The sequence below is a fragment of the Theobroma cacao genome, chromosome 1, assembly GCF_053813885.1.
Source record: "Theobroma cacao isolate CCN51 chromosome 1, ASM5381388v1, whole genome shotgun sequence".
Lineage (NCBI taxonomy): Eukaryota > Viridiplantae > Streptophyta > Magnoliopsida > Malvales > Malvaceae > Theobroma > Theobroma cacao.
The window spans coordinates 13,736,548-13,806,549 of record NC_142639.1 but is presented as its reverse complement, the minus strand read 5'-3'; the positions used below and the strand labels follow the sequence as shown (position 1 = coordinate 13,806,549).

Sequence of the window (70,002 nt, the reverse complement as noted above, 5' to 3'; positions counted from 1 at the left end):
ATTGCCAAGTCTAATCAGGGTATATATCTCGTCGTCTAACTCTTCAACGCCATCGAGGTCTATATCGTCATCCAACTTTCTGACGATCCCAAGTGCAGAGATGACATCAAGATATTTGTTATGGGTTCTTGGGTTTATTTAGGGTTATTCATAGAACACAAAAGTTGATGGGTAAATTATATGAGTTTGGAAAGTTAAATTTGGTTGGGAGTAGCGAAATCAATCAGTTTATAAGTGATGCGCGAATATTTGTTAGGCATTGCGTCATAGGAATCGTAACCTGTTTATTTGGCATTACGTGACTGAATATTTGTTGAGCATTGTGTGACTTGTTTGTTGGCATTACGTGTCTTATTTGTAGGTATTGCGTGACTTTATCTACCTAATGCTGAAGGTGATTATCTACTAATTCAGCTCCCTTAATAACAAATTTTGTAAAATTAGAAGAGAATTAGGCTAAAACAATTTGGTAAACTGTTTAACAAAATAAATTATATAAGCTCTAATTTCAGTTAAAATTACCATAGAGAATATTTATGTTATCTTCAATCACCTAATAAGCTATAATGTAATACTTGAAGTTTATATATAATTTCAGATGTTAAAATCAAAGAAATAAATAAATAAACAAAACAATTTTCATACTTGCATGATAGCAAGGGTATTAGATTTTGATTGATCTAGCAAACAATCGAACCATGATGCTTAAATTCTGAAAAAAGAATAGAAAAGAGGAAACAATGTATGTAACATTAAAATCCTTTTGAGTAGTGAAAAAGAGAGAAAACCTTTAAATAGTATTTAAATGCAGTTTTGAATTTTAGAATTTTTTCTCTTAATCTCTATAAGAATAAAAAAATTCTATATTTTGATATTCTGTTGTTGGATTTTTTGTTTTTTTAGTAGTTTTGGAGAGAGAGGTAAAAAAGAGGAAAATCGTGATTTACGTTGAAGAATGGTAATTCGCATAGAAAGATTGATTGAGAGCGGAGTATTTTTTAAAAAATTAATATGTTTTTAAAATAAGACAAGAGAAAGCTCCTCCCTTAGAGCATATTTGGCCTGGCTTTTTTCTACCTTAAAAGCTATTATAAAGCTCTTATGAAAAATAATAGTTTTTAAAATTAAGTTAAAGCTGTTTGGTAAAAAAATTTATATAAACTCTAATTTTGATTAAAATTACCATAAAGGGTATTTAATAAATAACTTTCTATTAATAATGAACTTCTTTGTTCAAAATAGAAAAAATTAACTTTATTTTTATCAATTTAAAATAAATTTTTGAAAATATAAAATTATTTTTATATAACATAAAGTTTATAATTAATAATAAATCATAAAAAAGAGTTTCACAAAGAATTCATACGTAACACATAATTCATAAATAACTCATAAATTAATGATTTCTATTTTTCATCAATGCAGTCACTATTTGGTTGCGAACTCTACCCATGTAATTATCATCTAATGCTCTTTTAGAAGTATATGAACTCATTTCTTTATCATTACTTTTTTTCTTCTTGACTTTCAGGAATATAATTGGGATTACGATCACATTTGTCAAACTCCTCATCTATAACACCACACTGTCTAATGTAGTTATGAAGTGTCGTTGTTGCAACAATAATCTTTTCCTAGTTTATCAACGGAAATGGCTTCATATCACGTAGAATATGCCACATATTCTTCCAAACTCCAATTGTTCGTTCAATGACATTTCTTAACGAAGAATGTGCATGGTTGAATGTTTCTTCTACACCTTCTGGCTGACTGTAATCTCTAAAATCAGGAATGTGATATCTTTCACTTTTATAAGGTGCTAGATACCCTTTCATATTAGGATAACCAGCATCCACTACATAATATTTACTTAAGAAAAAAGTTAAAGCTTTAAGTATTAGTTCATTGTAAAAATTCAAAAGAAAAATATATAGAATGTCAAACTTTATGTAATAAAAATTATAAGTTGTACCTTCTGGAGGGTGAGGGAACACGTTTTTCATTTCTTCAAGCATAGTTGAAAAGATACGGGTGTCATGTGTAGTGCCAGGCCAACCAACAACCACAAAGTAAATAGCATGTCAAAATTACACACTAACATGACATTACGTGTTGGATATCCCTTTCGACCAATAAAACGAATTTGATCATTTGCAGGAGGAATAGTAGGAACATGTGATCCATCTATAGCACCAATGCACCCTTGAAAATACGGCCAATATCTACGATCATTTTTAATTTTGGATGGAACTTCTGCCAATTGAAAATCTGAAGCCTTGACGATTTCATTGGCCAGTAAACATAAACTATCTAACACTTCACCAAACTTCCTACTTACAGTCTCTCCCGATTTTCCAAATTTATTTTGGACATTACGATTTGTTTCGCTTTGTGCACACGTCCAAAGAAACATAGCAACCACCTCTAATGCTGTCATGTCTTTAGATGGATTTAACCATCCTTTATTTATCAATATATCTGTAAGTTGCAATACAGCATGTGATTCCATTCTAAACATTCTATAACTTTCACCTGGAGTTTGTAAAGTTTCACGTACCCAGTTCCATCCATCAAAATAATTGAATTTGTTTCCTTGTTTCATTAAGTATTTCATGTGATATACAATTGCAATAGCAGCTCCTCCATACATGTTTTGATAAAACTTTGCACTTTTTCTTCTCTTTACAACTTGTATTGATGCTTTGACTTCATTAAAGAACATCTGTTTAACAATATCAAAATACATAAGTAGAAATCCAAGTATATCAATTAAAAAAACAAATATTATTTGAAACAAATCAAATAGTACAAATAACAATTCAAATAAATATAACATGGATAATGGCAAATTCTTTCAAACACCAATTTAATTAAACATAACAAGTAACATAAATACAAAAAAAAAAAAGTAGTTTAAAGTTCAACATCAACCTAAAATAAACAAATCAAATCCTAAACTAATCAGCTAATCCCATTGGAATTTTTTGATAGATTATGCTCATATTGAATCCAATTTAGCTTATCACTTAAATCTGGCAAAGAAATAAAAATGAGTCTATTTTCTTCCCTTTTAATCAACTGTAGTGCAAAATTAAATTCATCTGCACTCAATCTTCCCTCATTTTGTAGATATTTCATTGCTCGAACACACTCCGGAATACTGTATTGTCCTATGGCTTGTGATGACATTGAAATTTCAGCACTTTCAGTTGCGTTATGACTTTCTGCTGGCTCGCACAATCGTTCCAATGTTCTTTGCAAGCTTGCTGCAGTCCCAATTTTTGTCTTACCCTTTGCCACTTTTTTTCCCATTTCTTCTAGCACCATTTTTTTCCTCTTCATTTCAGTGTTTACTATAGGATTGTCATCTTCATCACAATTGAATTCTTCAGCATCAAATTCAACATTGTCTTGTAACGGAGTTAGATTTGTAGATCTGACATTATCTTCAATTGGTATACCCATCGCTGGTGTCCATGCATTTTGACTAGTGGCTACTGTATCCCCAAATATAAATTCCAATTCATCAACGTGTTCCAACCCTTGATATCGAAATTTAGCATATTTTGGATTGACCTACACAAACATTAAAGAGAAAGAAACTTTTAAAAAAGGTACATATGTAAAATAATTTATAGTAGATGAAACATATAAAATTTAAAATACTTACTTTTATTTTGGCTTCCCACCATGTGGCATCAGCTTCAATGGTTCCCGTCTCATGGTTCCAACCCAAACCTGTTTCTTTGCCCTTCAATTGTTTTCATAAAGCCCATTCATTCCTTAGACTATCCAGTCTATTTTTTAATTGTTTTTGGGTATAGTTTTTATTAGCACGAATATTAAATTCTTGTACTACAACTTCCCATCTTTTAGTTCTAAATGAAATTCCTGGTTTTCCACACTTACGAATCTCATCCGTACAAACTTGAAGTAATATTTTAGTAGTAAACAAATCCCACTTTGCATTATGTTTTGACTTATCTGAAATTTCAAAATTAAGTGGAGGCATTTCTTGACTAGCCATAAATTGCAATGCAACATATAAAGCAATAAATATTGTGTCATCACTCAAACAATAAGACACCCAAATTTATGATGCAATCAACAGAAATTAAAAAATGAATGCTGTTATTTTTAGTTTCCTGTTTTGATAAAATTAAAATAATAATATCTAATTCATATCATATCATGGTTTGTAAATTTTTTCTATTCCTCAAGAACTGCCCTGAACATTTTCATCTCGGTTATTTGGACATTTTTTTTTATTTTTGGATAATTGTGATTTCACTTTTCCAAAATAAGCAGCAGGAAAGAAATGCTACTAGCTAATACAACAAAACTGGCTTTGCCTGCAATGAAACAAGGCAAACTATCCAGCAAACTACAAAGTAAACAAAATAATCTCTATACGAAATATGGTTTTAGAGCTTGTTCAGTGTGGAGATGATTGTTGAAAGTTGCAGATCTTACTGCCTTATTTCAGCTTCTGTGCTCGTTTATATGGTTAATGTATTGCTTAGTATTTGCTCATTTTGTTTCTCTAACGTACACCAATAACGAGTTAGTGAAAAGAAGTAAGGTTAGCAGGAAGTTTGGGTTTATTAGATTTGAAAGGTTATGGGAAGCACAATGAGCCATCTATAGTGTGGATGATGCATGGCTATTGGGTTGTATATTAGAGGTCAATATAGCAAAATATGATGCAAAGGGACAAAGCAAAAGGAATGGAAGAAGGTTGGGTGGAAGACAACAGATTGAAAGAAGGAAATAGAAAAAGATAATACAAAGGCAAAAGTAAGCAACAAAGTCATGGAAGAAGTGACACAGACCAGCCATTTGGAGGAACACAGAAAAAGAAAAAGAATGCAAATGAGTCATTAACCTGGAGGGAATGGAGAGATTGAAGAGTAAGTGTTGTGGCCAAACAAGTGTACCAGATACCATCTGAGATGTTAGAAAACTATTTTGAAGTTGAAGGGGATGAAATAGTGATGAGTAGTAATATAGCAGAAAAGGACAAGGGAGAGAAGGAAAGAATCGTTAATGGTTAACTAACAGATAGTGATTTGAGGCATAAGACCGAGTTAATAATAGCTAAGGCTGAAGAATGTTGGTAGATAAGGTGATTTATGGGTATAAGAGGGTAGGGGAGGCAGTGAGGAGAAAATTATGGAAAGGTGCAGTGAAATAAAGAAGGTTAAAAACACATTAACAGCAAAAAGGTAAGAGGTTCAGGTTAATGGAGGTTCTTTGTTTCTATGATTCTTGATTAATTGTGCTTTGGATAATTGGTTTAGGGATGATTAAAATTAGTGCATGCGTCTGTTTTGTGATAGTGTTTATGTTCGTCATTATCACAAGTGATCAAACATTGTTGGCCACTCATTCAATAGTGACATTTTCTTGTTGCGTGCCTATAGTTTTCTTTATGTCCTTAAAATAGTTTCACTGTTGCCTTTGTGAACCTAGTCAAGTCAATGTTTCTCTTCAAGCACAGTGTCTAAAATATTATATCACATCAATGGAATGAGATCATATTTCAAAAAGAATTGGGAAAAGGAAGAGGAAATTAAAAGAAATATAATGGGTTCTCACCATTGGAACAGACATCATGGATACAAAGACAAATATAAAAAAGACAAAGCCTTCATCCTTCATCGTTAAATTTAACTTTAACTTTATGTATATCAAGTATCATATATATGACTTATTTAACTTTAACTTCTCAATTTTTATTTAATTTATTTCAACAACTATTGACTTATTTGATTTATTTCAATCATAATCAATAAATATTATCTACACTAAAAAAATTAAGAACAAATAAATATCATATAATTATCATATCAAACAATAAATTGAAACATATCAAATAATAAAGAGAGTTTTAAAAACCCAAGAAAAAAGAATGATAAAAAATAAAATAAAAAACAAAACAAAACAAAAATAATACCTGAATGTAATTCTGATCTTTTAGTTTTCGTTCCTCTTAACTTTTGTAAGAACAAAAAAAACCTTGATTTGCAAAAAAGGGAGAAAGGAAAGGGAGATCAATAAGGAGAGATGAGAGGATCTTTCTGGGAAGAAATAATTCTCCTAATAAGCTAACGTGTTTTTTTTTTAAAAAAAAAAAGAGAAGAGAAAACTCCTAATTGGAGCTTTTTTTTAAGTTTTTTTTTTAGATTTTATTCTTAAAAAAAGGCTATTTTTAAGAGCTTTTTACGAAATCTTGTTTGGCCCAGCTTCTACTTCTACTTTAGATTTTATTCTACTTTCTGCTTTTTATTAAGAATTTCTTGAAAAATGATGTTTGGCCTGGCTTCTGCTTTTAAGAGGTAGATAAGTTGAAAAAATGCCAAGCCGAACAAGTACTTAACAACCAATTCAGCCACCTTTATTTTCACTTATATCGGTATAGAAAACGAAGAGTAAACATTCATGCCTATAAATAAAGGGAACCATTAACCAATTTAATCAAATTCAATTATCTTAAGAAAAATCAGATAATTGTAATGGCATCCAAACATACAATAGTCGAGACTAGTGAAGGGGCTGCCTCTGAGAAAGAGAACATGTCGGAGATGCTTGCCCTGAGGGAGCAAGTCGAGAAATCTAGCAAGAGATGCATGCCCTGATGGACAAGCTGGTGGCATGACATATGACTTAGAGGTAGATATCTTGGCCAACAACAAGATTCTCTCTGAGATATATGAAATAGTAGATGAACTTAGGAAGAAATAAACTACGGTTCATTTTTTTTTGCATCATCTCCTTTTGTTTCAGAGAATCTAATGAATAAAATTTAAATTTTCATTTCTCACAACTTCCTCTATTGTCTTCGTTTAAGTTATATTATGCTGAATAGCTTCGTGAATTGTTGTTAAGCATTGCGTGACCTATTATTAGGTATTGCGAGACTGTGTAATAGGCACTGCGTGAATTGTGCAATGCATATATTCTGTTTAGACATTGGTGACTAGTTTGTATGTATATGGTGACCTGTTGTTATGTATTACGTGACGTTGGGCCAGTATGTGACTGGTTATGTTGGCATAACGTGAGTGGATATTAGGCATCGAGTGACTTATTAGTATTATTAAGTATATCGAGAATGGCGGTGCGTGACTAACTTATACAATTTATCTCTTATTTTGAAGTTTTTGTTAACTAGTTTGTAAGCACTACGTGACTTGTTTTTATATATTATGTGACCTGTTATTATGTATTGCATGACGTTGGACCAGTACGTAACTGGTTATGTTGGCATAACGTAAGTGGATATTAGGCATCGAGTGACTTATTATTAGGTATTGCGAGACTAATGGTGCATGACTTGTGCAATTCATCTCTTGTTTTGAGGCTTTTGTTCATTAGTTTTTAGGCATTGCGTGACTGATTTTTATGTATTACGTGACCTGTTATGTATTACGTGACATTGAGCCAGAACATGACTGGTTATGTTGGCATAATGTGAGTGGGTATAAGGCATTTTGTGACTTATTGTTAGGTATTGCGAGATTGACGGTGCGTGACTGACTTGTGTAATTCATCTCTTGTTTTGAGGCTTTTGTTCACTAATTTTTAGGCATTACGTGACTAGTTTTTATGTATTGCGTGACCTATTGTTATGTATTGCATGGCATTGGGCCAGTACATGATTGGTTATGTTGGAATAATATGAGTGGGTATAAGGCATTGAGTGACTTATTCTTAGGTATTGCGAGATTGACGGTGCGTGACTGACTTGTGCAATTCATCTCTTATTTTGATGTTTTTGTTCACTAATTTTTAAGCATTGCGTGATTGGTTTTTATGTATTGTGTGACCTGTTGTTACGTATTGCGTGACATTGGACTAGTATGTGACTGGTTATGTTGGCATAATGTGAGTGGGTCAAAGGCATTAAGTGACTTATTCTTAGGTATTGTGAGATTGACGGTGCATGACTGACTTGTGCAATTCATTTTTTGTTTTGAGGCTTTTGTTAACTAGTTTTTAAGCATTACATGACTGATTTTTATGTATTGCGTGACCTGTTGTTATGTATTACGTCACATTCGGCCATTACATGACTGGTTATGTAGGCATAATGTGAGTAGATATTACATATTGAGTGACTTATTATTAGGTATTACGAGACTGGTGGTGCATGACTTATGCAATTCACCCTATGTTTTGAGGCTTTTGTTCACTAGTTTTTAGGCATTGCATGAATGTGTATTAGACATTACGATACTTAATTTTTGTTAAATTTTAAAGACCGACCAATTGTGACTCAAGTATTGCGTAAGTGGTTTTTATGCATTGAGGGTCAATTTTTGATAAATTGACTGATTGTGACACTTATTTTCTATTAAATTTCAGCTGCCTGCCAAATGTGAAGCTTATGATTACATACAGTGGTCATTGGGTCGATGACACTTATAAGGGTGGTGAGACACGAATGAGGGGTGTTGGGAGTGATTTGTCATTTTCGGGCTTAGTGAAGCTGGTTGAAAAGGTTGTTGGAGTCAACTCACATAATAATGAAATCGAGCTACATGCATCGCTCAGTCATGCCGCAGGGGTTTCACGCGCAGTTATCAAGGATGATGAAGATGTAGCAAGTATTCTGCGAGATGAGAGGGCAGTTGTTATGTTTGTGACAGTTAAGGCATGAAATGCAAATGATATTCCACATGAACACGGTATCCAACATAGTAATCACCTAGAACATAATGTTAATTATTCTGACATACCACACGATGCATTTCCTAACAAACAACCATGGCAATCACATTTGACGTATCCTCACGAGTTTGAGTAGCTCGCACACACATGAGGTGTTTACAAATGATGTCTGCACAATTCCAATCAGAATGTGCATCGAACGAAATACTTGGTACTTTGCAACAAACACAACTATCGCTCGAAAATGCAATGGGTCCATTGTCATTCGCAAATGACACTATGATGATTGTGAGTGATGACGATGCATCTAATCAGATTGAAGATGATGTTGAAAAGGACGACACGACGGATTGGAACGATGAGTTGCATGATGACTGTGAAAATGATTATGTTGGGGGACATGATGACTGTTCAGAGGATGACCGGGGTGAGCACACCGACATTCCATATTGCAATCATGAATATGGTAGTACAAGTCATGCCACAACTGTTGTGTTAGAAGAAGTTAAGTTCAACAACCATGCCACAACTGTTGTGTTAGAAGAGGTTGAGTTCGACAACCATGCCACAACTGTTGAATTAGAAAATGTTGAGGGTGTCGACCCTATTTACGAGAACGCCATCGCACTTGAGAATGACATTTGTTCTCCTGATGACATTGATCAAGAGAGGGTAAATATAGGGGGATCTCGTCAATGGATTATTCCCAAGGTAGATATGATATCCTTTCAAACAGTTGCGAGTGAGGAATCCAAATCAATGGATGACCACTTATATCTCAAAAAAGTGTTTCCATCAAAGGCAGAATTGAAACGAGCTTTGAGCAAATTGGCACTAAAAGAGCATTTTGAGGTTAGAGTTAAAAAGTTATGTCATGCTCTTTTTTAGGTTGGTTGTAAGGAGAAGGCATGCAAGTTTGCTTTGCATGCAACGAAGTTGCCTGAAAGAGAATATTGGCAACTTCGGATGTTTCAGAAGGTACGCACGTGTACTGTTGATGGTTTGTAATGTGGGTACCGAACTGTGAGCGCGAGGTTAATTGGTGAGCTTATCTCCACTAGGGTGTAAGGCAATTATGTAACCCCATTGAGATCAAAGAAAATAATGGAAAAGATGAATCGCGAGTGGGGATTGCAATGCCTATATGGTAAGGCCTGACAAGTAAAGAAGTATGCAGAGAGTCTTGTGTTCGGTCCTCCGAAAGAGTCATTCCAACTCCTTTCCTCGTATTTCCATATGTTGGACCTTGAAAATCTCGATACTATCATGGGGGTCGCTACGGATGGGGAACAACAATTCAAATATTGTTTCTAGGCATTCGGGTCATGTCTCTAGGGGTTCAATGCTTTAATACAGCCTATAGTTGCTATTGATGCCACACATCTGAAAGGTAGATTCAAAGGTATTTTGTTTGTTGCGGTATGCAAATATGCGAATGAGTAGATATATCCAGTTACATTTGGCATTGGCCATGTGAAAGACGAAGAGTCTTGGTCGTCGTTTTTTAACCAATTGCGTCGTGCAATTGATTGTCCTAAAAATGCAATATTCATTTCTGATCAGCATCATGGCATTAAGAATGCAGTTGAAAAAGTGTACAATGACTCTCATCACGGTCTATGCAATTACCACTTAGGGAAAAACGTTAAAAACAGGTTCAAGCGCGAAGATGTTACTACGATTTTCACCTTGTTCACCAACTGCTATAAGGTCGTCGATTTTAACAGACATATGAATAAGCTAAAACAGCTTTGCAAACCTGCTTATGACAACCTTATAAGATTAGACCTTAAGAGATGGGCACGTGCACGGTCACTAGTAAGGCAATACAAGCTAATGACATCCAACATTGCGGAGTGTATTAACTCTTTCATAAGGCATGCAAGAAAAATGCCAATAGCAGTCTTGATCGAGTGCATCAGAGGCATGTTTTAATGTTGGTTCCATAAGTGACACAATGAGGCATTGAATTTGACCATGCCCCTCAACCCTTGGGCTATCGATCTGTTGAATAGACGGTTCAATGAAGCATGTCACTTTTCCATACAACCAATCGATCGAGTGGAGTTTCAAGTTATAAGCGAGACTAAGGAGACAGTGGTCAACCTCTCCACTAAGACGTGTTCATGCGGTGAGTTCCAGACTGATCTACTCCCCTGCACACATGCCATGGCGGCAATAAGGTATGAATAATCATGTTTTGTTATTTTGTGCATGATGAATTGAATTTTTACATTGTTCGGAACCTATGATTTCATTGCCTTGGTAGTAAGTGCAAACGTGCAACCATTGAATTCTGCTCGAACTATTACAAGACTCAATCTTTAATGGAGGGATATGCAGTTCTCATTCACCCAGTTGGGCATCCTAGTGAATGGGACATCCCCCATGACATTCAACAAATTATCATTTTGCCACCAACTTGGCAAGGTCAAGCGGGAAGACCTAGAAGGAAAAGGATTCCATCAGCTGGGGAAGGCAGTTGCCTACATAAAAGTTCACAATGCACGACCCAAGGCATGTGCAATATGCAGACAAGTCGGGCACGCACGAAACCATTATCCAATGCGGACTACAAACTCTAAGAACGTTATAGGTGTCATACCTGAACATAATGGCCCTTCAGACGTCAGTTGTTAAGGATTGTTTCGAACTGGCCATTGACATTTGCATTGAATAATACTATTTAAACTTGAGTTTGATAGAGTCTAAAGATAATACTCTGATAATAACCAGCAATAAGATATATGCCTCTTAAGATGATATTGTGGGATCATCCAATGCATTGTACTCCTTCATAATTTGTTTTTTCTTTGTAAACAATTAAATTAAAGTATAAAATATTTAATAATATTTGCCTAATTGAATTTTGCCTCCTACTATTGGCATATGTATACTCATGAACTCTAGAATGTAAATTGTGTAATCTTTCTACAAAAGATATGAATAAAAAATAAACAAAGTTACTCTGCGACAATTGTAAAGCCAATAGCTTCATTACTGTTTTGGTTAAAGCCAATAGCTTCATTACATTGTATTTCGACAATTGTTGCACTATTGTAATGTTTATCTTGACAACCTACTACGTATATTTCCATTGTTACTATTTTGGTTAATAGCTAGGTACATCGAGTATCTTGAAGCCATCAACATTATACATACATGTTATATTGGGTTGCCTTTGTGAAGAAGTTGAGGTTTTTAGTTGGAGATGATTTGTTGAGGTCAACAATAACATCTTTGCAGTGCAAGATACCATCTAAGTAGGACTTGCAGGTGGCAAAGCAGAACATGAAAGGTCCTGCTAGCCTCTGAATTATCATATTATATGTTTGGTAGTCTGCTGCATTTGTGTCCTTGCGAAGTCTTTCAGTTTGGTGTTATCCGGGGACTGTCGATTAAAATGCATCGACATGAAGGTACTGTAAGGCTTAGATTTTTGTTATCATCGTGTTATTGTTAGGTAATTTTCTTAAGTAGCAAAGAGGATTTCGCTCTGAACTTGTTTTTATGGTACTTGCTTTTATGGTACTTGTTCTTAATGCGAACTGTTGTACTAAAAAAAAAACATAAAGGGCATAAGATAAACAAAAGACAATCAGTCAAGCGAAACAAACTCAAATAAAAGCATGGCAAGTAGCAATATTTCAATGTGCTCGAGACATAAAAAAACATTAGATTCAAAGATACAAATATTTGTAAATACAACCAAAATCTAAAGTACAAGTAGCCATTGAATCAAACAGTCCAAAAACTAAGTAGAACATACGTTAAGAGTGAGAACTCATGATGGTGGTGGAAATTGAGAGCGAAATTGATCCTTGAAGCCTTTTTGGCGCTACAACATCTCACGATTTTGTGCCTCCAACAATTCCATACAAGCAGTGAACCTAGAGTCCATTGTTTCCATAAATGAAAGAAGTTTAGTGAAAGCTTGCTCAACATTGAATGTGGTGGAAATACGTGCATAAGATTGAGTAGTAGACTAGCCCATAGGATATGCACTCAGCTTACCCTCATTCACCTTCTCATCAAATTTTAGGTTATCGACTACCCCTTTCCTAACCCAACTGTTATTTCTGAACTCAAAACCTAGCTTTTTAATACTATGCTTATTGATAGGATTGAACAAAGCATGGTTTTTGGGCAAATCACAACAGGTGTCAACTTTGAAGTAGTTTATGATCTCACTAATCAACATAACATAAAGCAGACTTTTGATGCCACCTTGAATGGTTCTAAGCATGTCATCCATGATGAATTTAGCAAGGTCAATACGACAGTTTAATTTGATGTTAAATAAGAACCAAAGCTCCTCTGTGGTGACATTCAAGTAGTTCGAGCAGTGAGGACGGATAGTGTGAGTAATGATGAGGTGCAAGACTCGATCAAAGAAACATAGACTGTGTAGCTAGCACTGCCTCTCTCATTTGGTAGAGGGTAGATAAATGCTGACCCAAGGTTCCCACTATCAAAGACATAATGGAGATATTCTTTGAGGGAAGTAAGGTCAAAGACTCGTTTTATTAGCTCAGGAGTAACAAGGATACGTTGTCCCATGACGTGGGTGACAAACGTATCGTCATGATTCACTACCTGACCTATTTCCGACTCAGGATATTTTCGTGTTGCATTGAAGTAAAAAATCCAGACCAAATTCTCATAGCATTTCCTATTCAATTGTAAATAATGTGTTCACCCTAAATTTTCAAAGTTCGCAAGGTATGGGAAATCAATATACTTTAAATAATCAAAGTCAATTATACGTCTGGGCATTACCTTGCATTTGGTGAAATTGGCGTTGAATTTCTCAACGTGGGATGGATAAGTGAAATTTTGCAAAAAAGAACTCACTACCAAGGTTGACTATGTTTTCGCACCAGTAAAGTTGGCTACACCACTGTTGTGAGTCACCTTTGTGCATTTAGTACTACGACTCATTTTTCGAAATTAGGAAATTTGGAGGCTTAAAGTGTTTTGAGGAAAAACGATTCGGTAGAGATGTCAAAGAGGATGACGTAAATGATTTAATCGATAGAATCGGAGAAAATGAGTTTGTTTAATTTGTGAGTTTGTGGGAGAAATTTGACAAGGAAACTTTTTATACATAAAAGTAATTTTTTCAATTTACAAACGATGTTTCAAAGTGATATTCGCAAACACTACAATGTAATCCTCTTAGCAATTACATTGACATTCCCTGTAATCATCACTTCCCCTATTTATACCAAACCTTGCAAAGTGATATTCCCAACAATCACATTCCTTGCAATATACTAAACCTTAACCCATAATTCAACGAAAATCTCTTAAACTTATCTCTAGTTGTAACTTCAACCACTAAAGCTGAACCGTTCTACACTGTCTTAAGTAATGGTCGCATCTTTGAGTAGACCCAATGTCGGTGACTATGGTGACCAAATTATGGGTGATGATGAATACTCAAGTCTACGATCAAAGAAGCAATGGAAAGTAGCTTTTGAACTCCTTGTTACATCAATTGGTTTTTCAATTAAACCAGGTAATGCTCTGTCCTCGTCCTCACGGTTTAGGAATAATGCACATGCTGCTAGGTATAGGGTAATAGAGAATGCCATCATATCATGCGGGAAAGTGGTAGATTGGGACAGCTTTAAGGAGAACGTACACCTTAAGGGTGACTTAAATACGTTTTTTGACATGGGTAAACTTAAGGGTCTAAGTACCTTTCCATATATTGATTACAACTCAACTCTCATTAGGAAATTTTACTCTAGCATATGCTAGAGTGAAGATGAATTTGAAAATTAAAGTGATTTTAACCCATATGTTTTGAACGTGTATTTGGAAGAAATAGAGTTTACAGTGACTGCCTTTGATATTGAAAAGCTCCTGAAAATAGAATACAAATAGGGACAATACAGATTTCCCCCTTTTTATAACCCGTACCCCATGTGGGCCCATGTGATAGGTAGAAAAAAACCATACAGGACAAATTCATGTTTTGCTCGTCATGTGAATTCTGCACCTTGGAGGCTAATACATAATTTTCTCGCGTCCACATTATAGGGAAGAATCAGCCGTTTAAGCCATGTTAGTGCTGAGGATCTGTGGATGATGGAATCAATTGAGACCCTATTTGGCTTGAATATTGCAAAATATATGATCATCAGAATGAGAGGAGTTGCCATACAGGAAGAGACGACACTTCCATACGGGAACATCATATCGACTCTAGTTAAAAAGAAAGGGATATGGAGTAATAGGTATCTAACTGATTGGACCAGTCGCAGGCCTCGTAATCTCTCTATTGGATGGCTCGTGAAAAAGGGATATGACTTGAGTGTTGATGAGCCATTCAACTCTATCAAAGGTAACCCAGTTCATCCTGCCCATGATACTCTATCTAGTGGTCCATCTAGAGTTATTCCAGATCTTGTTTCGAATGATGTGATGTATAATATGCTTGTGAGGATTGATGAGAAACTTAGTAACCAAACTGCTAAAATGCAGACATTGAAATTGAGGATACAGAATGTTGAGACTCTTCTAATGCAAAGAACAAATACAACTGTTCGGCCAGCAGAAGCGTGGCCGAAAGATACAGTCCTAAGATGAGTTTCTACAACATTAACCTCAGAGAAAAAGGAAGTCAGTTGTCATTGGTTTTGGCTGAGTCAAGCATAGTAGATGAAGATTCATATTTTAAGAGTTATGGGTTAACTAGATTAGGGATACTGTAATTTGTTTACTAAACAATTTGTGGTATATTGTTTTTTTTTTTTAAATTCGCTCAACATGTGCTTTAACTTTCATTTGTTTAGGGTAACTTCTGGTCACGGGTTTAGGGTATTCAACTAGATATTTTGTTATAATGGTGCTTGGGGTTGGGTTATGGTTTGATATTATCCATCATAATTGGCTTACCCTTCTTTAAAGAACATGATACACATTAAGTGAGTCACGCGATTCCATATCAACTAGTCATGCGATTTCATTAAAAGTGGTAACGCCACTCCATATATACTACTCACGTGACTTAATATCAACTAGTAACCTAATTCCATAATAACTAGTCACGCGAAGCCATATTTGCTACTCACGTGACTTTATAATGAACCAGTCACACGATTCCATAATAACTAGTAACGTCATTCCATATATACTACTCACGCGACTCAATATCAACTAGTAATGCGATTCCATAATAACCAGTCACGCGAAGCCATATTTGCTACTCACGTGACTTTATAATGAACCATTCACGTGATTTCAAATAACTAGTAACACCACTCCATACTACTACTCACGCGACTCAATATCAACTAGTCATGTGATTCCATAATAACTACTAACGCCAGTTCATATTTACTACTCAAGTGAGTCAATATCAAATATTCTTGCGATTCTAAATCTTAACGGTTCACGCGATTCTAAATCGATTAGTCACGCGATTCCATATTAACTAATCACGTGATTCACAATTTAGTAGTCGTGTGATTTCATATCAAATACTCACGCGAATCAATATCAACTGGTGAAGCGATTCCATCTCCACCATTCATGCAATTCAATATCAACTAGTTACAACCTTATGTCACCCAATGAAATTCAACATGTCATATAGGTTGTAAAGTAAAAGGGGTTGGCATATGCAAACTCATGAATGCTTGTATGTAAGTTGCATAAAATACTAACAGAATTTAAGATAGAGATATGAATAAGAAGAAAACAATGGCATTCTTATTGGACCCGTATGCTTATCACATCAATGAATACTGAACTGTTCTTATTACCTTTTTTTTTTGTTAAATGATATAAAAAGGAAAAATATGTAAATGATACAACAAAGAATAATATGGACATGATACATAATAATGTTATTTACATATTGAAAAAGAATAAACAAATTAAAAAATTTCACTAGTGATGCTATTTGCAAAAATCTCAAAGGTAAACTTTTTTTGAAGGTCGTCTATGGCGTTTGCCTTCAGGGTATGATCTTACGAACTGATCAACCACTGCAACGAGGCGATAACCCAATCCTTGTAACTATGCGAATCTTTCTATGTCAGGGTCTTTGCATTTAACTTATACCTCATCCGCGTCAAAAGTCACTTTTGACAATGTAAGCTGACAAAGTACCTGGCCTGGTGGCATATAATGGGAAACAATGTTGTTAGTGGACTCATCTACTTATCACGCAAATCGGACTTCAGTACCTCTGTCCGACTGTACGATGAGTCCACTAACGTCATACTCTAACTTAACAAGTTGATATACACTACCACCTAGTGGCCATCGAAATAGCACGGTACGAGAATTGAGTTAACCGCGTGCCATGGCCAACCCTACAGAGGACTCCCACCCCTCATACACTCAAGCAAATGGTTTGGCATTGCCACCTGACTCGCCTTGAATGTCTTCTTGGTCGGGAAAGGGTTTAATTCTAGGCTCAAAGCCAGTAAAATAAGCTGTCAATTATGTTATGCACAATAGTTAGATGCAATTAACTAATACACACCCCATACATTTGAATAATTACAACTCATTAACATATAATATACTTACATAGAAGGTGGTGTCAACGATGCATATTCTTTACTTGTAGAGTTGTTAATGGTGCTTGCACGCCTGCTTACACAACACATTGATGCATGCATCAATGTGTTAGCTATCCAACAACTTAGTCGACATCTCCAATCCCTGAAAAAAATCAAGGCCCTCTTATCCTTCTAAACCCAGAATGTTAACCCTGTATATTTATAATACCCACGTCAAAAGGTCTATGGAATAAATACCCTAGAATTGTTAACCCTAATATCGTGTACTGTTATCATTTTACCTGGCTTGCTTGTTTTTCATGAAAGACTCATATCTATCCTTCAAATCATCTTTCGCTTTGCGTTGAACTAATAGCGGGTTAATGTATGGGCTTCAAAGGTGTTTGCTGGCTAAGCTTACATGTGCATCTTCGACTTGAGGTCGATGTGGAGCCTTAGAAGAAGGTGTGATCTCACCATGTGGAGGGCCTTTTGATGGAGTTGGGACAAGAGCAGGATGCAGGGAAATGTAGTTCGACTACTCACAAAATGAGGTGTTTCTTTGACCTCAGATGGAGGTGGAGCCTCAGAAAAATGTGTGCACTAAGAATGCTGGGCTGCCTTTAATGGATATGGAATAGAAGCAGGATGATGTTCGATCGGGGCAACGGGATGTGAGTTTAGAGTTGATGTAATTGAATGATTTATGCCACCTACATCGTCAAGATCAACCCCAATACTGTTGCCTTCTTTGTCGTAGGCATATCCTCTTCACCCGTTGATCGACCCTAAACGGTTGAAAAAATCAAACACATTAGAACAGTGTATACATCATACATGTTATAACTCACGCAATGAAAAACATAAAAGCTCATACCTCATAAAGGTCAATAAGCTAACCAACAATTCGATCCTCCAGCCCTTGCAATGACTGCTGGATATGCTGATGCAATGACTGCATTTACATCTGTATCGCCCACTAGATCTTCAACTGCATTGCCTGCTAGATCTCCAACTGCATTGCATGCATCTGCATCTTCATATCCGTCTGTAATTATTGTAGATCTTTCTTTCACTATGTCCGTATCTGTTGCAACTTTCGCTTAATGCTCATAGTCATTTGTAGACGTAATGGCGGGTTGCGTGCCTGAGCATGAGGGGTAGCAACAGAAGCAGAAGGAAGAGCAGTGTGAGGAATCATGGGAGTAACAGCATGATGAGCAACAGGAAAAGCAGCATGAAGAATCGCAATAGGAGAATCAAGCACCTCAGCAGCACTTACGGCCTCAGTAACAACGAACTGGGAATGAACCTCCTCATCCGTGGTGCGTTTCCATTTAATAGCTCATCTTACCGTACTTTTCCCTTTACGTCCATTATCTTCCTTATTTATTGGGGATCGAATTCTGACCAACCTTCCAACTTCCATAATGGAACGTATTGCTACCCCTCGGACATATTGATCTCAATGTCGACCGAATATGCGATCAACATCTCTTCTGCAGTTGGCTCTAACGTCCTCTCTGGGCACAACTGCACCAAAACATACATTACCATTAGATATAACCCTTGCTACCCTATGACAATAAAAATAAAATTTAATAAAATAAAAAAAAATATGGTTTCTTTACTCACCTTGCCTTCTCTCTCCAAACTTACAATATTGGTGTAGAAGCTTATAGGCCTCTCATCACAATGCCATTTCAGCATTCTTGGCCAAAGTTGTTTGGACTGGCGTTGCCTTCCAAACAAGCTTTTGATTTCAAGAATTGCTTCTAACGCCCAAAACTGCACATCAATTGTGAAACATTTTTTACTCACCCCATAAATTCTTATGCAAAAAGAATAATTATAATGATAAACATTAAGGTATGACAGACTAACTGAAACACCCGTATAAATCTATAGAGGTGGTACTGTTTCTTCTCAGCTACGCCCACAGCAAGAGGTTTGAAACCCTTCATCAAGTAATCGACGATTAGACTCCAAACGTATGTGACCCATGGGAACGCATTCCACTAGTCAATGTTCTCGACCAACAACAACAACCATGGAACCACTGATCATCTGTAGTCTTGACTGAATAAAACATTGGTCGCATCAAGACGAGGGCCATCTTGGTTGCGTCTCCCTCCTACTAAAACTGCCCTCTCTTGAACGTCTCTAAAATGTGTTGTATCTTCACCTCGTTCCCCAGTCCCCAATAATGTAGGTGAATTCCTCTAGAGATGGCCTCGTAGGGATTGACAATAAGGGCCGGTAGGGTACCAAACTTCAGTCCTGTCACCAAATAGAACTCCCTCTTCGAAAATCGAGCCTTCGTTTTCCGTATTGCAAACCATAACTCACCCTCGATGGCGTCAAGTTCGTTGATTCTAAGCAGCATTAGGTTGTGCACGAGACTGGCACAAAATAAACTCTTCTCCAATTCGACGTCCATCATATGCCCAAGCCATGTTCTCTTCAAGTTTTCCAACTCGTTTACTTTATACAGCATATCACGTATCACATGCAGATGCGACCACTTACAGTGAATGTTAATGCCAGCGTTGAACCCCTATCAGTGCCTCGGCACATAAAGCAAAGACTCCACATTATCTTGCTCTGTTCTTATGCTGGCCATATGAAACATAAAACAGATAACATTCCCATTTTAGTCATGTTAATACCATCATTGTATATTAACAAAAAAACAAGAGGAATTTTTGAAAAATAACCCTCATCAGAAGCTCACTCAAAAAATAACCCTCACAATAATTTTAACAATTTTTAAACAACCCTAAAATAGAATAATTAATGCAAGTGTCGAGCATGGATTATTAAGTAAATCAACATATACATATTAAAGCATTACAGTTGACCTAAAATAATACACAATGAACCCAATGTCGCTCATGCAATGCCATACAGATAAATTGAGTTCATGCAGTTATGAATTATCAATTAGTCATGCAATTACTAACATTAAATCATGCAATGATCTATAAACAAGTCACGTAATGCTAAGAACAACTAATCGAATCAGGCACACACTAAGTGATGCCATGCCTAAACAATATTCACGCAAGAACCTAGAAACTAGTCACGTAAAGACCTATCAATCAGTCACACAAAGTTAAACCCTTATGCAATCAAGTAGAGCCTAAGTGACGCCATGCCTCAATCCAGTCATGCTGTCGCACAATGATTTATCAATAGGTAACACAATGACCTATCAACCAGTCACGCAATGTTAAACATTAATGAAATCACGCACACCCTAACCCCATGCCAAAATTCAGTCATGCTGTCACGCAATGACCTATCAATATGTCACGCAATCACATATCAACCAGTCACGCAATGTTAAACTCTAATGCAATCACGCAAACCCTAAGTGACCCCATGCCAAAATCCAATCACGTATAAGGTGCCAACCACGTAACCAAGCCCTCAATCATGCAATATCTAAACCCTCAACCCAATTCCTATCAAAGGGTCATAACGCATATATATCAACTAGTCACGCATGCCCGGTCACCTTTCCACCCTAACATTACCAACAATACCACCTTCATATTTATATTCAATAATTTCAAATAACAAGAATATCAATGTGAACAAGCAATATATTGTATAGGTTTATGTTCAAAAACTTAAACCCTAAACATGAAGAATAACCATTTCTCCACATGATTCAAAATAAAATAAAAAAAATATTATACCTTTCTCCGTGTAATGTCAACTTCCTCTAACTGCTCAATATGTGAACTACTTTTATGCGAATAATAACCACTTTAAAATGCTCCTACCACTGCGAAAATGCTCGAAAGTTGAACTGACGAGAAATACTTTTGACAAAATTGCTTCTGAGGTGATGTATGCTCTGTCGATACAAATTGAGTTATGAACCATATTAACGAATGGGTCAGATTCATTAAGGATAATTTTGTCCAAATTTTATTTTTCTTGACTAAAAATAATTAAAATTATAAAAAGGTCTATGCTCATAAACGCTTTATGCATGAAGCCCATTTAAGAAAAGAACTCAAAAAATAATGCCTCATTTCGGTAATGACAACTCCTCAGTGGAGGAGGTTTCATCGGCGAAGGAACGCTACAACACAGAGTTTCGATCGTACCCAGACGATGCCTGGTATAGTGTTCGAGTATTGTTAGAGGGCGAGAGAGGTGATAAGCTAAGAGTCAAGTACGAAAACTTCCCTGAGGAACACGATAACGTTTTCCTCGCCGAACGTTTCAAGTCAGAGGACAAGCTTTACGACTTCATAAGAAGGTTTCGTAAGGTCTCCGCCCAGCTCTAGGATCGCGATTGCTACCAGGTCGTCAGAGGCATGCGTGTTTATGCTTCTGATTCTTTGGGCAACGACGACAATCTATTTTACAACGCCATTGTCGATGATGTTCGTACAACTCTTTCGTTTACGTCTTTTCAAACTTCTCGAGCCTTCATCGAAACGAGTTTTCATATTCATTGTTTACTTTTATTCTTTTTTCCCTTTATTTTTTGTATTGATGCTACATTGTTGGGAACCAAAGGTGACTAACATAGTATACGTTTTCTTGGCTCAAAAAGAAAAAAATAGTATGAGTGTATTTAATTTGTTCATCATTAAAGAGTTAAAACCCATTGTACAACACATTTTATTTGTTCTAAGTTGTGCTTTGAATTAAGGTCTTGCACATTTGCAAATTTTCCCTCTGATATTGCTTCCATTTGGTAAACTATAACAAGGCTTCATTTTGTTGTTACTGATTTTTTTTTTCCGTATTTTTTGATTTTATATAGTAATTCTATACTAAAAAGGTAAAATCATGCATTTTGTTGTTGATAAAGGTTAATTGTAATTGTTTATTCTTGGAAATATTGTTTGCTTTTCCTTTATTTTATATAAAGAGTTATGTTGAGTTCATATTTCTATTGAATTTAGAAAGTGGGCTATTTTTTAGGTGGTGCATAAGAAGCATTCTAATGTAAATGGACAAGAAGAGTGTGAGTGTACCTTCCTGCTCTTTTGGCTACATGGCCCTAACGTTGGGAATGTAGTGGAAAAGGGGGTCGCAAATATATGCCTTCTCCGAAGTGCAGAGTTAGAGCCAAAACTTGCAACTTTTATGGAGATAGCAACGCAGAAAATAGAGAAAGCTTTGTGTAAATTAGGTTCTGACACTATTGATGATGTTGCTTTCAATCCTGTTTTTCAACATGAAGCAAATGGTAGCCCAATTGTCAAGCAGAAGCTAAGTTCTATTGGGAGATCAAGACAAGTAATTTCTTTTGTTTGTGATGTTTAGAGAGTTTTTGTCTAAGCACATAGCAATAGATTGAAAACTGATGCTATGTTTGCCTATTTGTAGGGAAAGTGTTCTCAGCATTCTTTGAGTAAAATGTGGGCATCAGAAGGTTTGTCTTTGTTTTTGGCTGCAATAAATTTTCAATTACAATTGATAGATATCCATTGTTGTAATATTGGATTTTGATTGCAGCTGTTACAGGAGGCGCAAAACTTCGTAGTGAAAATAGACAGGATACTGATGTAGGAGGGGATAAAAAGTGTCAGATGATACTAGTTCAGAATCTTGTAAAAGAATTGTCTTCATCAACAGTTCTCGAATTCATACATAAACAAACTTCAATTGCATCTCAAGCATATATATTTCCAAGTTTACCATGGGAGTCATACACCAATGGTGTCATTGTGTTGGATTGCAGAAAAGATCTTGAACAGTTGTTTGGTTTTTTGGACAATCCTAATCACTTTGTTGTGTCCTCAAATGGGAGGTATGTGATAACGAATGCATGGTTGTGTTGCCCTTGTAGACTTTATACAAGATAGAATTAGTTTCATTAACCAATGATTCTATCATTTTGTTTGTGCTGTTATTGAACCCATCAGCATTTACTCGTTGGTCATTGGCTCATATATATAGCTTTCCCTTTCGCATTTCTCTTTTCTGTCTTTTCCTTTTTTCCTAAATTGGATTTGCATAATCCATTCTTATGGTTATTAAATTGTTAATTCCTGTTCTTTTTTCATCCTCTAGCTACCTTGTTGCAAGTTTGTCTTCCCTGCAAATAGTTTTACTCAAGTTGGTTGACGAGCTTTTTTTGTTTGAATGCCTTGGGAAGTGATACAATGATGTCAATTTAGCTTTACATTCAGCCAAACTCTGGTGCAATTTTTTTGGAGTGTTATACGTCAGAGTTGTTTTTAGATCATCCCTTCATATAACGTCCTGCAGACCATGGGTGGCCGCTGAAAAAATGTCAATGAATGATCATTGGACCGTGATGCTTGAATCCCCTGTAAGTCTTATACGAGTGTATTAATTCTATTTTCACTAGAATGAAAGGTTTAAAGATGGTCATGCATACCCCATTAAACTAGTATCTTACTAGCATTTGGACCTTCATGCCTTTTTAACACTATCCAGTTTCAAACATACAAATATTTGATTTAGCATTTACATTTTACAGAAAAAATTACGTAACAGAAGTGGTGGTGGATTTATTAATGCATTGAAGCTTGTTTGTTTTGGGTCCGAGGAATACAAGAGAGCTAAGGAGCTAAGGGATTTATTCTTGCAGTTTATTGCTCATCAACAGGGACTTTACAAGAAGCTGTGCATGGAAGAGAGAAGCATAGCCTTCTCTAGCAATCAACTGGTGCAACTGCCAGATAAATCCTAGGTTCTTTCACGTATAGAGTGTCTCTGCTCGAAGGTGATTATCTCTGATACACAATGTTCATATGTTGTAGAGAAAAAAAAAAAAAATCAATTACCAGTAACTGTGACTAAGCAAAGAAAATTTTGGTTGTATAGCCATTGTGCTTGTGTGTTTAAGTTGTGCAGCTGACTATACTTGGCGATTTCATATGTAAAGTCGAAATCTATGATTTTAATAGCAGTTTTTTTGTGGTTATTGTGTCTGGTCGGAGATGATAATTGTTGAAATTTGAGGTAAATAGATACAAGCCCCTGTTCTTCTCTGGATCTGACTCTTTTAATTCTTCTGGATATATCCTGGAGGAATAGAGCTTTGGAAGCCGGGCATCAACCTTCTTCCCAAAGTTATATTTAGGCAATTTCACCTGAAACAGTCGAGTCTTATAAGCAGGATGGATCCTCTGCTCACTCTCTTCATCCTTTCGTTTTGCCTTTTTTTGTAATTAAATAAGTTAGGTACAAACGGTATTGAGATTTGGGTATGATCAAACTCAATTCTTGCAGTGAACAATCTAGGCAACATGCCTTGAGGTCCTGAGTCAGGATTACTTACTGGAACTAACTTCTTCCCAAAGTTGTATTTAATTGGCAATTCTTTCGGGAATAAAAGTTATCACAAGATGTTTGTTGAAAAGAAAAAACCCCACAATATATAATATAAGTTATAATATTATTATATATATTAAAACTATTAAAGCTAATAAAATTAGTAGGCTTGGCTAAGGAGGACGTGGAACAGTTCTATTGGCTATAGTGTCGTCTCCTCCAATCAAGTCCCGACACGTGAATGAGACAAAAGCCAGCTTAAACGACATCGTGGAGTTGAGAAAAAGAGGAGTGACGGGAAGTCCCGGTCCAACTCATCAAGTTTGAGTTTCCCTGGCAAACACCACTTTAACGTTGGTGATCTGTTCTTCTGCCTCCTGCCTGTTTCTAAAACTGGAAACCGAAAAGAAAGAAAAAGCTAAACTAATTCTTCGATTGAAGTACCTTTTTTCTTTTGTTCAAAATAAATTACACCCTTATTAGATTTTTGAACAGACAAGACTCCTAGCAGCTATTTGACATTATTGAAGTTTTCTGGTCTTTACTGAGAAGAAGCAGGGATCTGATTCCTAGGTTCTAGGTGTTTCGCACATCAGATGGCGGGAAAGGGATGGAAGAGAAGCGTTGAAATTGCATGGATTGCAATGGGTTTGTTTCTATGGAGTTTAAAAGGAACACAAGGAGTGAGATTTGTGATAGACAGAGAAGAATGCCTATCTCATGATGCCAAGTACGAAGGAGACACTCTTTCATGTCTCTTTCGTCGTCATTAAGGCTGATTCCCCTTGGCATTTTAGCGACGAAGGCATCGATCTTGTGGTACGTTTCTGTTTCTTCCTTTCGCCTTTTCATTAGTTTAGGCAATATGGGGTTCGACTTGTTTTATCAGATAGATAGATGGTTTATTGTTTGTTGCTCAATGGCTATGGTATTGAAATGTCGAATTAAAGGGTAATTATGTGAAGGAAGTTAGCAAAAGAATGTTGGTGGGAAGAAAATATTTCCTGCAAGATTTTTGTGTGAATGTGGACATTTTCTGGACGTCTATGTTTGTGTTTTTTTTTTTTTTTTCTGTTTATGCTTTCTGGAGTAGATGGGATAAGATGTTTTGGTTATTCCAGGAGACTTTTTCTTATTGATAATTGGTTTAAACAAGAACAATAGGCACTAAATTAGATGGTTTTCTTCCAATTAGCATGTAAACCTCATGAAAATGGGGAGAGTATGGGAAGTATATAGGTAGTGATGATCTGTATTAGTGCGTATATACGGAGATGCATCAGTTAGTTAAGTGTTTTTGTTGTTTTGGGTTGTACATCCAAGACCCTTTAATATACGGGACATTGTTATTTAAAATTTTAATTATGTTTTTATATTTTAAATAGTATAATTAATGTATGAAATCTTTATAAAAATTAAAATATTATAATTAAAAAATTCTAAAAAACATTATTAAAAAAATATAATCAAAGAATAATTTTTTTTAGTTAGTAGTTTGAACTTTTGATTGAGGTTGAATAGTGGCTTTTGGAGCTTGGTTGGACTTGCATATTGGGCCTTAAGATGGTTTGTCCGATTTATTATTACTTGGAATGAAATATTCCATTCATTGAGAAAAGTTTATATTTTCAGTCTCTTTGCCATGAATCATGAATCATGGGATTAAAACTCATGTAAGTACATATTGAGGAGAAAAGGAATTATCCTAATTGGTGTTTTGCATGTGATTGTGATAAGAAGTTAAAGGGATAAGAAGTTTGGAGGTGAATTTGATGAGAATGGAAGGTATTATTCAGGAGAAAAATCCAATAGTGACCTATGTCCAAGACTTAAAGGGCTCTGTTAAAATTAATTATCTCAGCTAGAGTTTCGGATATTGGATGACAAGCACTTTAAACATGTGACGAACGCTAAACAAATGAATATGGGATCTTTCTGAACATGTTCTCTCAGAACACTTGTTGAGGTTACTATTTAAATTCATTTCTTCATTTAATGTATTGGAAATCATCATATTAATTATCAGTAATGTATTTAATATAAAAATATTTTCAAAAGTAACATCTTAACAAGTGTTCTTAAACCACTCATTAAGCTTAAACTTGTTTTGGTTCTCAGATAAAGGGACCTTCCGGAGAACAGATTCATGATTTTCGTGACAAGACAAGTGAAAAATACGAGTTTGTGGTCCAACAGAAAGGGGTTTACCGTTTCTGCTTCTACAATAAGTCTCCTTACCATGAAACCATTGACTTTGATGTAAAGCTTGCGCATTTTGCATACCAGGAGCAGCATGCAAAGGATGGTGAGTAACATGTTCCCTTGCTTCCTTTTATCCCCGTCTATAACCCCTTAAAAGAGGAAAAATGATTGCTTCCTGTTGAATGATGTCTGCAGAGCATATTGCCCCCTTGCTTGAGCAGATATCAAAGTTGGAGGAAGCTCTTTACAACATCCAATTCGAACAGCACTGGATAGAGGCTCAGACTGACCGACAGGCAATAGGTAGCTTAGAAGAACTGTTTTTGCTCTCTTTCAATATTTTGTACTTCTTGCCACTGCGAATCCTTGAAAGCCTTGCTCTAAATGCTTCCTGTCAAAAAGCGGTAATGGTTATCCTATGTCATCAATCCATGGCCGATTCCTAGCGTATCTATCCCTATTTTAAAGATATTTGGATCCGTTCCACTTCTTGTCAGTCAAAATCTTGTACTGTTAGAAAGGGCGCTGAGTTTTGCTGCCATGAATACTAGGCTTGGTTTAGTTGACAATTATGGTACAAAAATGGTCCGTGGCCATTTTTCTTTTTGCTCTTCTTTTTGTCCTTTTACATGATCATATAGCTTTAGCTGTTAACTTGTCCCAAGGAATAGACAAGCAAAATTCATTTTACTTTTGCTATAATTTGACTGCAGTGAATGATAGCATGGGTCGTCGAGCAATTCACAAGGCAATGCTTCAATCGGCTGCAATTACTGGGGCTAGCATCCTTCAAGTTTACCTTGTGAGACTTATTCAAACGAAAACTTGGAACATCCAGAGTCTAGCCATTGGTGTTTATTGATCATGTTACTCCAAGCTGGAAGTTCGTCTGATCTGTGGTTTAACTAGCAGCAGTTGTGTACCAAATTTTACCACGACTATGACAGTGCCTGCCCTCCACCAGATTTAGGACCTTGCGGAGGGAAGGTTTACAGAGAGTAATTCAATGTTGTGGCATCAGAAGCCAAGGTGGTTTTTTGGAAGGTGGCTCATTTTTGTGGCACCAAATTATCTTATTCATTCTGAGTGGAACACATCAGTATTGATTTTTTCAGCAAGGTTATGTTTCCTTCTTTTCCGTTAATTTGTTTATTATCCTTCTTTCGGAAATAATATATAAACAACAATTGTTTTAAACTGCCAAAGGTAATAAAAAATATGGTGTAATGTATCAAGAATATGCTGCCAAGGCCTTATCTAACACACACACACACACACACTTCTCTCACAACAGCATCACACAAGAAGTTATATGCCAAGAACAAAAGATTGCACCTTGATGTTAAATGTACAAGACAAATTTGTCCTGCCACTCACAATGTCTTCAATCTTTTCATGCATCATATGGAGCACACTTTTTGCCAAAATCTGATGGCATTATTATGATCTTCCAAGAGAAAAAAATTTGAGAAAAGGGAGAGTTTGATTTAGTATTAGATATATGAAGGTACACACAAGAAAATCAGGTCCACCCAAAAAATTAATACAGATTACATTACAATGTCACAAACAATAGTGTCAACCCATAACATAACATATTTGAATAAACAAGGGAGCAAAAAGTATGCAAGTAACAACCCAGCAGTGCACATAAACATAAAACTACATTCTTCTCTCGTCCCACACCCACATCATCGCCATTGCTCAAACTGGAAACTAACACATTCCACCAGGACCTATCATAGCTTCTCATACAGCTCCAGTCTTCTGGATCATTGCTAACGGGCACGGTCATGGTGTAGATAATTAATGCTTTCTTTTGGAAGCTCTTACACTGTAAGAGCCACCTTTTTAGTCTGCATGAGCAGCTTGTATACAGGAAAACCATTTTTTCTGCTGCATGTCACAACATTGAAAAAAAAATATATATATATATATTGCAGCTTGTATACAGGAAAACCATTTTTTCTGCTGCATGTCACAACATTGAAAAATATATATATATATATATTCAATATTGTGAATCCATAAATATCATGAAAAATTAGCGGCAGCCCCACTGAAAATTCAAACCGCGCACATACACATGTGCCTTTGCTCAAGGGGTCCCAGAGAGAACAAGAAGCTGCCCAAATAATACATTGCACTAACAAGCTAGACACTTCTAATCACCCTCAAAGAAATAGTCAAAGAACAATAAATAGTGTGTTAAAAATACTGATGAAATGCAAGCACAGAAGAGGACAAGAATGTCACATGATGGCATTTGTACGAATCAGGAAGTAACATCAATGGAGGAGAAATCAAAAAAGATGGTGATACAAACAAATGAATGCACCATTGAAGGAGATGTTAGCTTTCCATCCTTCTGTTTCCACTTTTTTACTATATTTTGACAGCCTGGAACTGACAAGGATAAGTATGCAGATCCATGTTTAAGAGCAGTCACTATATGCAAAATGCTAGATGATAGGACCCTTACCAATCCACTCCAAGTAGGACCATTCTCTCTTTGATAAATTGGAAAAGGAAGTGTCTAAAGGGGGCATGAACATGGTACTAGAAAACAAATACAACTTTTAAAGTATCCCAATTTTTTGAATGCCAGAAGAGAATTCCACATATTGCCAAATAACAAAAGGTGACAAGGTCAGTATAAAAATAAATTCAACACACAAATTATTTCATAGTAGAAAAAAAAATCATAAGCATCCTTGAAAAGACATTTATGAGTGAGAAAAGTAATGCTTCAAGACATTTATGAGTAAGTGCTCAAAGCAAAAAAACTAGAGAAATTTCTCTGTAAATGCAACAAAAATAAAGCATAAGCAGGATTACTACTTACAGATTGAGGCTTTCCAAAAACAGCCCCTTGCTTCTATGTGGGGTCATTTCTCCCTGGTGAGTCAACCTTGCCACCTGTCTTTTTCTCATTTCTAGCCTTGTTGAAGATAACTGTAAATACCTAAGCTGATGCAGGGTCATTGACATCCCATTCACCAAACTTTGGCAATGGTCGACCCTTATCCTGCATATTATAGCAGCTCACGTAAGGGATCCATGAAATTAAAGAAACTTGCCAGATACATTAATGAAGGTGATTCAACCTTCCTAAATGCTAGCTGCTGGTTCATGATGTTTGCACAATCAAGAAAGGAGATACGATAAAAAAGGGCTGGTTCATGAAGATGAACTTGACATGTAACGACATAGACACAGAATTTCAAATAACTAAAGTACTAAGAAATGACAGAGGAAACAAGGAGAAACTATACAATTTAAAACAAGGTAGGACAACATTGAAAGCATAGATACTGTATGTACATACAACTTATTCCTATCATTAAAACAGGACATGCAGAATTGACACTAAGATAAGCAGTCATAAAATCGTTTATCCTGTATATTTTGACATTTTCCACCTGCAGTTACTCTCTATTATCCTTGCAAATAACTGTTCTTTATAGTTCTAATACAGGCATACACACTGAAAACATTATAAACGTTCACTTTTAAATAAACATATCAAGGTCCTTACTGATGTCCCTATCAGGACATCTGGTGGTTAGAACTTGAGACTGCAAACATCATGATACAAAACAAAGGCATCATTTACCTCTTTAGTTAAATTTTAAGGCAGAGTTATATAATTTCAAATAATTTATTCTACAAAAAAATTCGAAGCCGTTTAGCATTGCTATTGGCATACGGGCATACGTAAACATTTTCCAGGTGACCTGGTCAAGGATTTAAAAGTTGAGAATTTTAAGAAAAACACAAAAACATAAAATTAAGAACTTGCTCACTTTGATAACTGACTTAATTTGTAGACAGAATTGTGGGATCAATTTGTACTGCCAAATGATTTCTTCGAGAATATTGCGAGGAAACGGAACTCGAAAGGACCCACGTAATGCAACGGCGGACCCATAGGCGGTGTTCGCCTTAGTCTTATGCCTTGACTCGCAGCGACTTCGTTTTGGAACATTCGAACTTCCCATTCCTTCACTTTCAACGCATCTTCCTCCTCTTCCCTTTTCGGGGATTTGGTCTCCGACTACATAAAAACCAAATAAAAAAGATCAACCAAAATACACAATACAATGGCCATATTTAGATTCTTACTACCACTACTATTATGAACCAACCTGTTGGTCTTGAATGCCCGGAAAATTGGAGCGGCGGAGGAAGAAATTAGGACGGTGATTGAAGGAAGGAACTGATTGAAAGGAAATTCTAGGAGTCGCCTTCAGTAAAACCAATCCCTTCATTTTTGCAATTGAAAAGCCAAGGGGATTCTGCAATTGATTGGGTTTGGCTGTGTATCATGGCCTCATTTAGGGAATATAATGTTCCAAAACGAAATCGCTGGAAGTCAAGGTATAAGAATAAGGCGAAGACCACCTACCGGTCCGCCGTTGCATTACGTGGGCCCTTCGAGTTCCGTTTGCAAAACGAGGATAACACTCCTCGCAATATTCTCGAAAAATCATTTGGCACAAAAACGTAGAAGTTTCCCAAGTAATTTTACAAACTTTATTATAATTTCATTTATTCGCTTTTGCGCTTTTTCTTGTGTTGTGGGTCGAAAGTTGCTAGTGATTCTGGGGTTTGGCAGATGAAAGAGAAGAAGCCTCTGCCTTCATTGAAGAAGTTTATCGAGAATGCAGCTCCCACTAGAGACTTCGTCGGAGCTTTTAAGGCGGCGCATTCACGGACTGGGTTGCCTTGGTTTGATTGCTGAAGTTAAGAAGGGTTCGCCTACAAGAGGAATTTTCAGAGAGGATTTTGATCCGGTAAGGGATGCTTGTTTTTTAAGTTTAATTGTGTTTCCTTTTTACTCCCTCTACCCTATAATATTGTGTCTGATTATGACTTTAGGACAAAATGGTCGTTTGATTTGATTTATTTTTATTTTATTTATTAATTAAAAGTAAAAATTGGATAAGATAAAATTTTATGAAAAACTCTTAAAAAATAATTTTTTAAAAAAGTAAAATTAAAAAAACTCCTATTAAAAGTTATTTTTTTCAAAAAAAATATATCAATTTATTAAAAGAGTTCTTTTTTTTTTCAAAAAAATCTTCCCACTCAAAAAATACTCCCTCCCTTTCTCTCTATCGTCCTCTCCTCTTTCTCTTTCTGTAAATCATCATTCTATAAATTTTTTTTATTTTTATAAAAATTAAAAAAAAAAATTTAAATTGCGTTAAGATATTTTTTTTTATTTTGTTTTTTATTTTAAAGTCTGTTTGACCTGTTTTTTTTTTAACTTATAAACTATTATAAAGTTCTTATGAAAAATAATAGTTTTAAAAATTAAAGTAAAATTATTTGATAAATTTCTTTTTATAAGTTATTTTTTATAAGTTATAATTTTGATTAAAATTATCATAAAGGATTTTTTTAGAAGGTAATATTGTAATTATTTTTAACATATGAGGATATTTTTAAAATAAAAATAAAAATTCTCTTATATTTTTAAAAGAAAAGAAAAAAAAGCTCTTCATAAGAGCTTTTCCTAAACCTTTTTTTTTTCAAAATTTTATTCTTTCAAAAAAAGCTATTTTTTTAAAAAGCTTTTCAAAATTTATATTTGGCTTGGCTTTTACTTTTAAAAAATAGATAAGTTGAAAAAAAGTCAAGCTAAATAAGCACTTATTTTTTATCATTTTTTTTTTTGTACTTTGAAAACTCTCTTTATTAGTTAATACTTTTCAATTTATTATTTGATATGATAATTATGTGATGTTTATTTATGCTTAACTTCTTTATAGTATATATAATATTTGATGATTATGATTGAAATAATTAATTAAAGAGATCAATGGTTGTTAAAATAAATTAGATGAAAATTGAGATAATATTTATTGATTATGGTTGTTGAGATAATATTGTTCATGAAGGTAAACTTTGTTCGTAAGGATATCAATAGCTAAACGTGATTTTCTTATATTATTATTACCACCTTATACTTCTCTTCTTTATTTTTGGTTCTCCTCCATTGTTAAGGTTAAGAGTTCTAGTATTTGAGTCACTGCTTTCTTTATCTCTCATTTTTTTTATTTGATTCAATTTTTTTCTCTTGATTTTATTTATTTATTATTGTTTAATAAAAAATTATTTATGAATTATGTGTTACTTATAAATTATTTATGGAACTCTTTTTCTATGATTTATTATTAATTATAAATTTTATGTTATATAAAAATCTTTTTAATATTTTCAAAATTTTATTTTAAATAGATTAAAAAATTAAATTAATTTTTTTATTTTGAATAAAAAATTTTGTGATTAATAAAAAGTTATTTATTAAATACCTTTTATGGTAATTTTAACTAAAATTAGAGTTTATATAAGTTATGTTGCCAAACAACTTATCTGTAAAAAAACTTATAAAAAATAAATTTACCAAATAATTTTAACTTAATTTTAAAAGCTATTATTTTTCATAAAAATTTTAAAATAGTTTTTAAGTTAAAAAAAGCTAAACCAAATATGCTCAAAGTTTAACAAATTTTAAGTTAAGTAGTTCAGGGTAATAAAGAAAAGCAATAATGATTTTGTTTTTATGATTTTTAAATGAGAGATTAAGTTTGGGAACTAAAGGTATGCAAGACGGTGTTTATTGGATGGAGGGAGCAATTATTTTGTACTAATGATAAAAAGGAAATTATCCTAGTATAAGCTTTAAAAAGTTAGCTTCATTTGGGTTATTTCTTTTATTAATTGTCTGCTCTTTTGCTCTGCAAGGAGCAAGTAAAAAGTGTATTTTGATACCAAAGCGGCTTATATTTTTGAAGAATGAAAAATTGAAAATACTATTTTTTGAATAACAAAATGCCTACGTTTCATTTTAGTTATTTGCTTAATTTTCAACTAAATATGATTTTGCATTTTACATTTCAGTCTTGAATGTGAAAGAGTGTAGATACTCTAAAAAAATGAGGATTTATTCTATTCTTAAACTTCTATTTGGGTAAAACCTTTAAGAAAGAGTGAACTTAGTTCCGTATCATATTTATTTATCATTATATTCTTTTATTGTTGTGTGACTTGTAACACATAGAGATGCTTTCCATGATAGGTTGAGATTGCTAGGGCATATGAGAAGGGTGGAGCCGCATGCCTTAGTGTTTTGACTGATGAAAAGTATTTTAAGGTAAACACAGTAATTTTTTCATTTTTGCTTTTGAAGATTTTGTGTTTAATCGCTTAATTGGTATATTATTCCTCTGACTTGCTTTTTTTTTTCCCCTCCTCTTCAATTTAGGGAAGCTTTGAAAATTTGGAGGCAATAAGGAGTGCCGGAGTAAAGGTCTGTTTTACTAGTTGTTTGTTAATCTCTAATCTTGTCTTGTTTTATTCTCCTATACGGATTAATTTTGCTCTCATAATGAACACAGTGCCCTCTACTTTGCAAAGAATTTGTGATTGATGCATGGCAGATATATTATGCTCGAATTAAGGGAGCAGATGGAATACGTTTAATTGCTGCTGTTTTGCCTGATCTTGACATCAGATACATGGTTAAAATCTGCAAGATGCTTGGTTCGGCAGCGCTTGTAGAGGTTAGACCAGGAGCTTTCATTGTTATTATTATTGATCTCGTACTTTTTAATTAGTTGAGGTGCTTTTTGGATTTATGAAACTTATTTTACTTCCATAATTATTGAGGCAGTTTTTTTTTTTTTGGATCAATTGGCAAAGCACATTTGAGACTTTTAAAAGTTATATCATCAAATCCTTGTTTTAATAAAATGCTTCTAACATTCAGAATTATTAAAATTTTCATGTGTATTTCTTTCCAATATTCATATACTTTATTGTTGCTTCCATTGGTTTTTTTTAGGTGCACGATGAGAGGGAAATGGATCGCGTTCTTGGTATCGAAGGAATTGAACTTATTGGTATCAATAATCGTAACCTTGGTAAGGTTTTTTAACTTTTAGCAGTTGCTCATTGAGTTGCCTCATGAACTATTCGATCCTCTTAGTTTAAATTTGTTTCTTTGATGTTGTTGTCATAACGTGGTAAGTCCAAGAATCCGATCGTTAGACGTGAAGTAATTTAGGAAATCGTCATCAATTTTTTTTTATCTAGGTGTGATTGGTTACCTATTAAATTGATTTTATTCGACGAAATCTTAAATTGACTTTAAATTCGTCGAAATAACGGTAAACTGATCTACATATCTTATTTAGAGTTGAATTCGAGAGTACGGTTACACGTAAGGAATGATTAACACCGCTGTGACGCCCGTTCTACAAACAATAACATTTAGTCATGTGTTATCCTAATTCATTAATTTTATTCTCATGTGTTCCTTAATTGCTATTTATTTATTTTATCTTTTATTCTATTAACAAAATATTTTGTTTGGTTTTTTGTGTTTGATGTACACGAAATGTAATTATGAAATGTATAGCAAAAAATCTGAATAATTTCAAACAAAAACCTTTTATTGAGCGTACTTTTCGAATCCTCCCATCACACTGGTGGGATCCGAGAGTATTCTCTCATTTAGGAAAATACTCGAAAAACTCACTTTCATAAATTTACTATGTAGATCTTATCATCGGGATAGTCGTTTGTGAGTAAAAGCAGTATTTTCATAAATATAAATCCTAATACGAGTAAAAGCTTTTTATTAAAGATATTATCCGAGTCCTCTCATCATACTGGTGAGATTCGGAGGTATCTTTTCACTTAAAATTTTTTTCGAAAAAACTCATTTTTGCAAGCTCTTTCGAAAAGTCCCATAATCAGGACTTATACTCGTATATAGAATATATCTATATGTCATGACATTTAACAATGTAATAATGGTACGTGATGCACGCATAAATTCAATGTTCGTTTCTTTTTTACTACTTTCTTGGTGCTTACTTATCATGAACAAATATTTTATATTTATTTATTGTTTTTATAATCATTTCTATTTCGTCATATATTTTACTATGTAGGTACTTATTTATTTTATTATATGAAACTTCCTTAAAATCATAATTTTAGATCAAGTATTTTTTTATTATCCGCAATGATTATTAATTATGCATATGTATTTTATCTATTTTTGTATTATTATGATTAACAAATTTATTGTTATCATTAATTTTTTATTTATTTTATTTATAGATTTTGATTAATTGGTTATTAAGTATGTATGATTTTTTATTTATTTAAAATTAGAAACATTGAAATTTTGAAGTACGTTCCTCCCATCGTAGTAGTAGATTCTTAATCGAAATCCCTAATCTAAGGAAATTCACTCAGAATTGCTACTTCTCGCATTTCGAATGGATATCCCATCATCGGTCTCGATCCTAAAATGATTATTACATTTTTTTATATCATTTTTATTGTTATTATTATTTATTATTATTTTCTTAATTATCATTATTATTATTTTTATTCATTATTTTTATTTCTTTTTTCTTGTTTGCTTTGTTATACGCATATGTGTTATTATATTTTTTACTAATATTGACTAATCACTTTTGCTTTATTATTTTACCATTCTTATATATATATATATATATGTTTAGCCTTAGTTAAATCCACTTATTTCCTATTTATATAAACCTCACTTATTTAAATCCCTTTTTTGTAAATAAATATTTATTTAAGTTTTAGTTCACCTAACATGTTTGAAAATATTTTTTTATTTTATTTATATTTTTATTTTCATTTTTACTTTCACTACTATATTTTTTTATTTATATTATTTATTTATTTTAATTTCCTAACACTCAAATAAACATATATGTATTTATTTGACTATTATAACTATTACCATTTCTTTTTATTTTTTTGAATTCAAATGTTTATCTTTTTTTTAATATTCCTACCCTAACATGAAATAATTTTTCTAAATATTTTATTTCATCTTATTTAGATTAATCATGTATTTAAAACACATATTTCAAAATAAAACAACCGATTCGCAAATAGATAAAAAAGAGTTACAACTTTCTTAGGCTAGAATCGGCCAAGGCAACTAAACCCGCTCTGCTGGTCTCTGATCTCTACGTTGCAGTCCAAACGTGCCGTTTGGTGCTTGAATGGCTGGCTGCTCTTTTGCTCTTCTCTCTCTCTCTCTTTTTCTCTTTTTTTCTTTCCTTTCTTTCTCCCTTTCTTTTTCTTTTTTTCCTTCTCTTTCTTCTTCCTCTCCTTTCTCCTTTGCCGCCAGCCTCTTTTCTCTCTTGGCCGCGGGCTTCTTCTCTCTTTCTTTCTTTCGCCGGTCAGTTTCTTCTTCTCTTTTTTTTTCTTTCTCTCCTTCCCTTTTTCTTCCTTCTTTCTTTTCTCCTCTGCCACCAGCGTCACTTTCTCTTCTCATAGAATTTCCTTTCAATCAGTTCCTTCCTTCAATCACCGTCCTAATTTCTTCATCCGCCGCTCCAATTTTCCGGGCATTCGAGCCCAACAGGTTGGTTCATAATAGTAGTAGTAGTAGTAAGAATCTAAATATGGCCATTATATTTTGTATTTTAGTTGATTTTTTATTTGGTTTTTATGTAGTCGGAGACCAAATCCCCGAAAAGGGGAGAGGAGGAAGATGCGTTGAAAGTGAAGGAATGGGAAGTTGGAAAGTTCCCAAACGAAGTCGCTGCGAGTCCAGGCATAAGAACAAGGCGAAGACCGCCTACGGGTCCGCCGTTGCATTATTCCGTTTGCAAAACGAGGGTAACACTCCTCGCAATATTCTCGAAGAAATCATTTGGCAGTACAAATTGATCCAACAATTCTGTCTAGAAATTAAGTCAGTTATCAAAGTGAGTAAGTTTTTAATTTTATGTTTTTGTGTTTTTCTTAAAATTCTCAACGTTTAAATCCTTGACCAGCTCACCTGGAAAATGTTTACGGATGCCAGTAGCAATGCTAAACGGCTTCGAATTTTTTTGTAGAATAAATTATTTGAAATTATATATCTCTGCCTTAAAATTTAACTAAAGAGGTAAATGATGCTGTACTTCTCAAGTCTCCTTTGATACCACTAACTTTGTGACTTTATTACATACAATTTTGCATTGTAAATGTTCTGTAATTGGGGCTTAATTTAGAGGTTTAACGCAAAGTGCAGGAGAGGATAGTTGATTTATAAGAATGGAAAAGTTAAAACTTTCATTTTGCTGTTAAAACCAGGTGAGGCTACCTTCAATGGATGAAAAGGTTGCCTTGGTTCCTTGGGCAGATATGCTCAACCATAGCTGTGAGGTACAGAGAAGTCTTTCTTTATAAAGGATGCATACAAGATATATAATTAATCAAATTAGTACCTTCGCTTGACTTTTTCTGGTTAAGGTGGAAACATTTTTGGATTATGACAGATCATCACATGGGGTTGTCTTTACAACAGATCGGGCTTATCAGCCAGGTGAGCAGGTAAATGAGATTTTGACATATATATTATTTGATCATAGGGATCATAGAAGATTAGAGCAATAATAAAGTTGTTGCTGAAAGATTTTTTGTTTACTTTTCTTACATGACTGTGTATGCGAAGGGAGAGCAATGTACATCATACAAAGAACTTAAATTATTATTTGGTCGTCATTGATGATTTTTTTTAAAAGATTACTACTTCTTCCAAGAAATGTACATCATACATATAACTTATATCATTCTTTGTTGTCATTAATGTTGTTGTTTAAAAGATGACTACTTCTTCCAAAAAAGCCGGTTGCTAAAATATTTCAGATTTATTTGGTTGTCATTAATGATTTTCTTTAAACGATTACTACTTCTTCCAAGAAATGTACATCATATATATAACTTATGTTATTATTTGGTTGTCATTAATGATTTTGTTTCAAAGATTACTACTTCTTCCAAAAAAACCGGTTGTTAAAGTATTTCAGATTTGGAAGCTTCATGAGATCTACTCAAGGGAATTTGCAATTAATTTTTTTAACAGGGGGTGGAAACATTGTGTTGTTTTTCTTACTACATATATGCATGAGAGCGTGCAGCCACTTCTTTGCACACGTGCATGCGTGCCTGGACACACACACACACTATATATGTATCCTTACCTACATTCCTGTATATTAAGATACTTATAAATTTTGTTCTCACAGTTGAACACCATATTTGCTTGATACATTTTGAAGCTAGGATTGACCCTTTAAAGTAACATATTATCAATCAGTTTCTTAATGATCATAGACGTGCTAATCTGTTGTAAGCATGAACAACCTCAAAGTTTAGAGTTTGGACCACTAATATCATGTTAGTTGGCAAAGTTTGAAATGTCTTATAGATGGCTTCCATCATTTTATGCAGGTTTTCATATCATATGGCAAAAAATCTAATGGAGAGCTGTTGTTATCTTATGGATTTGTTCCAAAAGAGGGCACAAATCCTAGTGATTCAGTAGAGCTATCTCTATCGCTTAAAAAATCAGACAAATGTTATAAGGAGAAGTTGGAAGCTTTAAGGAAGCATGGATTGTCTGCATAAGCTGGATAAATGTTTTTTTACTGATTTTTTAATTTAATCTTGTTTTAGTAGTCCTAGATTTTTGGGGTTGATTCATTAGGGAGTTAAATTTATTCTGTTTCTTATCTGAATGGTTAAATATCTGTGGTAATGATTGTATCTTTTTGTCTTCTGAAGAAGCTTAGTTCTTGGACATTATTTATGATTTGTGCTTCCTCTGTTATCTATATTTAGTTTTTTTCACATTTTAATTTCTTATTTCAAATCTGTGAACCTTTCTGGCAGTTCTCAGTGTTATCCTATACAAATCACTGGTTGGCCACTGGAGTTAATGGCATATGCTTACCTGGCAGTCAGCCCTCCAAGCATGAGCCCGCAGTTTGAAGAGGTTTGAGAACTCTATCCTCTAAATCATGGAATAAATTTTGATTATTGAACTCCTAATGGTTGTTTCTCCAGATGGCTGCTGCAGCATCAAATAAATCTACAACCAAGAAGGACTTAAGATACCCTGAAATTGAAGAAAAAGCACTGCAATTTATTCTTGACAGTTGCGAGTCAAGCATATCAAAATACTCCAAATTCTTGCAGGTGAGAGAAATATCATTTTTTCAGAACTTGGAAAACTTTACTTAGATTGAAATTACCATAAAAATGAAAAAGGGTTGATTTGATATAGATAGGGCTCGTCTTAAATACCTCATATTCAGTGTGCAATTCTTGGTAATTTCTTTTATAGGCAAGTGGCTCCATGGATTTGGATGTGACATCTCCAAAGCAACTAAACCGAGGAGTGTTTCTGAAACAGCTAGCAGTAGATTTATGTACAAGTGAGCAGAGAATACTATTTCGTGCTCAACATGTAAGACTAAACCTCCTTTGATTTTTCAAATTTCTTTTTAAGTTATTTAGCACATCTCTGTTGATACTTGTTTCATAACATATCACTTATAATCTGTTGTTTGAGCTCCCTCGATTGGATGCTGAGTTTTGAGTTAGTAATCTGCTTAGGCACAGTGTTTTTCCATTGTTATTGAGTGAAGTACTCATTTTTTGGTTGCTTTAGAATTGAAGTACTTCATATTCTGTCTATCAAATCCCACCACTTATGTTCACTGAATTAAGGTCTTGAGTATGCCAAGGATTCATCAGTGCAAAATGTTAGATGTTGCATGTTCTAGGTACTGGGCATATTGTTTCATGAAAATAAGGAATTTATACCATGAAGTTAGGAGCATTTACTGCTGCTAAATAATTTATATCTTGCTTACTGACCTGATGCATCTGCTTCATTCTGCTTATGTGAACGGTTCCAGATACTGAGGAGGAGATTGAGGGATATGAGGAGTGGTGAACTGAGAGCTTTAAGGATCTTCGATGGATTGCAAAACATTTTTAAATAAAGGTTTCCTTCATGCGGCCTGTTCTTGGTTTTGGGGATGAACAGAGTTAGTTTATGTCTGGTGGAGTTCTGCTGTAAACTCAAACCTAGGGAGTTAAAGTGAGGCAAGGCAACTTACAGAAATTCTGCCCCGTTCAATGTAACAATGTAATGTTCTGACATGAATCCCTATAAAGAAGCAACTGTTTTTTAAGTTACTTACATTATCTGCAAACATTGCTTGTAATGTTGCTTGCGTATACAGGCATTGATTGATCAAAATGTATGATTTATGAACTCCACCATGCCTGCCCAATGGTGCATTAAAGCTTGGTCCTCAACCAAACAGGTTTGATCACCTTTGTTTTTGACTTGTATTATATCATAGGAGTGGTAATGTTGGAAATGTGTGGACAAATGATTGAAATTTAGGAACCAAGAAAAAAATTCTCTCTCATTGTATAGCTTGAGATCATTATTAAGAACAAATTAAAACAAGTTTACACGTAATATGTATTCGGATATTTGACACGTTAATTAGAACATGATTCTTATCTAAAAAAATTAAGTTTCAAATCTGCTTTTTTAATAAAAAAAAAGTTAACAATATTTATAATACACCAAAATAGGAAACAAAAATTTTACAAAATCGTACAAAGTATAGAATGAAACTAATAAATCAAAAGAAGAAATAAATAAAATTTTACCAAAAAAAAAAGAAAATAAATCTTGGAGAAATCATCATTATCGTCTTACCAATTAGTCACGACTAACAAATATCTTCACGTGCCATTTCCAAATTTTTAAAAAGAGAAAAAAAATTTTTCTAAAAAGAGTAGAGATGAAAATCCACTTTAAAGACCACTGTATCATCTCCACTTCCCAGCAGTCCGCTTCTGAGGTCATGATACACAGCCAAACCCAATCAATTGCGGAATCCCCCTTGTGGCTTTTCAATTGCAAAAATGGAGGGATTGGTTTTCCTGAAAGCGACTTCTAGAATTCCCTTTCAATCAGTTCCTTCCTTCAATCACCGTCCTAATCTCATCATCCACCGCTCCAATTTTCCGGGCATTCGAGCCCAACAGGTTGGTTCATAATAGTAGTAGTAGTAAAAATCTAAATATGGCCATTATATTTTGTATTTTAGTTTATCTTTTCTATTTGGTTTTTATGTAGTCGGAGGCCATATCCCCGAAAAGGGGAGAGGAGGAAGATGCGTTGAAAGTGAAGGAATGGGAAGTTGGAATGTTCCAAAACGAAGTCGCTGCGAGTCAAGGTATAAGAATACGGCGAAGACCACCTTCGGGTCCGCCGATGCATTACGTGGGCCCCTTCGAGTTCCGTTTGCAAAACGAGGGTAACACTCCTCGCAATATTCTCGAAGAAATCATTTGGCACAAAGACGTGGAAGTTTCCCAAGTAATTTTACAAACTTTATTATAATTTCATTTATTCGCTTTTTGCGCTTTTTCTTGTTTTGTGGGTCGAAGGTTGCTAATGATTCCGGGGTTTGGCAGATGAAAGAGAAGAAACCTCTGGCATCATTGAAGAAGTTTATCGAGAATGCAGCTCCCACTAGAGACTTCGTCGGAGCTCTTAAGGCGGCGCATTCACGGACTGGGTTGCCTGGTTTGATTGCTGAAGTTAAGAAGGCTTCGCCTACCAGAGGAATTCTCAGAGAGGATTTTGATCCAGTAAGGGATGCTTGTTTTTTAATTTTAATTGTGGTTCCTTTTTACTTCCTCTGCCCTATAATATTGTGTCTGATTATGAATTGGCACAAGGTTTAAGAAATTTTAAGTTAAGTAGTTCAGGGTAATAAGGAAAGTAATAATGATTTTTTTGTTTTTATGATTTTTAAATGAGAGATTAATTTTGGGTACTAAAGGTATGCAAGACAGTGTTTATTGGATGGAGGGAGCAGTTATTTTGAACTAATGATAAAAAGGAAATTATCCTAGTATAAGCTTTAAAAAGTTAGCTTCATTTGGGTTATTTCTTTTATTAATTGTCTGCTCTTTTGCTTTGGAAGGGGAAAGTAAAAAGTGTATTTTGATACCAAAGCGGCTTATATTTTTGAAGAATGAAAAATTGAAAATACTCTTTTTTGAATAACAAAATGCCTACGTTTCATTTTAGTTATTTGCTTAATTTTCAACTAAATATGATTTTGCATTTTACATTTCAGTCTTGAATGTGAAAGAGTGTAGATACTCTAAAAAAATGATGATTTATTCTATTCTTAAACTTCTATTTGGGTAAAACCTTTAAGAAAGAGTGAACTTAGTTCCGTATCATATTTATTTATCATTATATTCTTTTATTGTTGTGTGACTTGTAACACATAGAGATGCTTTCCATGATAGGTTGAGATTGCTAGGGCATATGAGAAGGGTGGAGCCGCATGCCTTAGTGTTTTGACTGATGAAAAGTATTTTAAGGTAAACACAGTAATTTTTTCAGTTTTGCTTTTGAAGATTTTGTGTTTAATCGCTTAATTGGTATATTACTCCTCTGACTTGCTTTTTTTTTTTCCCCTCCTCTTCAATTTAGGGAAGCTTTGAAAATTTGGAGGCAATAAGGAGTGCTGGAGTAAAGGTTTGTTTTACTAGTCGTTTGTTAATCTCTAATCTTGTCTTGTTTTATTCTTATATACGGATTAATTTTGCTCTCATAATGAATGCAGTGCCCTCTACTTTGCAAAGAATTTGTGATAGATGCATGGCAGATATATTATGCTCGAATTAAGGGAGCAGATGGAATACGTTTAATTGCTGCTGTTTTGCCTGATCTTGACATCAGATACATGGTTAAAATCTGCAAGATGCTTGGTTTGGCAGCGCTTGTAGAGGTTAGACCACAGCTTTCATTGTTATTATTATTGATCTGGTACTTTGTAATTGGTTGAGGTGCTTTTTGGATTTATGAAACTTATTTTACTTCCATGATTATTGAGGCAGTTTTTTTTTTTTGGATCAATTGGCAAAGCACATTTGAGACTGTTAAGAGTTATATCATCGAATCCTTGGTTTAATAAAAAGCTTCTAACATTCAGAATTATTAAATTTTCATGTGTATTTCTTTCCAATATTCATATGCTTTATTGTTGCTTGCATTGGTTTCTTTTAGGTGCACGATGAGAGGGAAATGGATCGCGTTCTTGGTATCGAAGGGATTGAACTTATTGGCATCAATAATCGTAACCTCAGTAAGGTTTTTTAAGTTTTAGCAGTTGCTCATTGAGTTGCCTCATGAACCGTCCGATCCTCTTAGTTTAAATTTGTTTCTTTGATGTTGTCTACTTCTATGACTTGTCTGAGAATGTGTACAGTGTTTTAACTGATTCTCCCCTACTCCCAAGAACCTTGTTCTGGATCAGGAGTATTCAATTAAGGTGTTCACTATACTGTGAAAACTGGCTTACTAGCACTTGGCTCTGGGGAAATGAGTTCATAATCTAAAATTTAAATTATTTCACCACTCTCTCAAAAAAAAATTTTTTTTCCTTAGAATATATATTGGATAATATCTCCAATAGTCAGTCAAAATGTGTGATGTAGTGAAGAGAGGGTTCCAAGTTGCTTGATTCTTGCAGTCACTAACCACCCCAAAGGCCAAAATAAATTCTAATACAGTTTATTATCATATTGTTTTCCAAACGAAGAGCACTGACCAGAACATACTGCGAACTTGACACCTTGCCCTACCATATAGTCTGTAATCACAGTGTATTAGGCATCAATAACCTTGCCCTACCTATGCTTGTCTTCAGAGACATTTGAGCTAGATATCAGTAACACAAAGAAGCTTCTTGAAGGAGAGCGTGGCAAAATGGTCCGTCAGAAAGATATAATAGTAAGCGAGACTTCTCCATATACATTTCTGTGCATTAGAAGATAAAGTTAGTGCATTTCTGTCCAATTTATACATACCATAAATTGTTTAAATAATTTATTGTTAACTTTCATACATCAGGTCGTAGGGGAATCTGGGCTGTTTACTCCAGATCATGTTGCTTATGTACAAGAAGCTGGTGTTAAAGCTGTAAGTTACATAAGTTGTGAGCATATTGCATTCTTTGTTTGATGCTAGGAATGTTTTTCTTTCTATGAGCTTAGAATAACAAGACGATATCTTTTTCTGTTGCATGTTAGACCAGTGATGAATTATTGAAATATAAGATTAGTTTTGGTATTGGGATGGAAGTAATTTGGGAGTTGCTATCCGAGTATAGGAGAAAGTATAACCAAGTGGTGACAGTAGTCATTAACGTCTGAGAAGTAAACCTTCTGTTAGATATTTGATCGTGCAGGCACTGATTTGATTTGTGAATTGAATGTGAAAAAGCAAAGCTTGTGACTGTGTTTTGCAAATTAGGTGAAATTTGGAGTTTGAGTTGGTATCAACATCTATGTGAATGCATCTCCTACGCGTATTGGATACTTATAGATAACATTGTTGTGTTACAGGTTTTGGTTGGGGAGTCAATAGTGACGCAAAGAGACCTTGGAAAGGGAATAACTAGGCTTTTTGGTAAAGACATTTCTTTGTGAGTTCGTAAAAGAAAGTTGGATAAGAGTAGAGTAGACCCTGGGACGCGCCTTCATGGTCCGGGTGTTGTCGTATCATTCCCCTATTATTGTTTTTTTTCTTTTTTAATCAGAATGACTGTACTTGGAATGAATGGTCCTTTTGTGACGGAAATGTTTAAACCTCTATAAATTAAAAATATGAGGATCAGTAGTTAATTGAGATATTATTTAATTAATAATTTATTAATTTATATATATTAATTAATAAAAAATTAATTTATTAAGATATTTTTACTTTCTTCTTTAAACATTAAACTTAATATACATGCATTGTGCATGATTTTTAATTACAATACAAAACATTACATCAAACTTATTAATGCAAAAAGAAAAGTTAGCTCTTATTGAATTTTTCCTTTGTTAATAGTTATTTTGCAAGCCAAGAAGGAGGTAGAAAAATTTTTTAGACAAAAATATCTTTAATGATTTTATGAAATGACAATTTATATATATATATATATTATTATTATTAAAACCTAACCTTAAATTTCCTCCATTGTCGTCATCTTTCATCAGTTCTTTCAACGACGATGGCCAATCCAGCATTTCATAACTAGATTTAGTCATGAGAAGCATCAACTCCACAACTAGATCTGACCGTAAGGAGCATTAGATCTCAGCAAGGGTTGATTTTGCAATAGATCTAGTGGTAGAGTGTGAGATCGATGTTCCATTGTATTGATTCCATTTTAACAGTTAGTTGAAAAAATTATATTAATATTTTGGTTATAAATAAATTATTTGTATTTTAAATAAATTATAAATTATTATATTTTAATATTTTAAAATTGAAATTTGGAAAAAAAACAAAATTAAAATAAAGTTTTATTATAAATTATTAATGTTTTAAATAAATTATAAATATTTTAATATTTTAAAAAATGAAAAGAAAATAATGATATTAAAATTTTAATACATTTGAATCATATTTGTAATAAATTATAAAAAATTAAATATTTTAAATTACAAATTATAATAAATGGAAGTTGTTGTTGTGAAATATAATTTGAAAGAAGTATTAAGAAAGTAAGAAGATTTTTCATTTTCTTTTTTGTTCAAGTACTATAAATGGAGGGAGAATAAATTTAAATAAATAAGAGAATGAATACATGTAGAGAGAATGAACTTAGTAAATAGAATGCATATACATGGAATGCACTTACAAAATAAGAATGAATTTACACAATTAGATACATAGATTTAAAGGATTGAAGAGTGCAACGGACATTCACACGTATATTCATATATATTTTTTTATTTTAAAATTATTTTATCAATCAAATATTAAAATAAAATAAAATAATAGTTTTATTTTAAAAATCAAACTATATAATAGTTATTCTTACTTTAATTTAATTTCACACAATAATTATTTCATTTTTTTATCTTCTTACGTGAAACAAAATGTCAAAATTAAAATCAAAAGCATTTTTATTTTAAGAAAATAAAAAAAAAAAAAGCAAAAGGGATACATTTTTATTACCAATTTGAGGAAGATAAGAATTCTCCTTTACAAAATCACGGCCAGGTTTTGTTTGTGAAAAATACAAAAGATAAAAAAAAAAGGAAAAATAGAATTTGATGATCCAAAATAAAGCCAAATTGCTGCACATACATTTACTGTTTGCAATTAAGAATATTTATGTGGAAAAAACCTGCACTCCTTTCAAAGGCTTTTCCCTGCAAACCCCCCAAAACCCAAGCGACACAGCTTAAACTTCTAGAAAAATAATGTCTCATTTCGGCGATGACAACTCCTCGGTGGAGGAGGTTTCATCGGCGGAGGAAAGCTACAACACGGAGTTTCGGTCGTACCCAGACGACGCCTGGTATAGTGTTCGAGTATCGTTAGAGGGCGAGAGAGGTGATAAGCTAAGGGTCAAGTACGAAAACTTCCCTGCGGAACACGACAACGTTTTCCTCGCCGAAGGTTTCAAGTCCGAGGACGAGCTTTACGACTTCATAGGAAGGTTCCGTAAGGTCTCCGCCCAGCTCCAGGATCGCGACTGCTACCAGATCGTCCGAGGCATGCGTGTTTGTGCTTCTGATTCTTTGGGCGACGACGACAATCTCTTTTACGATGCCATTGTCGATGAAGTCCGTACAACTCTTTCGCTTACGTCCTTTCAAACTTCTCGTGCCTTTACCAAAATGGGTTTTCATATTCATTGTTTACTTTTATTATTTTTCCCTTTATTTTTCGTATTGATGCTACATTGTTGGGAACCAAAGGTGACTAACACAGTATACGTTTTCTTGGCTCAAAAAGAAAAAAATAGTATGAGTGTATTTAATTTGTTCATCATTAAAGAGTTAAAACCCATTATATAACACATTTTATTTGTTCTAAGTTGTGCTTTGAATAAAGGTCTTGCATATTTGCAAATTTTCCCTCTGATATTGCTTCCATTTGGTGAAACTATAAAAGGGCTTCATTTTGTTGTTACTGTTTTTTTTTTTTTTTTGTATTTTTTGCTTTTAATATAGTAATTCTATACTAAAAAGGGAAAATCATGCATTTTGTTGTTGATAAAGGTTAATTTTAATTGTTTATTCTTGGAAATATTGTTTGCCTTTGCTTTATTTTATATAAAGAGTTATGTTGAGTTCATATTTCTATTGAATTTAGAAAGTGGGCTATTTTTTAGGTGGTGCATAAGAAGCATTCTAATGTAAATGGACAAGAAGAGTGTGAGTGTACCTTCCTGCTCTTTTGGCTACATGGCCCTAACGTTGGGAATGTAGTGGAAAAGGGGGTCGCAAATATATGCCTTCTCCAAAGTGCAGAGTTAGAGCCAAAGCTTGCAACTTTTATGGAGATAGCAACGCAGAAAATAGAGAAAGCTTTGTGTAAATTAGGTTCTGACACTATTGATGATGTTGCTTTCAATCCTGTTTTTCGACATGAAGCAAATGGTAGCCCAATTGTCAAGCAGAAGCTAAGTTCTATTGGGAGATCAAGACAAGTAATTTCTTGTGTTTGTGATGTTTAGAGAGTTTTTGTCTAAGCACATAGCAATAGATTGAAAACTGATGCTATGTCTGCCTATTTGTAGGGAAAGTGTTCTCAGCGTTCTTTGAGTAAAGTGTGGCCATCAGAAGGTTTGTCTTTATTTTTGGTTGCAATAAATTTTCAATTACAATTGATAGATATTCATTGTTGTAATATTGGATTTTGATTGCAGCTGTTATAGGAGGTGCAAAAATTCGTAGTGAAAATAGGCAGGATACTGATATAGGAGGGGATAAAAAGTATCACATGATACTAGTTCAGAATCTTGAAAAAGAATTGTCTTCATCAACAGTTCTCGAATTCATACATAAACAAACTTCAATTGCATCTCAAGTATATATTTTTCCAAGTTTACCATGGGAGTTATATACCAATGGTGTCATTGTGTTGGATTGCAGAAAAGATCTTGAACAGTTGTTTGGTTTTTTGGACAATCCTAATCACTTTGTTGTGTCCTCAAATGGGAGGTATGTGATAACGTATGCATGGTTGTGTTGCCCTTGTAGACTTTATACAAGATAGAATTAGTTTCATTAAGCAATGATTCTATCATTTTGTTTGTGCTGTTATTGAACCCATCAGCATTTACTTGTTGGTCATTGGCTCATATATATAGCTTTCCCTTTCGCATTTCTCTTTTCTGTCTTTTCTTTTTTTCCTAAATTGGATTTGCATAATCCATTCTTATGGTAATTAAATTGTTAATTCCTGTTCTTTTTGCATCCCCTAGCTACCTTTTTGCAAGTTTGTCTTCCCTGCAAATAGTTTTACTCAAGTTGGTTGACGAGTTTTTTTTAGTTGAATGCCTTGGGAAGTGAATCAATGATGTCAATTTAGCTTTACATTCAGCCAAACTCTGGTGCAATTTTTTTGGAGTGTTATACTTTAGAGTTGTTCTTAGATCATCCCTTCATACCACTGCCTGCAGACCATGGGTGGCCGCTGAAAAAATGTCAATGAATGATCATTGGACTGTGATGCTTGAATCCCCTGTAAGTCTTATACAAGTGTATTAATTCTATTTTCAGTAGAATGAAAGGTCTAAAGATGCTCATGCATACCCCATTAAACCAGTATCTTACTAGCATTTGGACCTTCATGCCTTTTTAACACTATCCAGTTTCAAACATACAAATATTTGATTTAGCATTTGCATTTTACAGAAAAAATTACGTAACAGAAGTGGTGGTGGATTTAGCAATGAATTGAAGCTTGTTTGTTTTGGGTCTGAGGAATACAAGAGAGCTAAGGAGCTAAGGGATTTATTCTTGCAGTTTATTGCTCATCAACAGGGACTTTACAAGAAGCTGTGCATGGAAGAGAGAAGCATAGCCTTCTCTAGCAATCAACTGGTGCAACTGCCAGATAAATCCTAGGTTCTTTCACGTATCGAGTGTCTTTGCTCGAAGGTGATTATCTCTGATACACAATGTTCATATGTTGTAGAGAAAAAAAAAATCAAATACCAGTAACTGTGACTACGCAAAGCAAATTTTGGTTGTATAGCCATGGTGCTTGTGTGTTTAAGTTGTGCAGCTGACTATACTTGGCGATTTCATATGTAAATTCGAAATCTATGATTTAATAGCAGTTTTTTTGTGGTTATTGTGTCTGGTCGGAGATGATAATTGCTGAAATTTGAAGTAAATAGTTACAAGCCTCTGTTCTTCTCTGGATCTGACTCTTTTAATTCTTCTGGATTTATCTTGGAGTAATAGAGCTTTGGAAGTCGGGCATCAACCTTCTTCCCAAAGTTATATTTAGGCAATTTCACCTGAAACGGTCGAGTCTTATAAGCAGGATGGATCCTCTGCTCGCTCTCTTCATCCTTTCGTTTTGCCTTTTTTTGTAATTAAATAAGTTAGGTACAAACAGTATTGAGATTTGGGTATGATCAAACTCAGTTCTTGCAGTGAACAATCTGGGCAACATGCCTTGAGATCCTAAGCCAGGATTACTTGCTGGAACTAACTTCTTCCCAAAGTTGTATTTAATTGGGAATTCTTTCGGGAATATAAGTTATCACAGGATGTTAATTGAAAAGAAAAAACCCCATAATATATAATATAAGTTATAATATTATTAAAACTAATAAAATTAGTAGGCTTGTCTAAGGAGGACGTGGAACAGTTCTATTGGTTATGGTGTCGTCTCCTCCAATCAAGTTCCGACACGTGAGTGAGACAAAAGCCAGCTTAAACGACATCGTGGAGTTGAGAAAAAGAAGAGTGACAGGAAGTCCCTGTCCAACTCATCAAGTATGAGTTTCCTTGGCAAACGCCACTTTAACGTTGGTGATCTGTTCTTCTACCTTCTTCCTGTTTCTAAAACTGGAAACAGAAAAGAAAGAAAAAGCTAAACTAATTCTTCGGTTGAAGAACCTTTTTTCTTTTGTTTAAAATAAATTACACCCTTATTAGATTTTTGAACAGACAAGACTCCTAGCTATTGACATTATTGAAGTTTTCTTAATTTATCTCTGATCTGGTCTTTACTGAGAAGAAGCAGGGATCTGATTCCTAGGTTCTTAGTGTTTCGTACATCAGATGGCGGGAAAGGGATGGAAGAGAAGCGTTGAAATTGCATGGATTGCAATGGGTTTGTTTCTGTGGAGTTTAAAAGGAACACAAGGAGTGAGATTTGTGATAGACAGAGAAGAATGCCTATCTCACGACGCCAAGTACGAAGGAGACACTCTTCATGTCTCTTTCGTCGTCATTAAGGCTGATTCCCCTTGGCATTTTAGCGACGAAGGTATCGATCTTGTGGTACGTTTCTGTTTCTTCCTTTCGCCTTTTCATTAGTTTAGGCAATATGGGGTTCGACTTGTTTTATCAGATAGATAGATGGTTTATTGTTTGTTGTTCAATGGTTATTGTATTGAAATGTCGAATTAAAGGGTAATTATGTGAGAGAAGTTAGCAAAAGAATGTTAGTGGGAAGAAAATATTTCCTGCAAGATTTTTGTGTGAATGTGGACATTTTCTGGACGTCTATGTTTGTGTTTTTTTTTTCTGTTTATGCTTTCTGGAATAGATGGGATAAGATGTTTTGGTTATTCCAGGAGGCTTTTTCTTATTGATAATTGGTTTAAACAAGAACAATAGGCACTAAATTAGATGGTTTTCTTCCAATTAGCTTGTAAACCTCATGAAAATGGGGAGAGTATGGGAAGTACATAGGTAGTGATGATCTGTATTAGTATGAATATACGGAGATGCATCAATTAGTTAAGTGTTTTTGTTGTTTTGGGTTGTACATCCAAGACCCTTTAATATCCGGGATGGTTTTATAGCCCTCTTTTTCTTTTGCTGCTTCTGCTTGGTTTACTATGACTAAATCTATAATCGTCAGAAGAAGTTTAGAGGTGAATTTGATGAGAATGGAAGGTATTATTCAGGAGAAAAATCCAATAGTGACCTATGTCCAAGAGTTAAAGGGCTCTATTAAAATTAATTATCTCAGCTAGAGTTTCGGACATTGGATGACAAGCACTTTAAACATGTGACGGACGCTAAACAAATGAATATGGGATCTTTCTGAACATGTTCTCTCAGAACACTTGTTGAGGTTACTATTTAAATTCATTTGTTCATTTAATGTATTGGAAATCATCATATTAATTATCAGTAATGTATTTAATATAAAAATATTTTCAAAAGTAACATCTTAACAAGTGTTCTTAAACCACTCATTAAGCTTAAACTTGTTTTGGTTCTCAGATAAGGGGACCTTCCGGAGAACAGATTCATGATTTTCGTGACAAGACAAGTGAAAAATATGAGTTTGTGGTCCAACAGAAAGGGGTTTACCGTTTCTGCTTCTACAACAAGTCTCCTTACCATGAAACCATTGACTTTGATGTAAAGCTTGCTCATTTTGCATACCAGGAGCAGCATGCAAAGGATGGTGAGTAACATGTTCCCTTGCTTCCTTTTATCCCCGTCTATAACCCCTTAAAAGAGGAAAATTGATTGCTTCCTGTTGAATGATGTCTGCAGAGCATATTGCCCCCTTGCTTGAGCAGATATCAAAGTTGGAGGAAGCTCTTTACAACATCCAATTCGAACAGCACTGGATAGAGGCTCAGACTGACCGACAGGCAATAGGTAGCTTTGAAGAACTGTTTTGCTCTCTTTCAATATTTTGTACTTCTTGCCACCACGAATACTTCAAAGTCTTGCTCTAAATGCTTTTTCTCAAAAAGCGGTAATGGTTATGCTATGTCATCAATCCATGGCCAATTCCTAGCGTATCTATCCCTATTTTAAAGATATTTGGATCTGTTCCTCTTCTTGTCAGTCAAAATCTGGTCCTGTTAGAAAGGGAGCTGAGTTCTGCTTCCATGAGTACTAGGATTGGTTTAGTTGACAATTATGGTACAAAAATTGTCCGTGGCCATTTTTCTTTTTGCTCTTCTTTTTGTCCTTTTACATGGTCATATAGCTTTAGCTGTTAACTTGTCCCAAGGAATAGACAAGCAAAATTCGTTTTACTTTTGCTATAATTTGACTGCAGTGAATGATAGCATGGGTCTTCGAGCAATTCACAAGGCAATGCTTGAATCAGCTGCACTTGTTGGGGCTAGCATCCTTCAAGTTTGCCTTCTGAGACGCTTATTTGAACGAAAACTTGGAACATCAAGAGTGTAGCCATGGGTGTTTATTGATTATGTAACTCCAAGCTGGAAGTTCATCTGATCTGTGGTTTAACTAGCACCAGTTGTGTACCTAATTTTACCATGAATATGACAGTGCCTGCCCTCCACCTGATTTATGACTATGCGTAGAGAAGGTTTACAGTGAGTAATTCAATGTTGTGGCATCAGAAGCCAAGGTTGTGTTTTTGGAAGGTGGCTCATTTTTGTGGCACCAAATTATCTTATTCTTTCTGAGTGGAACACATCAGTATTGATTTTTTTCGGCAGGTTATGTTTCGTTCTTTTCTGTTAAATTGTTAATTATCTTTCTTTTGGAAATAATATATAAACAACAATTGTTGTAAATCGCCAAAGGTAATAAAAAATACGGTGCAATGTATCAAGAATATGCTGCCAAGGCCTTATCTAACACGCACACACACACACACACACTTCTCTCACAACAGCATCACACAAGAAGTTACATGCCAAGGCCAAAAGATTGCACCTTGATTTTAAATGTACAAGACAAATTTGTCCTACCACTCACAATGTCTTTAATCTTTTCATGCATCATATGGAGCACACTTTTTGCCAAAATCTGATGGCATTATTATGATCTTCCAAGGGAAAAAAATTTGAGAAAAGGGAGAGTTTGATTTAGTATTAGATATATGAAGGTACACAAGAAAATCAGGTCCACCCAAAAAATTAATACAGATTACATTACAAATGTCACAAACAATAGTGTCAACCCATAACATAACATATTTGAATAAACAAGGGAGCAAAAATTATGCAAGTAACAACCAAGCAGTGCACATAAACATAAAACTACATTCTTCTCTCGTCCCACGCCCACCCCATGGCCATTGCTCAAACTGGCAACTAACACATTCCACCAGGACCTATCATAGCTTCTCATACAGCTCCAGTCTTCTGGATCATTGCTAACGGGCATGGCCGTGGTGTAGATAATTAATGCTTTCTTTTGGAAGCTCTTACGCTGTAAGAGCCACCTCTTTAGTCTGCATGAGCAGCTTGTATACAGCAAAACCATTTTTCTGCTGCATTTCACAACATTGAAATATATATATATATATATAGAAATTAAGTCAAATTGATCCCACAATTCTGCCTGGAAATTAAGTCAGTTGTCAAAGTGAGAAAGTTCTTAATTTTATGTTTTTGTGTTTTTCTTAAAATTCTCAACTTTTAAATCCTTGACCAGGTCACCTGGAAAATGTTTACGTATGCCAGTAGCAATGTTAAACGGCTTCGAATTTTTATGTAGAATAAATTATTTGAAATTATATATCTCTGCCTTAAAATTTAACTAAAGAGGTAAATGATGCTGTACTTCTCAAGTCTCCTTTGATACCACTAACTTTGTGACTTTATTGCATACAATTTTGCATTGTAAATGTTCTGTAATTGGGGCTTATTTAGAGGTTTAACACAAAGTGCAGGAGAGGATAGTTGATTTATAAGAATGGAAAAGTTAAAACTTTCATTTTGCTGTTAAAAACAGGTGAGGCTACCTTCAATGGATGAAAAGGTTGCCTTGTTCCTTGGGCAGATATGCTCAACCATAGCTGTGGGATGTAGAGAAGTCTTTCTTTATAAAGGATGCATACAAGATATATAATTAATCTAATTAGTACCTTCGCTTGTCTTTTTTTGGTTAAGGTGGAAACATTTTTGGATTATGACAAATGATCACAGGGGGTTGTCTTTACAACAGATCGGGCTTATCAGCCAGGTGAGCAGGTAAATGAGATTTTGACATATATTTTATTTGATCATAGGGATCATAGAAGATTAGAGCAATAATAAAGTTGTTGCTGAAAGATTTTTTGTTTACTTTTCTTATATGACTATGTATGTGAAGGGAGAGCAATGTACATCATACATAGAACTTAAATTATTATTTGGTTGTCATTAATGATTTTCTTTAGACAATTACTTCTTCTTTCACAAAATGTACATCATATATATAACTTATATTATTATTTGGTTGTCATTAATGATTTTGTTTCAAAGATTACTACTTCTTCCAAAAAAGCCGGTTGCTAAAGTATTTCAGATTTGGAAGCTTCATGAGATCTATTCAAGGGAATTTGCAATTAATTTTTTAAACGGGAGGTGGAAACATTGTGTTCTTTTTCTTACTACCTGTATGCATGAGAGCATGCAGCCACTTCTTTGCACTCGTGCATGAGTGCCTGCACACACGCACACTATATATGTATCCTTACATACATTCCCGTATATTAAGATACTTATAAATTTTGTTCTCACCGTTGAACACCATATTTGGTTGATACATTTTGAAGCTAGGATTCACCCTTTAAAGTAACATATTATCAATCAGTTTCTTAATGATCATAGACGTGCTAATCTGTTGTAAGCATGAACAACCTCAGAGTTTGGAGTTTGGACCACTAATATCATGTTAGTTGGCAAAGTTTGAAATGTCGGCTTCCATCATTTTATGCAGGTTTTCATATCATATGGCAAAAAATCTAATGGAGAGCTGTTGTTATCTTATGGATTTGCTCCAAAAGAGGGCACAAATCCTAGTGATTCAGTAGAGCTCCCTCTATCGCTTAAAAAATCTGACAAATGTTATAAGGAGAAGTTGGAAGCTTTAAGGAAGCATGGATTGTCTGCGTAAGCTGGATAAATGTTTTTTACTCATTTTTTAATTTAATCTTGTTTTAGTAGTCCTAGATTTTTGGGGTTGATTCATTAGGGAGTTAAATGTGTTATCTATATTTATGATTTGTGCTTCCTCTGTTATCTATATTTAGTTTTTTTACATTTTAATTTCTCATATCAAATCTGTGAACCTTTCTGGCAGTTCTCAGTGTTATCCAATACAAATCACTGGTTGGCCACTGGAGTTAATGGCATATGCTTACCTGGCAGTCAGCCCTCCAAGCATGAGCCGGCAGTTTTAAGAGGTTTGAGAACTCTATCCACTAAATCATGGAATAAATTTTGATTATTGAACTCCTAATGGTTGCTTCTCCAGATGGCTGCTGCAGCATCAAATAAATCTATTACCAAGAAGGACTTAAGATACCCTGAAATTGAAGAAAAAGCACGGCAATTTATTCTAGACAGTTGCGAGTCAAGCATATCAAAATACTCCAAATTCTTGCAGGTGAGAGAAATATCTTTTTTCAGGACTTGGAAAACTTTACTTAGATTGAAGTTACCATAAAAATGAAAAAGGGTTGATTTGATATAGATAGGGCTCGTCTTAAATACCTCATATTCAGTGTGCAATTCTTGGTAATTTCTTTTATAGGCATGTGGCTCCATGGATTTGGATGTGACATCTCCAAAACAACTAAACCGAAGAGTGTTTATGAAACAGCTAGCAGTAGATTTATGTACAAGTGAGCAGAGAATACTATTTCGTGCTCAATATGTAAGACTAAACCTCGTTTGATTTTTCAAATTTCTTTTTAAGTTGTTTAGCGCATCTATGTTGATGCTTGTTTCATAACATATCACTTATAATCTGTTGTTTGAGCTCCCTCGATTGGATGCTGAGTTTTGAGTTAGTAATCTGCTTAGGCAGTGTTTTTCCCTTGTTATCGAGTGAAGTACTCATTTTTGGTTGCTTGAGAATTGAAGTACTTCATATTCTGTCTACCAAATCCCACCACTTATGTTCACTGAATTAAGGTCTTGAGTATGCCAAGGATTCATTAGTGCAAAATATTAGATGTTGCATGTTCTAGGTACTGGGCATATTGTTTCATGAAAATAAGGAATTTAGACCATGAAGTTAGGAGCATATACTGCTGCTAAATAATTTATATCTTGCTTCCTGACCTGATGCTTCTGCTTCATTCTGCTTATGTGAACGGTTCCAGATACTGAGGAAGAGATTGAGGGATATGAGGAGTGGTGAACTGAGAGCTTTAAGGATCTTCGATGGATTGCAAAACATTTTTAAATAAAGGTTTCCTTCATGCGGCCTGTTCTTGGTTTTGGGGTTGAACAGAGATAGTTTGTCTGGTGGAGTTCTGCTGTAATCTCAAACCTTAGGAATTCAAGTGAGGCTGGGCAAGTTACAGAAATTCTGTCACGTTCAATGCAACAATGTAATGTTCAGACATGAATCCCTACAAAGAAGCAACTCTTTTTCAGTTACTTACATTATCTGCAAATGTTGCTTGTAATGTTGCTTGCATATACAGGCATTGATTGATCAAAATGTATGATTTATGAACTCCACCATGAGTGCCCAATGGTGCATTAAAGCTTGGTCCTCAACCCAACAGGTTTGATCACCTTTGTTTTTGACTTGTATTATATCATAGGAGTGGTAATGTTGGAAATGTGTCGACAAATGATTGAAATTTAGGAAACAAGAAAAAAAATTATCTCTCATTGTATAGCTTGAGATCATTATTAGGAACAAATTGAAACAAGTTAACACATAATTATGTATTCATATATTTGACTTGTTAATTAGTATATGATTTTTATCTAAAAAAATAAGTTTCGAATCTACGTTTTCAATTAAAAAAAAAGTAAACAATATTTATTTTTAAAGGAGAATCGATGATTATCTTTGCAAAATCCATTGGCATTGTGGATTTAAACTTGGCAGAGGTTAGAGCAGTGAAGGAAGCGATGATGATATTCGCGGTTTCAAGGTCGAATGATGGTCACAAACTTGTTATTGAAAGTGATTCGAGTAATGTGGTTAAATGGATTTGGTCACCGGTTAGTGCGCCTTGGAGGATGCATAAATGATTGATACAGATTGAGAGGATGAAAGAGAAACTAGGAGATTAGGAGATTCATCACATCAAACGCGAGGCAAACCAGAGGGCTGACAGTCTCTCAAAAGAGGGAGTTCAACTCCAATCAGACATGCTGCGGGTTTTCAATTAAGTTGTGCTGTTTGATTTCCTTGCTGCGCTTTGGTCAGAAATCATTGACTTTGATGTAAAGCTTGCGCATTTTGCAAACCAGGAGCAGCATGCAAAGGATGGTGAGTAACATGTTCCCTTGCTTCCTTTTATCCCCGTCTATAACCCCTTAAAAGAGGAAAAATGATTACTTCCTGTTGAATGATGTCTGCAGAGCATATTGCCCCCTTGATTGAGCAGATATCAAAGTTGGAGGAAGCTCTTTACAACATCCAATTCGAACAGCACTGGATAGAGGCTCAGACTGACCGACAGGCAATAGGTAGCTTAGAAGAACTGTTTTTGCTCTCTTTCAATATTTTGTACTTCTTGCCACTGCGAATCCTTGAAAGCCTTGCTCTAAATGCTTCCTGTCAAAAAGCGGTAATAGTTATGCTTAGATCTAACAATTTTAAACACGATGTGTTAACACGATGCGAGTAGATAAAGGTTAAACAAGTTTTGAGTTTAAAGTTAACATGTTTCGTGTCTAATTATATCATACACGTTTAAAATACATTTAAACATATTTATTTAATCATGTTATCGTATTTAAACGTGTATACGTGACACATTTATTAACCTATTAAAAATTAATAGTTAAAAATTATTTTAATATTATATAAAAAATTTTAAATAATTATTTTAATAATTTTTTTTAATTTTATAAAAAGTATAATGTAATTATACATGCTCAATCTTAATTATTAATTTTTAGTGATTATTTGATGTTATTATTATTTTTATTTTATTATAATTATTTTTATAATTATCGATTTTAAATTTAAATAATAAAATTATATTTAATTGTAAATATTTTTATTTAATCATGTTAAATGTGTTAATCGTGTTAAACGTGTTATTAATAGTGTCGTGTCGTATATTAACACGCTTAATAAACATGTTAATCGTGTCGTATCGTGTCGTATATTAACACGCTTAATAAACATATTAATCATGTCGTGTCGTGTCGTGTTACACGTGTATTAAATGTGTACTTATTTTAAATTTAAGATACGAATGTTAAACGTGTCGTGTTTGTATTTAGTTTTAATGTGTTTCGTGTCTAATCGTATCTGACACGTTTATGATACATTAACACGAATTATCAGATCTAATTATGCTATGTCATCAATCCATGGCCAATTCCTAGCGTATCTATCCCTATTTTAAAGATATTTGGATCCGTTCCACTTCTTGTCAGTCAAAATCTTGTCCTGTTAGAAAGGGGGCTGAGTTCTGCTGCCATGAATACTAGGCTTGGTTTAGTTGACAATTATGGTACAAAAATTGTCCGTTGCCATTTTTCTTTTTGCTCTTCTTTTTGTCCTTTTACACATGGTCATATAGCTTTAGCTATTAACTTGTCCCAAGGAATAGACAAGCAAAATTCATTTTGCTTTTGCTATAATTTGACTGCAGTGAATGATAGCATGGGTCGTCGAGCAATTCACAAGGCAATGCTTGAATCAGCTGCACTTATTGGGGCTAGCACCCTTCAAGTTTACCTTCTGAGACGATTATTCGAACGAAAACTTGGAACATCCAGAGTCTAGCCATGGGTGTTTATTGATTATGTTACTCCAAGCTGGAAGTTCGTCTGATCTGTGGTTTAACTAGCAGCAGTTGTGTACCAAATTTGACCACGACTATGACAGTGCCTGCCCTCCATCTGATTTAGGACCTTGCGTAGAGAAGGTTTACAGAGAGTAATTCAATGTTGTGGCATCAGACGCGAAGGTTGTTTTTTGGAAGGTGGCTCATTTTTGTGGCACCAAATTATCTTATTCATTCTGAGTGGAACACATCAGTATTGATTTTTTTCAGCAAGGTTATGTTTCCTTCTTTTCCGTTAATTTGTTAATTATCTTTCTTTCGGAAATAATATATAAACAACTGTTTTAAGCTGCCAAAGGTAATAAAAAATATGGTGCAATGTATCAAGAATATGCTGCCAAGGCCTTATCACACACACACACACACACACACACTTCTCTCACAACAGCATCACACAAGAAGTTATATGCCAAGGCCAAAAGATTGCACCTTCATGTTAAATGTACAAGACAAATTTGTCCTGCCACTCACAACGTCTTTAATCTTTTCATGCATCATATGGAGCACACTTTTTGCCAAAATCTGATAGCATTATTATGATCTTCCAAGAGAAAAAAATTTGAGAAAAGGGAGAGTTTGATTTAGTATTAGATATATGAAGGTACACACAAGAAAATCCGGTCCACCCAAAAAATTAATACAGATTACATTACAAATGTCACAAACAATAGTGTCAACCCATAACATAACATATTTGAATAAACAAGGGAGCAAAAAATATGCAAGTAACAACCCAGCAGTGCACATAAACATAAAACTACATTCTTCTCTCGTCCCACGCTCACATCATCGCCATTGCTCAAACTGGCAACTAACACATTCCACCAGGACCTATCATAGCTGCTCATACAGCTCCAGTCTTCTGGATCATTGCTAACGGGCATGGCCATGGTGTAGATAATTAATCCTTTCTTTTGGAAGCTCTTACGCTGTAAGAGCCACCTCTTTAGTCTGCATGAGCAGCTTGTATACAGCAAAACCATTTTTTCTGCTGCATTTCACAACATTGAAAAAAAATATATATATATTCAATATTGTGAATCCATAAATATCATGAAAAATTAGCAGCAGCCCCACCAAAAATTCAAACCGTGCACATACACATGTGCCCTTGCTTAAGGGGTCCCAGAGAGAACAAGAAGCTGCCCAAATAACACATTGCACTAACAAGCTAGACACTTCTAATGACCCTCAAAGAAATGGTCAAAGAACAATAAATAGTGTGTTAAAAATACAGATGAAATGAAAACACAGAAGAGGACAAGAATGTCACATGATGGCATTTGTACAAATCAGAAAGTGACATCAATGGAGGAGAAATCAAAAAAGATGGTGATACAAACAAATCAATGCACTATTGAAGGAGATGTTAGCTTTCCATCCTTCTGTTTCCACTTTTTTACTATGTTTTGACACAGCCGGAACTGACAAGGATAAGTTTGCAGATCCAAGTTTAAGAGCAGTCACTATATGCAAAATGCTAGATGATAGGACCCTTACCAATCCACTCCAAGTAGGACCATTCTCTCTTTGATAAATTGGAAAAGGAAGCGTCCAAAGGGGGCATGAACATGGTACTAGAAAACAAATATAACTTTAAAAATATCACAATTTTTTGAATGCCAGAAGAGAATTCCACAAATTGCTAAATAACAAAAGGTGACAAGGTCTGTATAAAAATAAATTCAATACACAGAAATTATTTCATAGTAGAAAAAAATCATGAGCATCCTTGAAAAGACATTTATGAGTGAGAAAAGTAATGCTTCAAGACATTTATGAGTAAGTGCTCAAAGCAAAAAAACTGGAGAAATTTCTCTGTAAATGCAATAAAAATAAAGCATAAGCAGGATTACTACTTACAGATTGAGGCTTTCCAAGAACAGCCCCTTGCTTGTATGTGGGGTCCTTTCTCCCTGGTGAGTCAACCTTGCCACCTGTCTTTTTCTCATTTCTAGCCTTGTTGAAGATAACTGTAAATCCCTCAGCTGATGCAGGGTCATTGACATCCCATTCACCAAACTTTGGTAATGGTCGACCCTTGTCCTGCATATTATAGCAGCTCATGTAAGGGATCCATGAACTTAAAGAAACCTGCCAGATACATTAATGAAGGTGATTCAACCTTCTTAAATGCTAGCTGCCGGTTCATGATGTTTGCCCAATCAAGAAAGGAGATATGATAAAAAATGGCTGGTTCATGAAGATGGACTTGACATGTAATGACATAGACACAGAATTTCAAATAACTATAGTACTAAGCAATAACAGAGGAAACAAGCAGAAACTAAACAATTTAAAACAAGGTAGGACAACATTGAGAGCATAGATACTGTATGTACATACAACTTATTCCTATCATTAAAACAGGACATGCAGAATTGACACTACGATAAGCAGTCATAAAATCCTTTATCCCGTATATTTTAACATTTTCCACCTGCAGTTACTCTCTATTATGCTTGCAAATAACTATTCTTTATAGTTCAAATACAGGCATACACAACGAAAACATTCATAAATGTTCACTTTTAAATAAACATATCAAGGTCCTTACTGATGTCCCCATGAGGACATCTGGTGGTTAGAACTTGAGACTGCAACTGGGTGGTCTCAGGTTTCAATCCTGAAAATAAGGGGCTGTGGTTAAAGGGGACGGAGAGAGGAATTTTCTGTTGTGTAGCCAAAACTTGGTGAGTCTATATGTATCTGGGGAAAAGAAAAAATCAAAGCCCTCGCTGACAACACATTTCAGGTTTCCCTTCAGCTAAACTTCCAACTCATATTAGGATATCTAAGAAAATACATATACAAATGAAAAGGAGAAACAATGACACCACACCAACAAGAATAACTTTGATAGCTAAAAACAACTATTTCTCAATAAGATAAGGAATAATCAAATTTACAGAAGTCTGAATAATCTTTGATTAACAAAAGAATTATTGAATCTGAGAAATACATACTAATTAACAATAGCTACATAAACAACAAGCTGGCACACCAAATAACCAAAAGGCACCACTGATACGGTGAAACATTAATAATGATTTCATTTGCAGGTTTCAACCAATTATGTAATTTGATTTCGAGATGAAACCTGGTAGCATAATTAAATTACAAGCAATGAGTGATTGAGTTTGTTGAAGATTCACGGGAAGTATCAAAGAAGAAAATTGGGCAATGTGATCCATCAAACTCCCAAAAAACGTATGAACTTGAGAATTAGGAAATCAATTCGCAATTGTAAATATAAAGATAAAATAGATATCCATAAATAAAAGGAAATGGTAAAATAAATTTAAATTTTAAAAAATGAGATAAATTTGAAAGCCTAATCCGTAAAATTAAAAGCTGAGAAAGAGGAACAAATAAACAAAAATCTTTATTTATTTATTTTTTTATCGAAATCCATAACCACAGCATCTCAAAAAAGCAAATGGAACAGAGAATTTAATTAAGGAAAAGAAACAACTTAATATGAAGGCCAACAAATTCATTCGAAAAACGAATAAACAAATCGAAATTTATAAATTACAAACATTCAGCAACAATAAGCAGATGCAAAAAACAATATTAAAAGCAAAAATTTACAATTAAAAAAAAGATCAATCCAATCTTAAAATGAAACGTAAAAAGGATAGGCGTAGATAAATAAATAGGATTATATACATGTATGGGAATATGAAAAAGAGATGGGAACAAGGAAATAGGGAAGTTACCGCCATGATTTCCTTAGGGAGAGATGCAGAGAATCGCTCTGGTATTTGTGCCTCTCCTCCTTTTTCCTTTCTGATGATTCTGATTAGTTTTTGATTTGTCATTTTCAGACAAGGGAGAGAGAGAAGGAAGGTGGGCCAATTGGGCCGAGAGAGACAGAGAGAGGTGGAGATGAATGTGGACTAGGATTGGTGGTAGCCCACTCTTCTTATTCTTCTTTTCTATTATTTTCTTTTTATTGATTATTTTCCAGCTATGCAGTCGCAGGCGCACCCACCCATTAGATAACCTTTCCCAACTTTTCTTCTCATTCTTTGAAAACCATTGCCAATTTGCCATTGGTGAAGAGACAGCGGGGGATAGATGGTAGGCATGCCATTCCGTGTTAGGCCCTAATAATCCCTCCAAACTATGATACCGATATTATATTACTGTGTAACAACACAAGATTAGTACTGTGTAACCCATCATTACATAAGATAATCATAGGAAATGTGGACCAATTGTTTATTCAACTCTTGGGGAATGCAATAGCCATTCATTATCATTTCTCGAAATGATATATTTATTTATCAATTTAAGAAAATATGTTCCTACATAAGACTTTAAAAGTGATATTTTCACTTATATTCTTAAATAAACCTTTTAACTGATCTTGATTTAGAAGTAAGGGCCTCAATCGTTTTCAAATAGCATTATTCAAGCCGGGCTGTAAGACCAAGATTCGATGGTTTAGCACAACAACGAAGTTTGATGCGAGTTCATTAAATAGGGACCCTCATGGCTCACCTAACCATGAGTTTTCATATTCTAACATTTTAATAAGATAAATTGAATCCTTGGTGATATCCAACAACGTCAATTAAGAGCATCCAACAACGTCGCATCGCAATCACTAGGCCGGACATAGCCTTTTAAGGTTTGTTCTACGCCTATTCCTATATCATCAAACTTGTCCCCACGCTAACTCAAGTACCGAACTTGCAGAAAAGCAGCTAAAACAGAGAAATGTGAAGTAGATCATAAATATATTTCTTCTCAAAGCTAATCAAGAATTGCTACAGCTTATTGGGGAGTAAAAGCAAAAATTAAGATCAAATTGCACTACATAAAACTGTCGTTGGCGGCATGGGTTTATCCTCCACAACATCATCTCAAACCTGAAAAAGAAAGTGCTAATCAAACCTGGAGGCATTATTTAATACATAATTAATGCTTAATTTGATTTAAGGAGTTTAAAAAACTTATTACCCTCGTCAAAACCAAATTAGGTATCTAAAGATATTAATTTCATTTTCTAGTTGCAAAGGAAGGAAGCTAGATCTTAAGCCTTAAAATCCTTGCCACAAATGGATTCTTTCACTGGACACAAATATTCCAACACACAACGCATACCCAAAGCAGAAAGGATTTCCTACCTTTGATGAATAATTGATTTTTTACTTGAAATAAGAGCAACTAACGATAAAAAAAAAAAAAGGACTGTTTTCTCTTGCATTGACCGGAAGATCATTCATTTATGCAGTTTTTAATGATTAAGAGTTACTACTTACTACCAAGTGTTTAAATTTAAAAAACAAAATTCCTTTGAGATAGCATAGTCTATATTGAGCTAAGTCAGCAATATTATGAGTTGATAACTACTTTAATCACGAGACTTACCAAACATAAAAAGTCTTACAAAAGCTCCACAACAAGTGCAGATGCACCTCCACCTCCATTGCAAACACCACCAACTCCATATTTCCCATTTCTCTGCTTCAATACCCCCAAAAGTGTCACCAAGATACGAGCTCCACTGCAACCCAGAGGATGTCCCAATGATACAGCTCCACCATTCACATTAACCTTCTCCTGTAACCATTTAAGGAGGAAAAAACTTCAGATTAAGCATATGGCCTCCATCTGTACCTCACTTATAGCATTTCATATTCAAAGGTTTAAACTTGAAAATACATAACCAGATGATTTCAAGAGAGAGAAAAAGGTTTCTATTAGTTTAAGAACTCACTGGATTAAGGTCAAGCAGTTTCTGGTTTGCAAGAGCCACAACCTGCAGAGAATGATGCATTATTTCAAAATTGCCAACTTCATCAATTATAAGAAAATAATACATTTAGAAAAAGGAATGGAATCTTACAGCAAAGGCTTCATTTATTTCATAGTAATCGATTTGAGAAGCATCCAGGCCAGCATTTGAAATAGCTTTTGGTATAGCAAGGGCAGGAGCTGTTGTGAAAAACTCTGGTGCCTGGAGTCACTCTAATGTAAGTATAACGTTGTACACCACTTAATTTCAAAAGCAAAGTTTGAGACTTCTGATTTGGCAGTTTCTCTAACCATTTCTTCAAATTTAAACATATGAAAGTACCTGAGCAGCATCAGCATATCCCGTAATTTTTGCAATCACCTGCAGTCCTAGCTTAAGTGCCTTCTCTCCACTCACTAGGACTAAAGCAGCAGCACCATCACTGTCAACAAGACCAATTTCACTTTAATTACAAACACCAGATCATGTCCTTAAACGACTTACAAGGTCAAATTGAAAATCACTCCTCAAAATGAACCAATGAAAAGTAATATTTTGACCAAACATGCAACTGCATGATTGCACAACCCTAAATAAGAGTCCTATCGTTAATGATTTATCAAAGTGGAAAATAAGCTACCAATATAAGAAGACCAAATTGTTTACTGTAGAATTCAGTCAAAAGGTTCTTTTACTTAAGCATTCCCAATTTGATTATGGCTTGACATAAATGAAAGTCTGGCCTAAGTATATAAGTAAATAAAGATAAGTAGTTGACCTGATACTAGAGGCGTTGCCAGCAGTAACAGTGCCTCCATTATCCTTGAAACTTGGTCGCAGCTTCCTCAATTTTGCAGCATCAAACTGAAATGAAAGCAATATTTAAAAAACACCCATTACTCCAGTGATCTAATATCTAAGTGATATATCTAGGAAACTTAAAGAGATGAAAAGAAAGAAGAAAAGAAAACAAAGCAGCAAAGTAAGAAAACTAATGGATGGTTCTAAATTATGTTTACCTTTCCTAAACCTTCATCCTTGTCAACTATGGTGGATGGCTTTCCCCTTCCTCCAGAAACTTCAACCTGCACGGTACTAAATTTAGTTATATACAGTAGTACATACTTAATGATGCACAAGCTTAATATTAAGAATATATGTCTAACCGGAACAATTTCCCATGCAAAGGCACCACCCTGTTGGGCAGCAATACCACGCTCAAAGCTCTGAATAGAAAAGTTGTCCTGCAGAAATATGAAGATAAGTCAAAATTTCAAGCCAGGCAAGAAAGTCTTATTCATTAAGTGGCCTTGAGAGAACATAATACCTGGTCCTCCCTTGTAAAAACATGTTTCTCTGCACATAATTCAGCACAGCTGCCCATGCCACAATCGTTATAAACATCCCATAGTCCATCTTTCATCATTCCATCAACAAGAGTATCATGCCCAAGCCGAGATCCTTTCCTGCATGCTAATACTGAATCAGAAATCGCAACTCGTATACAACAACATGGGAACCCTGAATGAGAGAGACGTGTTAACCTTGCTTCTGCCAAATATTTAGGTGCATTAGACATGCTCTCCATGCCACCAGCCACAACAACATCATTGATGCCCAATTGAATGCTCTGTGCTGCAAGCATTGTTGCTGCAATACCCCCAAGCAAAAAGAAAGGAAAAAAATCATTTAATAAATACTCCTTTTAAGGTATTAAAAACAGTAACTCTTAAATCATAAAGTGCACACCTTTCATCCCAGATGCACAGACTTTGTTCACGGTGGTACAGATAACAGAGTTAGGAATTCCTGCGCCCAATGCAGCCTGTCTAGCTGGAGCCTGCCCTAGATTTGCACTGAGAACATTGCCAAAGATAACTTCTTGCACGAGTGATGGATCAACATTCGCCCTTTTAAGAGCAGCTGCAAGTTGACGTATATAGCAATTAAGAAATATGGAAGAGCATCCGAAATATTTAAATATTAACCCAAACATCAGACAGGTAAACCAAAGTTTTTCGAATCAAACCTTCTATAGCTATTGATCCAAGCTTGGTGGCAGATAAAGATGAAAGAGAGCCAAGAAATCCACCCATTGGTGTGCGTGCGACACCAACAACACAAACATCTGTACAAAACATACAGTGAACATCGAACAAACCATCAGCAAGATGAAATTTGAAGTTTTAGGTTTCTTGAGGGATGACCAACCTATTGTCTTAACATGATCTCAATCATTTTAAATTTTTATAGGCTAGAGCACTTACGGTAAAGGATTATTATCTATGCAAGTCAAACAGGCGGGTTTATACACTTGGCTTACATCTTTCAAACTATAAATAAGCAAATCTTTATTCAACTATTAGTTGGGTTATTGTATAATAAGTGAATAAAAACCGCTTGTGGAGTTTTTGAACTCGACCACCAAATGTATAAATTAATAATCCAACTGTAAAAGTCATCAATTGTGCAAACTTTCTAGATGCATCAAGACGTAAAAAATTTTATACCTCTAGGCTTAATTGAATCCGAAGCTGCTGCCGCTGTTGGAGCCATAGGTGAATCTCAAATGGGTCTACAGCAAGTAGAAATCAGGATGAGCTTTTTCTTAATAAAAACATAATACTAATGATAATACTTCTACTAATGTGTCGAAAAAATAAAAACAAAATACTAATAATTATAGTAAAAAGAGTAGTCATAACTGTTGAATAACACAAGCTTTGTGTGGGTATCATTAGAGAAAATTTTGTTTCTTTTATTGTTATTAAACTTCACAGCAAAAGCATGTGGGGAACTTTGAATTAAAGCGAAAGACTGAAAGCCAAAAGAATATCGACATTTTCAATCACCAACCCAAAAAGTTTGATCTAAAAGAACATGTATTTTACTCATTACTTTAAGCTCCATGCTTCAATCCGTAAACAAATTGGAGTAAAATATGGCTAATCAAAATATTATACCTTAATCGAAAAAAAATAAAGAAGAGAGTATTTCTTACCATGATCATAATCTTTAATTAACAAAATACATATGGAAATACATAAATATTCTGCTTCTTAGATACGTTGACTTTCAGATAATATATGGCAAAAAATTCCACTGTAGTAATTAGGTGGAAAAAGCTTCAAAACAGAAGGAAAAAAAGGGAAATAACATAGAATAAAAAGAATAAAAAATGCTGTATAAACAAGAAATTTGCAAGATAAAGATAGATCTGATGTGAGCAAGAAATTCAATCAGAATTAAATAAGATCGAAAATCACGGTTAAGGGGATAAAAAAGAGCAGAATCAAAGGAATGAAACGTTTAACATGGAGCAAGAAAATGCGAGGGAAAAACGGGGAAGAAAGTGCGGGAAAACGTCGCGATTGAAAGACGGAATATATCTACATGAAGGAACTAAACCCGAGAATTCTTTGGAGAAAGTAGAAAAATTGAAAAAGAAGGGTGAAGAACAAAGTGAGTTATTGGAGAAATACCTGTGTAGATCTTTCTTTTGTTACAAAATGATGGAGAACCGAGAGGAATGATGAACTGAAATTTTTTCGACTGGGTACTAAGTATATATAGTGGAAGGAGAAGCACAATGGTCGAGCACGTGCCTCACGATGGATATTTATTCCCTCATCAACCTATTACAAATATTTTATTGACTCTTACGTCCTCTTTAATTTCTTTTTTTTTTTTTATATATATCGTCATGTTGTTGTGAACTTGTTCAAATTGTAAAAAATTCATAGTTATTTTAGGTTTTTGTTTTCTTATATTAGAGATAGAGATATTTGTATGAAAAATATTTTTTTTTCAAATATTTAGTTTTATCATTATTTTTTTAAGTTATGTAAAATAAGTAAAAGTAAAATAATAAATAAACTGTGTTTATATTTATTCGAACTTGAATTTAATTTATGTTGTAAAATGCACAATAAATTTGTTACCTTAAAAAATAATACTTTTGATTACCTCATTATCAATTATTTACCTCAATGATTAAATATATTACTGTATCTTTTTCAAATTGAATCTCAATTAATTTAACATGAAGTTTAAGAAAAATATCTATACTTTAGATTTAGTGTTTTTCTATATATTATTTATAAAATTTATCTTCAATGATTCCTAACATAAAAAAGTAAAAAATTCTATTTGAAAATGTATTACATTAAAAGTATGAGTTATAAGTGTGTTTTTATATAAAAAAAAACAATAAAACAGCTTTAGGATATTAAAATAAGAAAATATGGATATTTATGAAATAGTAAGAGAATCCTCATTTCTTTAAAAATAATGGTAAAAGATGTCAATTTCATACATAGAATGAGATTTTAGATTTTTTATTTAATTGACTTAATCAATTTTTTTTAAGTTGATTAACGGTTAAATCGGTTAAGGGAGAAAATTCAATCAATTCGATTAAGAATTTAAGAAACCAATTAAGTCGGTTACTTGAATTTTCTAACCGAATTAACCAACTTAACTAATTACTCACAAAAACTTATAATTTATAGATTTTATAATTTTAAATTTGTTTAATTGAATAAAAGTAAGTAAAAGAGAGATTCAACTCATATATTTTAACTTTTTTTAAATGAAAAAGTTAGGTAACAATTGTTACATTGCTATAAACTTATCAATAATTTAATACTTTTAAATATGAAATTTATGAAATTATATATACACACGTATGCTGTATGCATGCTAGGAATATCTATATATTTAGTGTAATATTGTAATTTGCAACTTGTAATTGGTGCCAAAATATAAAATTATAAAGATTATTATAAGTACGCGAAAAATTATTCTGTCACGGGCACGTTTTGACGAACACGAAGAAGACAAAGAAACAAAATGAGGAAATAAAAATTTTGTAATGGTAGGTGAAGTCAATGGGCAAAATTGGAAGATAACAAAAGATTGCAAATTGAATTGTCTCAAAGGACTCTATGTATATTTAG

General features: G+C 34.3%; 7 protein-coding genes and 2 pseudogenes across 10 annotated transcripts; 7 read left to right on the top strand and 2 right to left on the bottom strand.

Moving 5' to 3' along the window:
- Window positions 1–21,232: 21,232 nt before the first annotated feature.
- Window positions 21,233–23,893, top strand: LOC148764551 (uncharacterized; annotated as a pseudogene).
- Window positions 23,894–24,828: 935 nt separating this feature from the next.
- Window positions 24,829–27,772, top strand: LOC108661810 (transmembrane emp24 domain-containing protein p24beta2-like; annotated as a pseudogene). The gene is made up of 4 exons (XR_016028438.1): window positions 24,829–25,289; window positions 26,589–26,775; window positions 26,868–26,975; window positions 27,386–27,772. The product of XR_016028438.1 is annotated as a transmembrane emp24 domain-containing protein p24beta2-like (transcript).
- Window positions 27,773–31,321: 3,549 nt separating this feature from the next.
- Window positions 31,322–40,729, top strand: LOC18612500 (uncharacterized). Its single transcript, XM_088810722.1, has 13 exons — window positions 31,322–31,468; window positions 33,760–33,834; window positions 33,946–33,990; window positions 34,079–34,243; window positions 34,525–34,603; window positions 37,194–37,447; window positions 37,818–37,889; window positions 37,977–38,057; window positions 38,958–39,130; window positions 39,399–39,501; window positions 39,573–39,704; window positions 39,853–39,975; window positions 40,430–40,729. The coding sequence occupies exons 1-13, from the start codon at window positions 31,337–31,339 to the stop codon at window positions 40,514–40,516; spliced, it is 1,521 nt and encodes a 506-aa protein (XP_088666848.1). The 5' UTR covers window positions 31,322–31,336; the 3' UTR covers window positions 40,517–40,729.
- Window positions 40,730–41,332: 603 nt separating this feature from the next.
- LOC18612498 (indole-3-glycerol phosphate synthase, chloroplastic-like) lies at window positions 41,333–45,256 on the top strand. The gene is made up of 10 exons (XM_018124411.2): window positions 41,333–41,582; window positions 41,674–41,916; window positions 42,015–42,191; window positions 42,864–42,938; window positions 43,051–43,095; window positions 43,184–43,348; window positions 43,627–43,705; window positions 44,270–44,352; window positions 44,473–44,541; window positions 44,967–45,256. Exons 1-10 carry the CDS (start codon window positions 41,460–41,462, stop codon window positions 45,048–45,050), a joined length of 1,143 nt encoding a protein of 380 aa, XP_017979900.1. The 5' UTR covers window positions 41,333–41,459; the 3' UTR covers window positions 45,051–45,256.
- Window positions 45,257–46,669: 1,413 nt separating this feature from the next.
- Window positions 46,670–49,707, top strand: LOC108662795 (uncharacterized). 2 transcript variants are annotated; one of them, XM_018124385.2, is made up of 6 exons: window positions 46,674–47,186; window positions 47,738–48,055; window positions 48,146–48,191; window positions 48,275–48,569; window positions 49,031–49,094; window positions 49,266–49,707. In XM_018124385.2, the coding sequence occupies exons 1-6, from the start codon at window positions 46,821–46,823 to the stop codon at window positions 49,476–49,478; spliced, it is 1,302 nt and encodes a 433-aa protein (XP_017979874.2). In that variant the 5' UTR covers window positions 46,674–46,820; the 3' UTR covers window positions 49,479–49,707. The 2 variants fall into 2 exon arrangements, with proteins under 2 accessions (XP_017979878.2, XP_017979874.2); XM_018124389.2 differs by lacking the exon at window positions 49,031–49,094 and having other exon boundaries at window positions 46,670–47,186; window positions 49,266–49,459.
- Window positions 49,708–50,358: 651 nt separating this feature from the next.
- LOC18612496 (transmembrane emp24 domain-containing protein p24beta2-like) lies at window positions 50,359–53,033 on the top strand. The gene is made up of 4 exons (XM_007049321.3): window positions 50,359–50,870; window positions 51,825–52,011; window positions 52,104–52,211; window positions 52,621–53,033. The coding sequence occupies exons 1-4, from the start codon at window positions 50,649–50,651 to the stop codon at window positions 52,752–52,754; spliced, it is 651 nt and encodes a 216-aa protein (XP_007049383.3). The 5' UTR covers window positions 50,359–50,648; the 3' UTR covers window positions 52,755–53,033.
- Window positions 53,034–57,325: 4,292 nt separating this feature from the next.
- On the top strand, window positions 57,326–59,651 carry LOC18612497 (transmembrane emp24 domain-containing protein p24beta2-like). Its single transcript, XM_088806046.1, has 4 exons — window positions 57,326–57,461; window positions 57,699–57,761; window positions 57,854–57,961; window positions 59,101–59,651. Exons 1-4 carry the CDS (start codon window positions 57,326–57,328, stop codon window positions 59,232–59,234), a joined length of 441 nt encoding a protein of 146 aa, XP_088662172.1. The 3' UTR covers window positions 59,235–59,651.
- A 202-nt stretch (window positions 59,652–59,853) lies between these two features.
- LOC18612495 (protein NOI4-like) lies at window positions 59,854–63,177 on the bottom strand. The gene is made up of 3 exons (XM_018128784.2): window positions 63,018–63,177; window positions 61,159–61,341; window positions 59,854–60,286 (listed from the first exon to the last, which is right to left on the bottom strand). Exons 1-3 carry the CDS (start codon window positions 63,117–63,119, stop codon window positions 60,242–60,244), a joined length of 330 nt encoding a protein of 109 aa, XP_017984273.2. The 5' UTR covers window positions 63,120–63,177; the 3' UTR covers window positions 59,854–60,241.
- A 677-nt stretch (window positions 63,178–63,854) lies between these two features.
- On the bottom strand, window positions 63,855–68,635 carry LOC18612494 (acetyl-CoA acetyltransferase 2). Of its 2 annotated transcripts, XM_007049316.3 has the most exons (14): window positions 68,527–68,629; window positions 67,555–67,619; window positions 67,074–67,172; window positions 66,794–66,967; window positions 66,589–66,694; window positions 66,372–66,510; window positions 66,211–66,288; window positions 66,064–66,129; window positions 65,823–65,908; window positions 65,387–65,486; window positions 65,156–65,266; window positions 65,027–65,068; window positions 64,678–64,869; window positions 63,855–64,175 (listed from the first exon to the last, which is right to left on the bottom strand). In XM_007049316.3, the coding sequence occupies exons 2-13, from the start codon at window positions 67,598–67,600 to the stop codon at window positions 64,693–64,695; spliced, it is 1,224 nt and encodes a 407-aa protein (XP_007049378.1). In that variant the 5' UTR covers window positions 67,601–67,619; window positions 68,527–68,629; the 3' UTR covers window positions 63,855–64,175; window positions 64,678–64,692. The 2 variants fall into 2 exon arrangements, with proteins under 2 accessions (XP_007049378.1, XP_088661714.1); XM_088805588.1 differs by having other exon boundaries at window positions 66,372–66,694; window positions 68,527–68,635.
- Window positions 68,636–70,002: the final 1,367 nt, after the last annotated feature.

Bases quoted from the DNA above. Each gene is read 5' to 3' on its own strand.
- LOC18612500 (XM_088810722.1), top strand. From the start codon at position 31,337: ATGCAGCTCCCACTAGAGACTTCGTCGGAGCTTTTAAGGCGGCGCATT. The intron at 39,131-39,398 runs ATAAGCTGGATA...CCTTTCTGGCAG, and splicing joins AGGAAGCATGGATTGTCTGC to TTCTCAGTGTTATCCTATAC. The intron at 39,502-39,572 runs GTTTGAGAACTC...TTGTTTCTCCAG, and splicing joins TGAGCCCGCAGTTTGAAGAG to ATGGCTGCTGCAGCATCAAA.
- LOC18612498 (XM_018124411.2), top strand. From the start codon at position 41,460: ATGGAGGGATTGGTTTTCCTGAAAGCGACTTCTAGAATTCCCTTTCAA. The intron at 41,583-41,673 runs GTTGGTTCATAA...GTTTTTATGTAG, and splicing joins CGGGCATTCGAGCCCAACAG to TCGGAGGCCATATCCCCGAA. The intron at 41,917-42,014 runs GTAATTTTACAA...GGGGTTTGGCAG, and splicing joins AAGACGTGGAAGTTTCCCAA to ATGAAAGAGAAGAAACCTCT.
- LOC108662795 (XM_018124385.2), top strand. From the start codon at position 46,821: ATGTCTCATTTCGGCGATGACAACTCCTCGGTGGAGGAGGTTTCATCG. The intron at 48,056-48,145 runs GTAATTTCTTGT...GCCTATTTGTAG, and splicing joins CTATTGGGAGATCAAGACAA to GGAAAGTGTTCTCAGCGTTC. The intron at 49,095-49,265 runs GTAAGTCTTATA...TGCATTTTACAG, and splicing joins CTGTGATGCTTGAATCCCCT to AAAAAATTACGTAACAGAAG.
- LOC18612496 (XM_007049321.3), top strand. From the start codon at position 50,649: ATGGCGGGAAAGGGATGGAAGAGAAGCGTTGAAATTGCATGGATTGCA. The intron at 50,871-51,824 runs GTACGTTTCTGT...TTTGGTTCTCAG, and splicing joins ACGAAGGTATCGATCTTGTG to ATAAGGGGACCTTCCGGAGA. The intron at 52,212-52,620 runs GTAGCTTTGAAG...ATTTGACTGCAG, and splicing joins GACTGACCGACAGGCAATAG to TGAATGATAGCATGGGTCTT.
- LOC18612497 (XM_088806046.1), top strand. From the start codon at position 57,326: ATGATTATCTTTGCAAAATCCATTGGCATTGTGGATTTAAACTTGGCA. The intron at 57,462-57,698 runs GTAATGTGGTTA...CGCTTTGGTCAG, and splicing joins TGTTATTGAAAGTGATTCGA to AAATCATTGACTTTGATGTA. The intron at 57,762-57,853 runs GTGAGTAACATG...TGATGTCTGCAG, and splicing joins GGAGCAGCATGCAAAGGATG to AGCATATTGCCCCCTTGATT.
- LOC18612495 (XM_018128784.2), bottom strand. From the start codon at position 63,119: ATGACAAATCAAAAACTAATCAGAATCATCAGAAAGGAAAAAGGAGGA. The intron at 61,342-63,017 runs GTAACTTCCCTA...TATAATATGCAG, and splicing joins TCCCTAAGGAAATCATGGCG to GACAAGGGTCGACCATTACC. The intron at 60,287-61,158 runs GTAAGTAGTAAT...TGTGAAATGCAG, and splicing joins TTCTTGGAAAGCCTCAATCT to CAGAAAAAATGGTTTTGCTG.
- LOC18612494 (XM_088805588.1), bottom strand. From the start codon at position 67,600: ATGGCTCCAACAGCGGCAGCAGCTTCGGATTCAATTAAGCCTAGAG. The intron at 65,909-66,063 runs GTAAACATAATT...CTTTCATTTCAG, and splicing joins AGGATGAAGGTTTAGGAAAG to TTTGATGCTGCAAAATTGAG. The intron at 64,870-65,026 runs GTGAGTTCTTAA...AAATGGTTACAG, and splicing joins AACTGCTTGACCTTAATCCA to GAGAAGGTTAATGTGAATGG.